The 72,089-nt window shown below is 40.0% G+C and overlaps 1 protein-coding gene and 1 long non-coding RNA gene across 2 annotated transcripts in view; one reads left to right on the top strand and one right to left on the bottom strand.

Annotated features, from left to right (window-relative positions):
• Window positions 1–14,548: 14,548 nt before the first annotated feature.
• Window positions 14,549–69,624, bottom strand: LOC119901659 (potassium voltage-gated channel subfamily KQT member 3-like). Its single transcript, XM_038717228.1, has 3 exons — window positions 69,428–69,624; window positions 68,417–68,861; window positions 14,549–14,918 (listed from the first exon to the last, which is right to left on the bottom strand). The coding sequence occupies exons 2-3, from the start codon at window positions 68,728–68,730 to the stop codon at window positions 14,879–14,881; spliced, it is 354 nt and encodes a 117-aa protein (XP_038573156.1). The 5' UTR covers window positions 68,731–68,861; window positions 69,428–69,624; the 3' UTR covers window positions 14,549–14,878.
• A 2,372-nt stretch (window positions 69,625–71,996) lies between these two features.
• The window catches only part of LOC119903039, a 384-nt gene continuing 291 nt past the window's right edge, over window positions 71,997–72,089 (top strand). Inside the window, exon 1 of the long non-coding RNA XR_005444402.1 lies at window positions 71,997–72,089. This exon is cut by the window's right edge and continues 19 nt beyond it. This is a non-coding gene — a long non-coding RNA (uncharacterized LOC119903039).

The raw sequence follows: 72,089 nt of genomic DNA, 5'->3' as shown, positions 1-72,089 counted from the left end.
TTGAGATGTGTCATACATTTAGAGCAGCAACAATTAATTGATTAATTGATGAGTTGATCAACAAAAAATAAGACTGTTAAAGCAATTACATAGTTTACCCGTTTAAGGAGAAATCAAGGGCAACTGGACTCGTTTGAAGATACTAGAATATGTTTAACCTAGATATGACCTGGACTGAGAATCTTTACAGACAAATCGTTTAAACAATTTTTTTTTTCTCTATTTTATATCATTGCAAAATGAATATTCTTATGTACCTACTGATCAGACAATCCTGATGATGTCAACAAAGGTTGGGATGGGTATTTTTCACTATTTTCTACCAAAAAATTCATTAACTAAGAAAATGATCTGCAGGTTTCATGCAGAATTATTTGAAAAGTCTGCACTGCATTACCATATCCTACAAAAATAATATAACAAAAACAATAGAAACTGATGTTCATGATGAGGGAATACATCTCGACTCTGATAATACATTTTCATACTATTCGGAAATGGATATGAATGTAAAAGCTCCATACTTGTATAGCGCCTTTCTAGTCTTTTCGACCACTCAAAGCGCTTTTACACTACATCTGCATTCACCAGTCACCTAAGCCTAAGTGCTCAAACGGAAACTAACATTCACACTCACTCATACACTGGTGGAACAGCCGCCAGGGGCAATTCGGGGTTCAGTATTGAACCGCCGACCTTCCGATTAACGGCCAACCGGCTCTACCTCCTGAGCCACAGCCGCCCCATATGAATGGATGCTTTGAACTGTAGACAAAATACATCAACATTTCTGAAACACAGCAGCATGCACTGCAAAACGGTTAACTGTGAAGAATTAGGGATTAGTAGTAAATGGGCTGAAACATGCAGAACTGTCCTCTAACCTTGACTGCATGACACCATGATGCACACATGACCTCAGTTATGGAAATGCAATGTATGCAAAATATAATACACAGGCTGTATATGCAGACATATACAAATACTTTCTTTCTGACCTTCATTCATCCTCCCAATCTATCGCCTGCTGCTGCATTTTTCAAAACTCACACTGCTTTTATATCCACTGAGGGTCATTCTTTACTTGAGCTGACAGGACTGGACCAGAGGAGTGGTCCAAAATGAAGCGCCATCTATCTCTGAGGACAAAAGTCACACTTTGACTTCAAGGTCCATCGTTTTTCTTCTTCTTTCTTTGTACGTTTTTTTGTTTTTTTGTTTTTTTGTGGTTGTTTGTTTAGGAAGGAATTCCTCTGCACAGAACCTTTCCAATAACATGCTAAAGTCTGTCATGGACACACACATCCATCTCAAATCAAAAAAGTCTATATAAAAATAAACTGGTTCAGCATGAGTAGAAATATTACGAGTTGGTCATAAACTCTTCCTACTACTAAAGACCAGATGACAGTGATTGAATTAAGTGTGGAGTATCACAAAAATACATGACATCGGAAAAATGCTGTCAGGCTGTAATACAAAAATACTTGTTTAGCTACTTGGACTGAACTGAAGTGTTAACACAGCTGTCCTTGAGACAACCCTTTATTTTCTGTGGTATATGGAGCTGACAACAGTGTGAATGGCATGAGGGTGTAGAATTAAGCTGAGACATGTCCTCACCAATATTTTTTGCAAATACCAAAAATGTAAATATAAATTATATGTCAGTGTCTAGTAATAATGATAATGTATAATATATAATGTATTTGGTACACAAACGGTTAACAGTTCTCGTTCTCTACTAGTCCAGTGCGTTTTTATTGTCCCCACCAACAGTGGCGTGAAATATCCACCTTTGGAATAGCATCTTCTTAAAGGTACAGTGTGTAATATTTCTGAGGATCTACTGACAGAAATGCAATATTATTTCCATAACTGTGTTTTCAGTGGTGTATAAAGACCATACATAATGAACCATTACGTTATTACCTTAGAATGAGCTATTTCCACCTGAGCCACTTTAATCTTACCTAAAATGTTGTGAGATCGATCCTCTTCAACAATTTAATTATCACAATAAATCAGGTGTTGCAAGGTGTGTGTTCCAATCAACTATTAGATAGCTAATTACGACCCATATTTACACTTTTTTTAGGACACAACCTGTAGTGCAGTGGTCGGTGCACGGGCCACTAATCCAGAAATTGGGACGTACAAACATGATCTGCAAGTCAGAACCTGAAATACTTTTTTATTGATCCCAGAGGAAATTGTTGTGTTACAGTTGCTCACATTGCTAATCAAGGCATTAAAGAAATAGAAATAATACTAAAAAAGTTGGCAAGTAGAAAATATAAAAATATAAAGGAGTGTGGAAATATGTACACAGTAATATTTATGAGCACTGATAATGTTGAGAGCTGACCTTTGACCATTGAATTGGCGGCCACGGGCCACAACCGCCTGAAGCAACCTCCATGTAGCCCAGCACATAATCTAATAGATATGACAACAAAAGCACAACTACATGTATAGTGCATGGAACCTACATGGAAGTAAAGAGTGAACTATATTATTTGCTTATCATCATGGTTGAGTTTCACATGTGCTGTACCGATCACCGCCAATCAAGGCTCAACAACTGTCTGACCTGCAGCCTCTCCGCTCCTCTGTGCCTGCAGAGTGCCTCCACCCACATGCACACTCGCACACTCGCACACAGGATCGAAGTCAGCCAGCTGATCAGCAGACATTGACAACAACTACGCTGGTTAGTGTATGTATGGTATGTACGTGGTTCAATAAAGACTTAGCGAGTAAAAAGACAATACTTTACACACCTGCTTAATAAGCATAAACACTTGTTTTAATCTGCTGAGTCTCTCATCCAACTTTTGGTTTTACACAAACAGAGCTCTAGTTCAGCTAATAGCTAGCTTATTGTTACAAACAAGCTAAAGTGAAAGTTCTCTGTTTTTAGTGACTGTTCAGCTTAGTTTGCCAGTACATTAAAATATGGCACATTATAAACTGAGCTGGTGGCTGTTGCTGCTCTAGAAACAACATTTAGTTAATAATAAATGCTAAATTATTTTTTTTAATAATATATGCAATTTAGTAATAAATGGGACTGATAAGAGCATCGATAAAGGACTGAACCAATAAAGATTACCAATACAAGTGTGTCAATAAAATCCTAATGATCCCAACTCGTGAGAAAATGTCCTGCCCATCTCTGTGTCCTGGTTTTAAAATCCAGGCCAAATCGAATCTGTAATTGAATTGCGACGAAATGTACATTAAACTGAATGCAGCACTATAGACAATATTTTCTCCTACTTTTTTGGCAAGAACTTGTTTGTTTGTTTTTTCAGTGTTGCAGTGTCATTCTTGCTGTGTTTTGTGTAAGCGTGTTGTCAAGGGCAACTGTTTATTTCTGGCTGGATGGACATTATTGAAACTGCACTGATTTCTTTTGTAATTTCTTATTTAATACATTTTTGTGTGATTCATTTCATTTTGCAAAATAGTGATGTAATCAATATTTAATGACAAATCGCACTAGCCCAGTGTTCAATGTTGTGCTTCAAACAAATGAGTGTTTCCCACTTTGCTCTTGGAGGATCTTCAGTTAGTTTAATTGGTTTCTGCTGTTAAGTGCCAGCTGTGTCTCTTCTCATGAAGGAGTGTGCATTTGGTTTTGTTTCTGCATCTTCCCGAGGGTTTGGTTCATACTTGTCTCAGATTTTATGCTTTATGTTTCTCTGATAACGTGAATCTACAACATGCACACGTTTTGTGTTTTTTTTCGTGATTAGTGGGTTCCTCTGTGAAAAATCTGCACACGAGAGACTGCTCTTTCAATTTCACATCCTTTAATTAGTATGTGATTAGAATGTGTTGTACAAGTCCCAATCATCCTGTGTCAGTCTGGATTAATGCTGTAGAAAACCAGCCAGATGAATCCATCACACAGTTTTCCCTCAGACAGTCTGTAAGGCCAAGGACCAATGAGCGTGAGCCAGAGAAAAGCACTTGTTCCACACTGAATCACAGTCCTTACAGCTTTTTACTTACTTATTTTTTAGGGTTATGTTTACACAATGTTATTTCACCGTACCTCTACTGCAAACACATCAGAGTGTCCCGCTTCTTTCCGTCTCTCCCTCCCTGTATATCTGCTCTTGTGACTTTCTCTATCAGTAGTATGCTACGTTGTATAAAGTCAACAAAATAAAACAGAACTTGTCTTCTGGACTTTTCCTCCCGTGATACCGTTCACAGCAGCAGCTGAGACACATGTTGAGGAGGGCTAAAACAAACAAAACGTGGTAGCTATCGAATCTGCACTGGTGTGTTCACTGTCGCTTTACCTGGTCCGTGCTTGTAAAATGTCCACCGTGTCGCGACCTGTAACATAATGTCTTTCTTTCTGAAAAATGTGTCGGCAAATATACCTGGGCTAGTAAAGTGTATGTGTGGGAAACACTGACTGAACTGTTATTTTTTTCTTTTTACAAGCCAGTTCAGCAGTGTCGACCAGCAGTGTCTCTCCCTCCATATTGTTAGAGACTTTGTGAGTAGACGGCTGCGTGCAGATGCAGAGGGAGGGGCGGGGCTGCGCGGCAAGGGGGAGAGAGAGGAGCAAACGCTGGTAGGACATTTATGTATGTATGTATATATATATATATATATATATATATATATATATAGTGGGGCTACCAGCAGAGTTTCAGGAGCGGGACCACACATCAACGATGTCACTCCCGGCATTTCCATAAATAACCACACAATGCACTTCCTATTCTTCGCTCACCCCTTTCTCTGTCCAGTCTCCTCATCTCCTTCATCTACATAGGGTTATATGGGGGTCCGTCGTGCCAGGGCGCTACGGCGGATTTCCCTATCGTAGCTTTCCCACAACGCTTTAGAATGTCTCTTCAGCTACTGCAAGCATCATACATCTTCTGTTTGTTTATCAATAAATCATTTAATCGTATCTGTTGATTGTGGTCCTTATTATATATATATATATACAGCGTTGGGAGTAACGCGTTACAAAAGTAACGCAATTACAGTAATGTTTGCTTTTTTTTCATATAATGCATCACTAAATAAATTTGGTACTATTTTACCCATTACAATCTCAGTAACGCATGTTACAATGCCTTTTAAGTTGAAATTAATTGGTGTTTTGTTTATTTAATAATTCACCAACAAGGCAAACCATTTCAGCACCAGAAAAACAAATCCATGAGTAAGAGTAACATTATTTCCTATTGCGGGAATCCGATGGTCGAGATTGTAGTCAGGGTGCAAACTAGAGGAGCTCGGCTCCTCTTAACAAGACGGTAGCTTCCCTGATGGATCATTCGTAAATAGATTTCTATAGGCAATGTGTTTCTGCTTTAATGATTTACTTTCCTGATCAGAAAGGCTGCTGTTAGTTTAATTCATCCTGAATAATCAATGACGTAATGCTGCTGTACCTCGTGCGTAAATGTGCACAGCATCTTTCTTAATGGGGAGACAATTCATTCTATTTCACACCCCCCCCACACACACGCACACACACACACACACACACACACCTGCTATTAATCAGAAGGTTCATTTTAATGACAAAGACCCAGCCACATCACTAGAACCCACCTGTGCAGGCACATCTTACTTTCAGAATAATGCACCCATTAAATAGCAGTTAAAGTAACACAAAAGTAGTGTAAAGCATTACAATTCAGAGACAGTAATATTGTAATATAACTAATTACTTTAAAATGACAGTATCTAGTAACCTATAAGGTATTACATTTTGGAAGTAACTTGCCCAACACTGTGTATATATATATAATCAGCTCATTTACAAGTATGTCAATACAGATCTGCGTAAGTAATCCTGAAAATAAAAATATATTGTGCCTAACGAAAAGATGTAGTGACTCTGTCATAAGCCTGTAAATGAAGGAAGTGAAAACCAGGTAAAAAGGTTTTAAAAAGGTTAACTGATTACGTATTAGACTCAGTTTATTAGGATTTCACCAGCAGTCATAATTCACTATAATACCAGACATCTACTGGTGTCATCATTACCTCATCAGTCTCACTTTGGATTAAGGCTGAATCCTCTGGAGTTTTACATCAAGAGCTTCTCCAAAAATGTTTGACCTCAATGGATAAAAATCCAACGAGCCCCTGAGTGTAACTAAATATACAAAAGATAAGTCTTATTCTGGGATTTATGAAACCCTCCTGCTTAGTGGAGACACAGCCACCTCACAGCAACTTAATATGAAGGACTGAATCAAGAGCGTTCAGCTGAAGGTCTGAAAAGCTGCATCTGTTATCAGCTTCACCTGACGATCTGGGGTTTTATCGCTTCAGCACAACAATAGCAGAAAACCTGAACCTTCGGCATGTGAGAGCAGGAGTGAGTATCTGGCATTTCATAAACAACTCCTGACAGAAACAAACACTGAATCATCAGAATGTGTCCTCCGCTAAGCTTTATCTAAGGGTACTTTCACACCTAGACCATTTTGTTTTGTCCCGGAACTGATACTGTTCCGAATCAGTTTGAATATGTCACTTGTGTTCACACCGCACTATTGTAAAGCGTTCCAAATTGCATACCCTTCAAGGGCTTTCCCTACGCCATTACCTCACTACCTCATGCATGCAGGTAGCGCTTTGCATTGTCAGACATCTCCGTGACAACTGCAACGCAAAATGAATCGCGGGTTGACTTGGTCCTGCGGGGAGCTGAAGTGCCTCATAGATATTTGGTCAGAACACCACATCTCCCAGATGTTGGACCCCACAAGAACACTGAAGTCTACAAAATGGTTCATGATAAAATGAAAGCGAGGGGTTGTGAACGCTCCGTTGAAGGCAAAAAAAACTGCAACAGCAGTAACTGACAAAACAGATGTTTGGTCAAGCCATTTAAAATTGGTCCGATGAGCGTTTTCTGATCTGCCGCCTCTATAGTTAAGGTTTGATTACATTTTGACAACTCAAATTAGTATTGGAGAATGATTATGTACATGTTTAAAACAAACCAGTGACGACTGTTGGTAGGAGACGGCACAAGAACCAGTTTCTAAAGCTGAAGTCAGGCACCTTTATCTTGAAACACTGTTTATCCAAAAAGAGCAAAAGAGACTATATGTACCTTGATAATGTCCCAGGTGTGATTTAACACCACAGATTTCTCGGTGCTGACGTTCTGCAAAGTCATAATGCTGACACATTCCTCTGAGTTTGCAGTACCAAACATCTTTTTTTATTTTTACCCCTGATGTGTGCCATTCTCTGGCAACGAAGCACCACTGTGTTAGGCATTTTAGTTTCCATGGTGACTGAAACACGGCAGGCTGGGATAAAAAGAACATTTTGCCCATTATCCCCCCTCCCTCCCTCGCCACCATGCAGTCATTTTGGAGCACAGACCTGCTCACTACACTGGGAGTAAACATGGTAATAAGTGCTTTTATTCAACTGACTGGCTACAGTTTGAGGGAAACTACAGCAAACACCTACCCAGTCAAAATCTCTGTCTGCGTTTTTATTTGTGGATTGAAAAAAGAATTAGTACTTTTCTGGAAATTTGACTGATTAGTGTTGTTGATGGTTGTAATGCCTTTTCATGATCACAATACTCAGTTTATCCTTGTTTTATTCATTTGCCACCATTTCTGAATATGAAGGAGCATCATTGCCAGCTTTTTTCCCCAAAACGCTGCAGGCTTCCCTCAGCTGATGAGCAACTCTGCACACAGATGAAAGCATTCTTCCTCTCAGTGAGAATAAGTGTCTCTAAGGCAGAAAAAGAGCATGATGAGCTCCTCGCTGTGCTGCCGAGACACCTTAACACCTGAGAAGAGAAGTGATTTACGCACATTGTCCACAGCAACGTGATAACTAGCAATGTCCGGTCAATAACCGGTCTGGTTTGGTTGGTTGTAGAATAACATGTTCAGATTTGGGTTACAAAAATCTGTTTTGGTATCTGTACTAAAACTCAGGAAAATAAATTGTATGCACTAGTTTTTTCAAAAGTAGAATGGTTTATTGAATATGAAATCATTTCAAAACAATTCTTAGCCCTAATGACAAAAAAATTATATTTGAGCTTTGAGCTTTTCTGTTTTAAAGATGTTTTCACTGCATTTTGACTGAGGGTGGGGGTGTAACTGCATGTGATACAGGTCCCCAGAATCAACCAAGAAACATGGTACATCTTTCCACACACACTATCGCTTGTTTTTGCATGTTATATAGTGTGTGTGTATATACACACATATATATAACATGCAAAAACAAGCAATGAGCCTGAAAAGATGTACCATGATTCCTGGTTGATTCTGGGGACCTGTATCACATGCAGTTACACCCCCACCCTCAGTCATTATATATAACATGCAAAAACAAGCGATGAGCCTGAAAAGATGTACCATGTTTCCTGGTTGAGATATATATATATATATATATATGACAGGAGTCCTTTCGGGTTCCTGGAAAACAAAGCTGCAGTGTGGCTACAGGCTAGTCAGTCACTTTAACACTCATGAGGAAAAAAACTACACTGGCGAATAAAATAAATAAAGTCAGCCACCATTGACAAACTCATCACTACAGTTTTTGTTTTGAATCGACCCTGCACACTGGTGCATGTATGTATGACTATCAATAATTGTATCACAAGTCTTTGATAAACCCAAGTAAAACTTATAATTTACTAATAATAATTTTATAAAGTACTCAATGCAGAAAACTGCCAACAGTCCAACCTCAAAATTATTAACAGCTGCTTTCCTGCCATAATTTGCCACACCACCTGTCTTTGCACACAGCAGACTGGAATTGATCCAGAAATTAGCAGCCCTATGTACTGAATGGAGAATAGATTTTGTGTTGAATTGCGAGATAACGACATACCCCTAATGTACACTGTAACCATTTCTTCATTCTTTGTCATTTATTTCTCACTTCAAAAATTAGGAATAAAAGGAGAGAATAAGTATTATTGTTATTGTACAGGGCTGCAGCTTCTTAATATTTTTCTGGGAAGTTTGAGGGAAAGACGTATGTAATACAAAGTTCAGTTTTTTGTTGTTTATCCTTCATAAAAGTTAAAAGTAAATAAAACAATGTTTTCATTCATGTTTAGTGACCTAGGAACTTAATTAGAAATATTCAAGATGAAGACTCTCTATAGCGCCAAATCCCATCCTTTCCAGCAGCAATTTCCTTCTGAGAAATTACAGTAAACTATCTGACCTGTTAAGTGTTATCTAACAGACCTCCAAACTACAAAGAGAAATTATGTGTGTTTGTGTAACTCTGCAGCATGTCGTCTCACGATGACTGTAAACCCTGACGTTTCACTTCATTCACAAGAGAGAGACAAAAAAAAAAAAAAAGAGCAGCTGCTTCTCTCAAGGTCATTCACCGAGTCCCAATAAAACTTGAGGAGCATGAAGCGCTCCCAGCTCACACTGCAGACTCATGGCAGAGGGAGTCTGGGACTCATTACAGCGGGAGGCTTTTAAACCTGCCAGAGACTTTTTTTATTTTGAGTTGTTGTTATGCCATAAATTCTAATGATAAATTATAGTATTTCATGGTATACGAGTACTTGTTGCAACAACAGCACAGCAGAAATAAATCAATCTGCTTTTTCGTTTAATTTGTTTTAGAGATTTAGAAAATAATTAGGCTCCTTTAGCATGACCTCTCAGGACTATAAAAATAATAAAATGCTAAATAATGCTGAAAGTCTTATTTCAGAGTTGGATATACATTAGAACAGATGTGTGCAACAGACAGAAGTTGTTAGGAGGAGCTTGTTCTATCCATTTCCTGTCATCTTGCCTTGACCCCAAACACCAGTCACTAGAATGTTCTGGGCTGTCTGATGAACTGATTACTGTTTGTTTAAACTTAGGTCTGGGTGAATGGAAGTGGAAGTGTCTGCCTTGATTCTAATGATTTCTTCTGACAGCAAAGGGAATCTTTTGCTAACCTAAAGTAGTTTTACCAGCCAATTCTAGCCTTTACCCTAAAGGTGGCAGATCAGAAAATGTTCATATGGGGGAAAAGAAATATCGTTTACATTTTGGAAGACACTGACAAATGTGCTAAATCCTGCCAATGGGGACCCCAGATTAGAGAATAATCCTATAGTGTGATTTGGAAAGACAGATGATTAAGTTGTTTTAAAAGACAGCAGGGCCTCCTTAGAGAGACTCCTTTTAAACCTTTTTATAAAGATGCATAAACACACTGGTTTGGAGTACATCTAACCCTCGCAGTGGTGTATCAAATCTGCCATCTGAAAAGTGTGTAGTGTGTGTGTATTTTTCGTATTGAAGGTGCACTTGGTTCAGTCTGTAAAAACAAATTTCCTCCATCAAGGACAATAAAGAATGAATCTAAATCTGAATCTGAAAACGTATTCACAAAGCTTAGTGTGATTAAACACCTTATAGCAGTGGACAGCAATAGGCGGCCCGCGGGCCAGAACCGGCCCACCAGCAATAATATCTGGCCCGTGGTCAGACTGCTTTGATAGCAGAAAAATTTTAAAATTTTAAAATTTATAGTGTCTGGTGCTGAAATAGATCTCTGTCATGACAGCAACAGTTACTCACATAATCTCTTCCCCTTAAGTGATTTTGCCTACAAAATAAAAGCGCGAGAAAGTTTTTAAAGCAATGCTTCATTTCGAGTTTATTGAGAGCTTTTACTTTGAAAAGTTCTGAAGGACATTCCAAAGAGTCTCTGGCTTGCTTGACACACCTTCAGTGTGTAGTGTGTACTCCGTCAGTAAACGTATGATTGGATTCCCCTGAATTTCCTCAGGGATTAGATCTTAGTGCTGCATTTGATACCATTGACCATCAGATCCTATTACAGAGACTGGAACATTTCATTGGCATTAAAGGAACCGCTCTAAGCTGGTTTAAGTCCTATTTATCAGATTGATTTCAGTTTGTACATGTTAACGATGAGTCCTCCATGCACACCAAAGTTAGTCATGGAATTCCTCAAGGGTCTGTCCTCGGACCAATCCTCTTCATTTTATATATGCTTCCCTTAGGCAATATTATCAGGAAATATTCCATAAACTTTCATTGTTATGCAGATGATACTCAGTTATATCTATCGATCAAGCCAGGGTTCAGGAGGCAGACACCATCTCCACATTTAAGAGTAGGTTTAAGACTTTCCTCTTTGGTAAAGCTTATAGTTAGGGCTGGCTCAGGTGAGTCCTGAACCATCCTTTAGTTATGCTAGTATAGGCCTAGACTGCTGGGGGATTTCCTATGATGCACTGAGCTCCTCTCTCCTCTACTTTCTCTCCCTCTGTATGCAACCTCATCCCATTATTGCATGTTACTAACACAACTTCTCCCCTTTCCGGTAGTCTTGTGCTTTCTCGTCCCTCTCCTCTCTCCTCCTATCACTTCCTGCAGGTGTTTCTGGCTCTGGAGCTGTAGAGTCTGGATCTGTGGTTGCGAGTCACCTGCTGCCCCCGTGTTCCTGCTCGACACCCTCTGCTATAATTATTGTTACTAGTCCTATTGTTATTATAATCATTAACGATTATTATCATTAACACTACTATACATATCTCTAAATTTTTCATTTAGTCTATAGCAACATCGCCTTTACTGTCCGCTGTGTGTATATTATGCAGGCTGCCTCCCTTCCCTCTCTCTCCTTCCATCCCTCTCTTTTTCTCTCTCTCTCTCTCTCCTTCAACCCCAACCGGTCAAGGCAGATGGCCGCCCACCCTGAGCCATGGTTCTGCTCGAGGTTTCTGCCTCTTAAAAGGAAGTTTTTCCTTGCCTCTGTCGCCTAGTGCTGCTCTTGGTGGGAACTGTTGGACTTCTGTAAATAACATCAAAGAGTACCTGCTCTTTTATGAAAAGCGCTGTGAGAAGCGCTGTGAGATAATTGTTGTTGTGATTTGGCGCTATATAAATAAAATTTAAATTGAAATGAAAATAAGCATCCATAGGTTTATGAATGCGGATCAAACGCTGGGACGTGCACACACTGCAGCACATGCTTTATGTGAGCATGTGTCCTTATAATCAATTTGTTTAACAAGGGATTCAAAAAATATCCGCTGTATGTTGGGATTAATCATACAACCCTACTGACTGAGCTAAACGAACACAGGGGTTTAAGGATTTGAATAATTTGACTATGTTGAATAATTTGACTACGCTATGTAACGACTTGAAATAAAATTTGCCCCATGCTAGACTTATTTGCCGACCCCTGCCTTTTAGGTTACAGTTAATCCATTTAGTCCCATTTTCTTCACTTTATCTGCCTCTGAAAATCTCTCATTAGATCCAAATATGGTTGTATCACACCTATTTTTTTCAGGATTAGTAGTTATTCACATCAGAATCATAAGCAGCAACCAACACACACGCAACTCATTTCACCAGCAGTGAGATCTCTCTGTGGGACACAACCAACCATAAGCCACGCATGCAAAGAGCAGTTAAAACTAGGGATGTCACGAGAACCGACATGTCACAAGAACCGATTACTTGGGTACCAAGTCAATGCCAAAATGCTGAAAATATGATGGTACTCGATTTAGGGATCCAACACTTTGGAGCACTTTGGAGACATGCGCAGCTGCAGCTATACCTCCGCTGTCATGTTTGGAAACCAGGGTGAAGGTAGTTTAATGTTTATCATTTGTCTTTTATTTGCGGCTGTTACCTTCAATAGCTCTGTGTCAAAGCTTTGATTTTTTCCAGTTTTGTAATATTTTAAAGAGCTAATTTAGGCAGACATTTTACAGTTTTGAGGACCTCAAAATTACCAAAGATGACAATGCAGTTTGCAGCGCAAAGAACTGAATGTCTGTCCAATGCACCTGTTGCTATAGGCAGAGTCAGGGAATTCTACTGTATTAGTGTTATTAAAATAAAAGTTTATATCAAGTTTTATGTCTGTCAGGACATATTTTGTGAAATTATGATTATGACCAAATGAAACCTTCCTTTAAGGGTCACTGTAACTGATACACAATAATAAGAATTGGTAATACCGTTATTCCAAAACACCCTGTGGTGTTCAGGGCTGCTGGCAAGAACAACAGTGGAGTTTATGTCAGGTTGATATCATTTACATTCTTGAAGGGCTTTTTTACTAGTCTAGACCAAGCAGGAACCTGCCAGTCTGAAAAGTGAAGCCAATGCGAAAGTGCCTTAGACCTGCATTCTTTCTAGTGGCCAGCAGGAGGTCTCTCTACTGGCTACAAAAAGAAGTGTGTTTGTATAGAAGTCTACGAGGAAATGAGCCTACTTCTCAGCTGATTTATTACCCCAACACTTTCATAACGAGTTTATGGTCGCAGTCGATAGTCGAAGTCTTCTTCAACACAACGTGATGTTCGTTTAGTGGTGGTCCTATTTAGAGGAAAACAGACAAAGCAGGGTATGCTTTAGGGTGTGGCTATCCTGATTGACAAGTCGCTACCATGGTGACCTGTCAATCAGGATAAAGGCGGCTCATATCCGCTGCTCTGTGTACGTTTGACCAGCAACGTTGAAAAAGCTTATTAGGAGTCAGCTGTTAACTTTTTCTGGTAAGTACGTTTTGTTTTCAGTCTGTTTTTAGCTTGCCAAAATTAGCATCCCAGTTAAACTCAGTTAACGTGAATTACAGATGCACCTTGCTAACCAAGCTAGCTAGCACCACCCTCTCCTCCAAATTTGGTCATGTCTGATTTAAAAAAAAAAACAAGATAGCGACGGCCAAATTGCCAAACTCCAGGCTTCAAAATGGAAGTCCACAAGCCAACAGGTGACGTCACAGTGACTAACGTCCACTTCTTTTATACAGTCTATGATGGAGACCTTGTAATATATTTACCAGCGAGTCATGACTAGCTGAACAAACTATATCTGGAATACACATTGTGATATTTTACGATGGCTGCAATAATTCTCAAGGTCTTGATGGATAAACCAAATGTCCAGTCCCACTCCCACAATTAATGCAGTGCACCAGGTGTTCAGCTCCTTTCAAATGTCATATAATGCGCTGTGTGTCTTTTACTTGCTGCCTGTAGGTCTCATCACTGCACTTCAGCAATAGTGCATTTCCACAGAGTCACAACAGGTCAAACACAGCTGCTGCTCGTTAAATTAATTACTGGGAAGTTTGATGTAGGTGTTCCAATAAACAGCACAGATAATACCAGTACTGAGAAACAACAAAACCTGCTCATTATTTTAACAAGCTGCAGCTGTGTTCACACTGCTAACACACACCTGTGGCTTCTACAGAGACAGAGTGACCAAAATGAAAAGAGGAAAAAACTTCATAGGTTCAATAGTTTGTGCAATGTATTTGTTTGTTAGGTATACCTTTTTATTCTATAGCTCACCGAGGTCAACACACTGGTCTTTATCAGTATTAACAGTAACCTAATTAGTGCCTGAAACTAGGGCTGGGCGACAAATCGGAAAAAACAAAAAAACAAGTTGTTTTTCCTTGTTTTTTTTTTCAAAATTGAAAAATATTGATTTTGATATTTAATGTGTCCGATTTGTGTAGCTTTGTGTGCTACTTAAATGTAATTAAGACGAACTTGAACATCAACATAGGTGGGTTTTTAGTCAGGCCTCAGATGTTGCCTGAGAATCCTCCAGTTTTTAAGATTTCTTCAGTATCAAATTTATTTACTGATTGTTGTCAGGACATCCAACTGTTATTAATTAAAGTGAGCTGTATATTAATGAATAATACACAGATTAAGAGGTTTGGTTAATTTTCATTCATCCTCTCTTCACTGTTTCGACCTGACCTTTATTTTCTTCATGAGATGCGCTGGACCGTACAGGGCGAAGGACAGGAGGTTGCGGGAGCGACCTGGTGCGCTGCAGAGGGTCGGTGATCATTCCCTCTGGTTGGATGAAGCCTGACACAGACCATAGCTGTTGGAAATAACAGGCGCACGTGTACAGCAGCCAGTTAATTTTAAAACCAGTAGGGATACAACACCGTCATATAAATCATAGATAGAACAAAACTCAGCTGGTTTATTTTGCCGTTTTGGTTTAAAACGAAATAATCACGAACCATACACAGATTGAAAAGCTACTGTACATGGCTAACGTTTATCCTGACAAAGGCTGCTTTTCCTCATCTCCCAGGATTTTTCCCCACAAGTGGCTAGCATTGATCTTTCAGAAGTAAATAACCAACTCAGTCTTTTAAATTTAAATTTCTGTTTATATCTTACTAACAGTAAGAGAAAACCTTTCCTGTGTGTACAAATCCAAATGTGGGATTTCTGACTTTTCTCTAGGAAAAATAAAATCAAGATAGTGAGCTTCATTGAAATTTCCAATCAGGTGCCAGGTCAGTGAAGCTAAAAATACCAAAAACAAAAAGAAAAAATCCAATTAACAAGATAAATACATCAATGTCAGTATGACTGCAACATCGTGGATTAATTTTTTGACCATTTTTTCTAATTAAGAGTTATTATTTAGTCTCTTTAAATTCCCATAAAACCGTGAAAATGTCTTCTTTTGTCCAAAACCAAAGATATTCACTTTACAATGATAGAAAATCACAGAACCAGACATTTATCATCCCAGTGGCCTAATCAGATAATCACACTTTCTTCATTTCTGAAAACATCTAAAGGAAATAACAGCATCAACGCACACGCTCAGTAACCTCCCAGTGTATAAGGCAGCTCCACAGAGACAAACAAATGCAAATGTCCCAGAGGTCCCTCTGGCTTCAGACAAAGTCACAGCAGAATATATTAACTCCTCTAATCCCTTCCTGTAGTGAGAACTATCAGACACAGCATCTGCCATCCTGAGCAGACCTGGGTGCTTCTCTGAGCTGCTGGAAACATTTCACCTCACGCAGTTTTATGTTTAGTTGTATGTGGTTATGGTTTGATTAAACTGTATTCAATACTGTAATCAACAATCATTGTCACCTATGTATGTATCTGTGAAAGCGTTAGAAATGCTTCCCTGTCCAGGATGCTGTGAGTAAGAAGTGTTTCAGGTGGATGTGTCTCTGTTTTCAGGTTTCTCCAATTTCTCTTTGAATTGTATTAATAAAAGTGACCTATTTTAAGAAAATATTTCGAGCCACTATCAGATAAAATAATTCATTATCTGGGACATTTTTTTGGAGTGTGTAGCCCTTGGGAAATAGTCAGCATGACACTGTTAGCAGCTTAACACTTGTTCTCTTTCTCCCATCAAGGCGATCATTCAGCGTTTCCTCAGCTATCAATACGGTGTGCTAATCTGTTCCACTATCACCAGAGCTGCTCGCCATCCAACTGACTGACTGAACAAGAAAATGGAGATGTTAGCTGAGACTGAGGAAGTGTGACTGAGGGAAGGAGAAGGAGGCGAAAGGGGAAGAGACATGCTATGTAAAAAAACAGTGAAACGCAATAAGGAGAAGAGTGTCTGATCAGGTGGATACAACCGGCTGTACAATTCATCATAATCATAATAAAATTTCCATCTGAGGTCATTTCTATAATCAGTTCGAAACGTAAACTGAATCGTAAAGTGAATTGGTTGAGCAGCATTCCTGTCTGGTTGAACAGTGCATGAAAAGAATGTACTTGTTTGCTGTAATCAATGACCCATAGGCACAAGTGTGTTACTTGTAGCAATGTTCAGAGAAACTGGTATTTGCATCAGAAATATTAATGAAGAAAATCAATGCTTAAATTGTTAATTTTCATACGTACACACAAATAAATCTTTGAACATTCCAAGCACTTCTCATGTCCACATGTCAGCCTAGGTCTCAACCGAGCAAGTGTTTTATAGCACGTTCACCTCCCGCTGGGCGTGTTGATAAGCAACCAAAAAAAAAGCGATGTGGCTTAAAAGAGGTGCTCCTGAAGTATAGGCAAGCAATCAATGAATCCCCCCCCAAAGTCCAGGCATACTGAGTTTATTTTAATATATAAAAAAACTGGTCTAATTTCAGTTTTGCGTTGGGTTGGAGTTTCAGTGGCCTGAATGTTGTTTGAGAGCCTGAAGGAAAGATTCAATATACTTTCTATAATTTAAGCCAGAACCTATTAAGCGAAGGCTGATCTGAACATAGGGGGAATAGAGACACTGAGTCATGCAGGAACTTGTGTGTCATAGATCAGGCTGAACAGTGTCTCGCAGGATAAATATGTGTTGACGTACAGTTTGTCATTACGGAAGCAGAGAACATCATATAGTTGAATCATGGTGTCTCAGACAGGTGGACACCTGCGTGGGTTTGAGACGCTGCTGAAGTGTGGGCCTCTGGAGACTCTCTAAAACCACAGTCTGGTCTGAGCCGGACTAAAATAGCAGCTGCAAGGAATTCTGGGTCATTTGTTTTAGTCTGCACAAGAGGCTGACAGTGTGACCTTTAAAGTGTTCAGGACAGATCAAGAATCAGTATAGCTGTCAGTTACTGCGCAGCTGATCTGAAAAATAACTTTCAAATACTTTCATCAAACTGTGTAAAGCAAACCCAATCTGTTTTATATGGAAAACAAATTCAACGGTAGGTCGACGACATGCAGCTTACACTTTAAATGCACCACAGTTGACGAGTGGTGGAAGAAGTGTCAGATCCTTTACTTACTAAGTAAAAGTACCAATACCTTAAAGTCAAAATACTTATAATTATACAAGTAATAATTATTACAAGTTTAACGCTACATCCACACTACTACATGTTTGTTTTGCGGAGATTTAAAACAAAAAACGATCTCCGTCCACACCAGCGTTTTAGCTGTGTATCAGAACTGATCTCCATCTATATTAAAATGACTGAAAATGCACATCTAGTTGCCGTTCACGTACACTGGACATGCACGTGCCAGTGTAAACATGAAGCTAACATTCTATTCTACAGCATTCTATTCTACTATTAGCAAAAAAAAGACAGTATAACTACAGACGAAGAACCACACTACTTTTTTCATGGACCGACAACAAGGTGGAACTGTTACTGAAAGTAACATGGGAGTACAAAGAGACTGTGGCGGCGGAAAACAGATTGGGAGTCATCGCAGAGTAAATACAGCGACATGCACACTACAGGTGTATAAGTGTTATTTGCACAGTACAATTTTTTTAAATAAAAAATAGCAAAACAAAAAATGTCAGTAGCATTGTATTTCTGCTTTGCATGACTAATAAGACCCAATCAGGAAGCCAAATGTGAGCGTCTTTATGATCAAAACAGGGTCGGCAGTATTTTCAAACTTCTCTGTTTTAGGTCTTCGGATTCGCTACTTTAGTCTGGACTGGAGGTGCAAATGTAGCAAAAGTATTTGTATTTGGATGTGGATTTAGCCTAAGTCATGCATTCAAGTAAAATGATTCATTCTGCAGTATAATGTCTGTGCGAGATCTCGTGCCACGCAATTGACATTTTTCACATGTTGTGAAGCCACACATAAATTTTCTCACACAGTGAAAAATAACTGATAACACTGAGTCACAGAGCTAATCAACTCCACCCAGCTGATGCGACACCGGTGTATGCCGTGATATTAATCAAGTGAACCCGCTTGTCAGATTTACCGGGTGAGAAACAGGATTTTGACAGGACACAGATGCAGGGCAGGATTAGATTGACAGAATTTATTGACCAACACAAGGTGCACAACTTACAGTTGCAAAGTCACCAAACATGAGGTGAGCAGTCAAAACCAACAGGGTAATTCCACAAAGCAAGGTATCCAAAAAACTTAAATAGTTCAAAACCCACAGGAAAGAAACAATAACAATCCAAAATTTCAGGTAACCATATTAATCCAAAACCACACTGAACAAGCAAGAAGGCAGTCTGACATTCAGGACACTGATGACTTTTGGCAAAACCCTAACCCCTAACCCCTAACCCTAAATAATGAGCTGTGACTGTTACTGAATGTAACATGGGAGTGTGGCGTCGGAAAACAGACTGGAAGTCGTCACAAAGGAAACGGCGACATGCACAGTACGAGTTTAGGCAGATAAGTGTTATTTGCACGGTACATAATATTATTATAAAAATACGATGTCAAAAACCTGGTCAGCAGCATTGTGTTTCTGCTCCGTTTTAAGTCTTCATTTTAAGTCTTCGTTTTCAGTCTGGACGGGAGGTGCAAATGTAGCAAAAGGTCTCCGTTTTAATTCAAAAAACGCAGTAGTGTGGATGGGGCCTTACTTTCGGCTTCACTTGCAACATGCAGTCCCAAACGGTGTCGGTCAAACAGTCTGCAAGGGATTTAACCAGCTAAGCAATAACATAATGCACTAGCAGACTATAGGGCAAATCATGAACTCTCATTAAATTACGTTGTTGTCGTAATATTACGATTTCCTTCTCCACATGTCAGAGAACACTGATGAGGGAGAGATTCTGAATGTGCAGAAACTTTTGAACATGAGCAGAAAACACAGGAGCTATTAAAGTGCAGGAGTTTATAAATGAATTAAAATTAATTAAATTATCACTAAGGTGAAAAGGTGCCACAATCACATTAAAAGAGGTTACTCCACCAAACAAAAGACTTACTTTTCATTCACGTTGTTTCTCAAACTGCTGAGTCATCGGTATCTCCTGCATGCTCAGTACGTGTTCGTCCTGCATTACTGAGAGCTATCTAGCTTGTTAGCAGTTAGGTAACTACAAGTTAAGTTCCCTGAAAGGCCAGCACTGTCATGATGATTCTAATTGTTCAAATATGTAAATTTAGGGGTCAAAGTAATTTGATTTTAGCCAAAAGACCATTAAATTCAGCTTATGAAGTTAGTGTAACTCACTCCCACTAAAGAGCGCAGGAGGCAGGATTTATGCATGCAGCCTAAAAGCAAGTGCCAACTGTGAGGGACAGTTCCGGGCAAGAACACACCATTTTAACTGTCAGGTGACATAACACCACAAAAGCATCCAGTCAGACTGATGAAAGGTCCTAAGTGCACTTATCCTTCAAGTGTAGACAGCAACCTGCTTTGCTCGTAGCGCAGCAGTGCTCTTTATGGACGGATCTACTACTAATTTTTTTACATTCCTGTTTTACTTTCAGTTTCTTTTTTTAACATCTTATACATCAATCTTTTCTTTTTATCAATATTTCTGGTCCACCTTTCCATCTACACATCCTCAATCATTTTATTACTCTCATATCTACATCATCCTCTCGTTTTGTGCCCAACCTCAATCTATTCTTCCATCCAGGGGCGAAACAAGTTGCAAGATGGTCACAGCGGGCCTTCACAATCAAAGAAGCATAATGTCAATAGCAAATTAAAGAAGTGAAAGCTTGCAGCTTTAAAACGACCAGCCACAGCCAAATGCACTGCACAGTACACCTAAATTAAATGAAACCAGACAGCATTCTGTAAAGAAGATGAGTCATAACCTAGTTGACCAAATCGGTGTTGGAGCACCATAAAAGAATAAAACATAGCCTAACCGGTGACAGCGCATGTTCACACATATAAAAACATGATCCTATTAGTGACAGTACACAATGACACACATGAAAAAGATGATGATCAATGACATTAAGCACATTGACAAAATTTTTCATGCCTGCACATACAGGCATTATAAACACAAAACACAAGTGTCTAGATTGATTACTAGTCAAATAAATAATAAATCAGTTTAACTTACATTATAGGCACAGCCTCCTGAGCTTTTCGCTGTGCAAACCTCTTAAACCAGATAAACAGGTCTTTCCCATTGAGCTCTTCAGGTAAGAAATTTTAAGTTTCAGTTTGGAAAAAGATCGTTCTGCAAGCAGTAAAACCATGCAGACTGCCCCAAAGCTTGCAGCAATGCAGTTGTTATCCACAATCAACATCTTGGTTAGTTCTTGTAGTGTTTTTACTTTTCAGATGCTGTCTGTTAAACAGTCGAGGTTATGTCATTTTTGTAAATATGGCATTACTCGCATGCTTGCTCAGAAAAGTGCACAGTGTTTCAGGCTGTAGAAGTTTGAATGTGTTGGGGGCCACGTCCTCGTCTTCATCATCATCAGTACCTAATGGTGGCAGCAGCTGTCCCCTTCAGCTCTTATTGCTCTCAACTCGTGCTTACTGCTCTCCCGTATTTCTCTTAAAGTAGGTTTTAATTGTACTCCATATCGTTTTAATTTCCCTGTTGTTGTCACTTCACTAGCTAGCTATTCTTCTGTGTGGACTGGACAGCAGTGCGCAAGTCCTAAGAATTTTGTGTGGGCCCTCATTCCACATCTTTAACATTAAAACTGTCACAGTATTTTATGTTTTTGTATTGTTATTGAATCTGAATGACATTAGGTATGAGACAGAGACACCATGGAGTAAGAGGCTTAATTCACAGACTACTATAAATACCTACTGCGATACACTGGCACACACTCAATACCTCATACAAAATAATTGATTACATTGTTAGATTACTTAAAATAAAAACTTTATTAACATGACAAGTAAGTTACTTGCCCTGCAACTACTGCAGGCCCCTATGCAACTGCAGTCCCTGCATAGAAGGTAGTTACTCTATAACCCTTGGCATCTTTTTCCCATTCAGTTCTCCTCCTATTGGCTTGGACTCAAGCCACTAGGAGGAGAGCTCACACCTCCTCGCCAACAGCCCTGTCCTCCTAGAAACCTTGCCCCTTTTTCCTCCAGAGTCCAAATGTGCTTACCCTTTTGTTTCCCAGGCCTCCATCAGGCCAGTTTATTTCTTTTTTCCTGTGTGCTGCTTTTCATCTGCTATCTTCAAACATCAATTTAATTTGTCCTGAATTTGTCTCTGTATCAGTCACTATTAAAACATCATAACTACATCTATGGAGAGGATTAAGAGAAGCTTCCACCGCTTCAATATGTACAAGGAACTTTTTTCTTTGCACCAACAGTTTACAAAAAAGGCTTGGCTTGTCAGAATTCAGATAATGATATCTGACCTCTGCTGTTGTCAAACACCCATCGAAATTCAGCCCAGAGACATGTTTAATCAGCATTATGAAGTTTCCTACACTTTCTGTGCTGCTCTACTCTCAGTGATGTAATTAACCAAGGTCATTCTCCACCAACTAATTACTCAACTTGGCTAAAACTGCAGTGCAGAGAGGAACTGGAAAGCTTTCTGAAGCAAAGAGTGACTTGAACTTCTGCCACCGGCCTCTGGAGGTCATCAAGGGCCAGTTTTATCTCCAGAAAGTTCAATGTGACAATGCTAATCGTCTTCTTTTAACAGCCGAGGCGGGAAACATATTTCAGTCAATCACGTGGTTCCACTAACGTAAAGGGTCTGCGCATGCGTAGTAGTAGTGACGCATGCGCAGTAGACCCCTTACGTTAGTATAATCAGTCGGGGAAAATGCTTTTTAAACCTTAGTTTGAGGCATATTCGTCAAACTTTTTCAGCAATTTTTTTCAGATTTTATTGCCAGTATTGACCAGTAAAAGTGCAGTCCTGGCAGTTCTGAGTCTGTCGGTTGGGTTAAGTACTACCAGTTTGAAAATGATAAAAATCTGGAGGTGTGGAGTTAAACAAGAACTCTGAAGCCAACTGGACATCTCTGCTTCAGGCTACATTAGGTCCAGCAGCTCGGAGGCGACGGTGCTAACCACAGCAGCACTGCCCCACCCAGTAACCAAAATATTATAAAATGCCTTGTCATCCATCCATTTTCTATTCCCACATCTTCTGCAGGGTACTCCAATTGACATTAGGTGAACATAATATTATTTTTAATTAAACTTTTGATCCTTTGTGTAAGGAAAATCACCATAACAATGTTTTCACACGAGCATGCAGGTACACAAATGATTGTTTTTAGAGATGACATTCCCCCGAGGTTGCTCCCTTGTTACACCTCCTGCTGAGAACCTGCTGCTGCATACATAGGCCTACTATCTTTTTGTTAGTGAGCATTTTTGGATGAGGTTGCCTAGCAACTGAGACTCTTTGTTGTACATGGCTGTGTCATCGTGCTGTAGCAAATACACACACACACACAACAGACACACACACACTTCCTAATCTGAACAAGCACGCCCACCAACATGCTAAATATAGACAGCCATTGATGGAGTCAGCATACTCAGCAGAGGGTTACAGCTCTGTCTTTTATATATGAACACCTCCCCGTTGCTACGGTTCTACTGTTTGCAGCAGCAGCACAGTTCAAACATCCTCTGACAGCTTCAATCGCTTGCTGAGTGGCTGCTGAGTGCATCGTATCAGCACCGCATCAGAATTTAAACGTCTGAGCGTCACAACCAAAGTGAAGGCAAAACAGACCCCCCGCCTGCCCATCCAGTGGGGTTACCATGGCAACGAGTCACATGGTTGCCCTTGGTAACCGGTGCAACTGGTCCAGATGCCAGTGGGGAGCTTGAAAGGGGGGGCAAGGCGGGCTGTTAAAGAGCAGCGGGTATAGGTTAGAGGAGTTGAATGAGGATGAAGGAGTGTGTCTGTCACAGGTAGATGCTTCAGCTCAGGGGGGAAGGCTGGAAAAGATCACAAGGCTCCTCTAATGTCAGGTGGGAGAAAAGAAATCCATAGTGGAAATTTTTTTTTCCATCAACAATTATAATTTAAAATCTGTTTGAAATTTAAAAACATTCAGAGAGGTATTCTCCAAATATACACACAACTGCCAGGATATGTTCTCTTACATTTCATAATAAACACATAATATCAAATTTATTTGAAGATGATGGGGTGGAAATGATGTTTTGTCATCTTGTTATGAGATATTCTTATGAAAAAAATGTCAGAAAATAATTACGTTTTCACCTTGTTGCTCGTCATTTCTGTTGAGGTTAGAGCTAATTTCAATCAAATTTTTGGAAACTTTATTTGAAAAAGGGTGTCAGATATGAGCTGAATTGTTGTACATCTGAATAAGGAGAATATTACTAATTAATTCAAGTGGGACATGATGCAGAAAACTAAAAGTAGAATATAGGAGGTGTTTTTCTGCCCCTGCATTGACGCAATATTAGCATTTATTAGCAGGATTGGACAATAATTATGTTTAGTTTAAACTCCTTATATTATTTGTTAAATATTGTAACGTGTTACCAAGTAAAGCATTATGTCCAAAACTGTTTAGAAGTCAGTGGTATTAATGAGACATTTTCTGTTTTGTCTGTTGTGATCCCATCTCCTCTCAGCATGTGCATTTTATATCCCTCCTCCTCAACATTAATGATCCTGCAGCTTGTGTCTCAGCGTGACTGATGTTCTGTCTCTGCTCCATTTCTCCTCTATATTCTTCTCATCCACCGAATTAAGAAATTTACATTCATTTTGTGCTGCATCTAGAACATATCTTTTCGTTAAGCGTTCCTTTCGTTGCTGCCTCTTGTCTTCACAGATTTTCCAAACTGGTCTCAGCCCAGTAAAAGGCACAAAGCTTTGGTCTGTGCACTAAAGCTTTCTGTGTCTGGGAACATGTGCTTCTCTTAGGGTTTTAACAATAGTGAGGGTGAAATATCCTGTGCCAAACATGTTGTTGTAGCACTAGAAGGTAGTTTGGGAAATCCTGTACCAAATAGCAGATTTTACTGGCTTGTGTTTTATTATGAGAGCTGTTCACTGTGGCTGTGATTCAGCTAAAACACACTTGTATAGTTATATTTTATAGGGAAGATAAGCTTGTTTCATGTGGCCTAAATAATATATTATACACAATATATACATTTTTTGAGTTGTCTGCGTAAATATGTGCACTAAATCCTTTGAATGAGTGTAAAAAGACTTACTACTGCTACTCACTAATGATGGATGACGTATTTTCATTTCATTTTGATTTTGAGAAATAGAAACAAGCCATTGTTGAGCTCAAAACCAGCAGCTTTGCATACATTATAAATCTAAAACAAAGCCCAAAGCAAAAAAAGCAAAACCAAACTTCTTTATGACTTTGTGACTACCTTACAATCTAAATATGTATACAGTTAAACATTTGAGTTGTTATAAGGTATATTTTTTCTCTTTTGATGGAGCATGGCAAGCAGTATCCCCTTGGTCTGCAGCATAGAAACAGTCCAGCAGGATGCAGTCACAGGGAAGCCCTTTAATTGTCTGTGCACAGCGGAAGAGGAGAGTGAAGAAGAAGGAGAAAGAGAAGTAAATTGCAGAGGAGAAAATTGGAAGAACCTCTGATGGCTCCTGACAGAAAACGATAAGAAGACAAAGAGAAGACAAAGTGGATGAGTGTGGGGGTTAGGGGAGATGAGGTAAAGCCGCCAGAGAAATAAGAAGAGAAAAAAATGGGGGACACAAATGAAAGACTGGAGGAGAAACAACTGACAGCTGGTGGCGGAAAGTGAGCAAGCGGTGACAGACGCTGATAAAAGAGACATGAGGCGACCAGACTGCTATGAATTCTCGAATACTGGCTTTTAGTTATCTGAACTAGAGACAGCCACGCCTTTATTTGAAACAGACTCACATTAGACACAATTACTAATTTATCCTGTTTTATTCATATATTTTATTACATCATTTAGCCTCCCTGTTTTCTGATCTTCTCCTGTTTTAATTTGCTCTTGATACAAACTCAACACTTCCATGTTTACCCATGTTTACACGTTGTTGTACAACAAACCACAGAGTCGTGTCAATCTCTGCTGCACTCTCTTTGTCTTTTAACAGAAATACTGTTTTATATTAACTTCAAATGTTTCACATTAAAGACCTTGCAGCAGCTGAACAGTGATTACACAAGCGGCTGTAGTACCAGCAGCAGTGTTCACATACTTACCTGTGTACTTTGTGGGCAGAATGACACCAGAACACCTTCCTTTAGAAGGTAAAAGTGATGGAGACGTCATCAAACATAGAGAGGTTCCTATATTGTTATTGTTACGATCAGATAACCAAACGGCAGGATGAGACCACAGCAAAGTGAAATAATTTCTTCATTCAAAATAAATTATTCTAAAATATTTGACATCAGATTTTCACCAGAATTCTTATGACAATGCTCGAAGACACATGGACATGAAATTTTGTGCCACAGCATATATTTATGATTACTTAATTAAAAATATTGAAAAATTTGTGGCAGCTCCACAGATTTGCACCAAATTTAATGCACATACTGGATGTGTAAGCCAAATGTTGTGACATTTGAACAATGTTATCCTGGGAGAATAATAAAGCAGCATTACTGTGTGTAAAATGTTCTGCAGTTGTTGTTGTTTGTCTGCTGCTGACCTTATATTTCACGGCCTTAAACCTACACTTATTGATTTTATTGGTAGCAGAAACCAGCTGTGAACATTGACATATCATCACCTTTTAAGTTGATATGGTGAACTTTGCTTGTTTACACATCCAGCAGTTACAGAGGATCCTTTATTTGGATTCGTGTTTGTCCCACCTGATGAAAGTATTCACTCTCAGTAAGCTCTGTGTTTGGTCTCCACCAGCCCCTGAGGAAAATATCTGGCTCTTTTGCTGATAAATGCTCCGCTAAGTTCACCAGCTCGTATCAAACTGTGTCTTTTTGCTGCTGAGCAGGTCATGCGGTGCACTATGAAAGCAGTAAGAGTGAACTAAAACAGTAAAGTTGTGGGCCGGACAGAAAAAATGAGCTGAAACTCACCATCAAAGCTCTGTAAAGCCAAAGGAAGCTGCAGATTCAGCTATAATTCTCTGCATCTGCAGGAGGTGTTAGGTTCCATTAACGGTAGCTTAACGGTGAAAGAAAGAACAGCAAATTGAAGTAAGTTAGTTACTGAAAACAGTATTTCTGTTAAGACTCTAACTGTTGTATTAAATGAAAGTAGTGCAGACAATCAACAAAATCTACTTTTTGCTGAATTTACCCTGAATTTCTCTCTCTCTCTCTCTCTCTCTCTCTCTATATATATATGTATATGTATGTGTATATATATATATATATATATATATATATATATATATATATATATATATATATATATATATATATATATATATATATATATATATGTATATGTATGTGTATATATATATATATATGTATGTATGTATGTATATATGTTTTTACCTGGTCATGATTTTTCATGCCAGTTAACTGTATTATTGAAGAAAATTTAAGATTGGGATTTTATCTAACTATCAGCTTTTATTTGAGGGTTCATAGTTCGGTTTAACCTTTGAATAGGGTTGGTTATTGAGAACGGGTTCCATGTTGGAAACGTTTGTGCACATTTCAGTGGCGTTGCCAACTGAACTGCAGTGAGCATTTTACAGTCCATGAACGTTCCTCTTATCTGCCAGGAACGTCACATCATTTATTGCGCAGTACATCAACAAAGCATGAAGAAGAGAGTCCTTCTGTTTCCATTCAGTCCACCACTGCGGACCGCAGCAAATGCTCAAACTTAGGCTTTGTTTCACTGAAAAAGAGCAAAATGCAATACCTAAAGTAAGGAGATTTGGTGCAAAGGAGCAAGAGGCTCAAACATGATAAGCATTTACTTCAACTTTTTTTATATACCTTTATTTTATCAAGCAAGTTAATTTAGAACAGTTTCTTATTTACAATAACGGCCTGGCAGGAGACAAAGGCCTCCAGTGGGAAAAGGGTACCGGGATTAAATAAAATAACATAAACAACAGACAGAGGACGCAGAACAACAACACAGTTCCAACAACAAACCTTAAAAACCAGGCACAAAGACCAGATGAGAAGATAATTAAAAGACAGATAAAGAAACATGATAACAGACAAGACATAAGATAATCTACAGAGAGTAGATGTGTTGTGGCATAAGAGGCCGAGGCGTCATGTCTTATTAAGCCACCATCCGCTAGTACAACTTGGAGTGGATTAGTAAAAAGGTCCAGATTGAGCCACTCCATTGGCAATATTCCTGTGGCCAAAATTTAACCAGTTGAGGATGTTCTGTGCCGCTGACAGAGATGCCATCCTGCAAGATGCAAAGAGTTGGATCGCATGCTATCGAGGCAACCGGCGGAAATACGACTGAGGAGTCAGCTAGCGAGGTGACCAGCATCAAAAAAGAGAGCCCTGTTGCCCAGGGTTATCACACAGCTGTGGATGAGGTCCACATATACCACAGCCTTAACCTTTCAGCAAGGAGTATGACTCAAGATTTGCTGAGCTGGTGGAGTCAACATGAGAAGACCCTTCCTTTGTTGTCAAGACTCGCCTGTCATGTGTTAAGCGTACCTGCAGGCAGCAGTAGCAGCAAACGTGTTTTCAGCACAGCAGGGAGGATGCTGGAGTAGAGGAGGACATCTCGCATTCAACGGTGAATGTGATACTTTTTCTTCACAACACACAGCAACCCAAATAAACAGTGAACGATGACCATCATACATGAACACTGTTCAACGGATTTGAATTGCTTTTCTATTACTCAACATGAAAGAAAGGTAAGCCGTAAATCTTACTAACTAATTTGCTTGTGGTAATAATTGGCACTAGTTCTTATGTTGGAAGCCTAAAATAAGTTTACCTCTTAGTAATGTGTTTGCATGCATCAGAGAGTGTGCGCATCGGAGACAGTGATATTGGTATCGGGCTGGGTTGGGCTCGTGGTGAAAAATTGCATTTGTATTTGGACTGGGGCCTGGCAAGGGCTTGAACACCACTGACATTTCATGTGAAGGCGTTCAGGGAACATTTGTTTCAAACAGCCCTTTAGGGCAGCACTTGCAGCAACGTGTGACGTCAGCATGCCAACGTGCTTCTCTTCTGGCGGTCAGTCACTAGCCTTAGTTAGCTAGCTAGCTACTGAAAAGGCAAATGACTAACAGACATCTCAGAAAACATACTTAACAAACTTTGTTGGTTATAGTCACAGGCTAAAATGATAGTTCAGTGTTTACTTCTCGCTAACTTTTCAAAAATCAAAGTTAAAAAACTACTAAAAACGTATAGCCTATTTGTAAACAAATTTAGCTTGTTTGTCAATTTTTTCGTTAGCTATTGTATCCACATAGATTTACGGGGGCAGTTTAAAGCCATCTTACAAAACAGGAATAGATCATTTGATCCGTTTCAGACAGCACTTGATGCCTCGCTGTCAGACACCTTCTGAGACAGCATTTTTACCTGTTTCAAACACAGGCACAGAGTGCTGACAAGATTTGTGGTGAGGGATTGGAATTAGAACCGAGATTCGATAATAACCAGATTCAGTAAGTAGAATGGGAATCGGAATTTATACATTTGAAACAATACCCAACCCTACCTTTGAGAAGTTAAAACTAAATCCAAAAAATGTGGAACATGGAGACACACAGCAGGAAATTCAGATAATTGAATAAAGAAGAAGACAGTCAAATACATTTATATAGAAAGAGAGAGTGAGAGTGATTGACAGACCAAAGGAGAGGTTGGACAGACAAGTGAGTTAACGTTTGAGGGCAACTAACACAGCCTGAAAAGAGGTGAGGCCTGTGATCAATTATTCACAAGCCTGAGCAGGCTGGAAAATGTCAGCAGGCTCCGCACATGCTCAGACCACACAGCTACAAACACATACACACACTCATTCTGCAAGTCTGTCAGGCTGAAAGGCTGCACATTAGAGCTTCTTCCCTCTGAGTTTAGGTGGGATCGATGTGATAGGTTTAGACTGACATGCTTTTGTGTCCCGGGAATTCTCCCGGTGCTTCCTGTCCAGACCCGCCAGCAGGAGTCAAGTCGGTTCGTTTTAACCGTGACGTGATGTTTTCCTTATCAAGTTGTTTTATTTGCCTAGACTAAACTAAACCCACAGGAAACACACATGCATTGTCTTGGTCATGGGTTATTTTGAACAGTGCAAATTACCCACTTTGTTGTTTAGGCATGAGGACTTCCTGGTTTTACTTAATAAACATCTTGTAATTTCATCCCAACCTCATCCTATAAAAAGATGTGGACTCATTATTATTATTATTATTATTATTATTATTATTATTATTAACCAGATTCTTCTGAATCAGTTACCCTAAACAAGAAACCTGGGATGGCACTCTCCTGAAAAACTAATTTACAGCTTAAAGTCAGGAATAATCAGATCACTACAGAATGTACAGAGTAACTATATGAACTCAATGGTGGAAGATACCTCACTTTTAAAGAGATCAGTAGGAGGTTCAAGAGTTTTTGAAGTGTTTATAGACTTGCTGATTTCCTACCCTAGGTCTTCACTTTAAATGAGGGATTGATGAGATGTTTGTTAGTAATCCTGCAGCTCTTTGATCAGCAAAGTTTCTCCGAAACAAATACTGTGACCTTAATGGAATAAAGATATTGGGTCTAACAGCAGATGAATAGATGGATATGGTAAAATAATATTTTTTAGCTTCAGCTCAGCGGTGTGGTCTCCTCCATCTAAATGCTCCGTGCCATCTGTTCTGCAGATTGCATTATGCGAGTAAGAAAAAGACATCTGCACGTCCCAGAGCCCAAATGTTTTCCAGATCCAATTATCCCTTAAATTATCTCTTAAAGGCTATGGAGTGGGAGGAGCACTCACCCTCGTCTGGTCCTGAGCTCCTCATCCATCATCTAGCAGACAGTCGCGAACATCATGAGTTATCAAGAGGAGCAGAACGTGGAGAGAAGAGAAGATGCAGACACAACACTGAGGGCTTTTCTGCAGATTCTTTTGTGTTTTTTAATGGAAAGTTTGTGTTGTGTCACATTTCCATTGATTTTAGATGTGATAATGTCAGCTTCATGCTCCAAATTAAATATAAGTCATGCAACTTCGGTGATTCTCCAAAGCTAGGTTCTACATTCTTAGTTGTTCAATTTTGCTGCAATTCCTTTTATTTTATGTCATAGCAAATTAGGTTTTGGACTGTTGGTTCAATACAACAAGCTTTTTCAAGACATCAACTTAGGCTTTAGGAAGTTGTAATAAGCATTTTTTCATTTATTTCTTCCATTTTATAGACTAAACGATTAATTGATTGAGTAAATAATCATTCAAGTGTCTATATTCAAGTAAACAAAGAAACCCACATAGGAAAAATCCTCTTGTCCTGAAGTTATGTATACATTTTGTAGGAATTAAAATGTTATTAATTATAAAAAAAACATTCAAGAAGAATGAACAAAATGGAGTACCTGAATGTTGTAGGTGGTTGAACAAGTCTACATCTTGTCAGCTAGTTTCAACTGCAGCAATGCAGCATGCAAATGAGTTCATAAATTGAACTAGTGACCACAACAAAGAGTTAAAAGTAGAAATGGGAAAATATAAATAAAATAATAATAATAAAAGTACTTGAGTATTTAGTTACTTTGCTCTTTGTCTGGTCACAAAATTATTGTAGAACTTGATGTGGTTGTTTCTTAAACTTTCATGGTTGACAATTTGAATATTGTGATGATTTCTTACTTATTGTTGTGGCTTGAGGTTCAGTGATGTAGCATTTTTATGCATTTAAATTTTTTTTTACTATGTAATGTCTGTTTTTACTAGCTAATCTGCCTCAGTTGGGTTAAAACATGTAGCCAGCATAATATGTACACCTTATTCAGATGCATTATGAGAATAGGAAACGCTCCTGAAAGAAAACTACAACGCCATGCTATTTACAGCTGCAGCAAAGTGTTTCTTTGTCAGCAAACCATGAAATGAGGAAATTGGGATCAAATGTCATTGATTGTCATGAGATTTTCTAGTATTGCAAAATGACTTTTTGTTTGCACCATCACCGTGTTTACAGTTGCCATCTTGGCTTGTTCTCAAAGATTACTAGGATGTAGAAAGTGGAAAGAAGGACAAAGGTTCAGTCAAACATCCTTGATCTGATCCCAGCTGTCGTTGTCCGGAAGAAAGTGAATAAAACTAATCAGACGCAGTAAGAAGTCATTGTCCTCTCAAACAGGAGCTGCTGCTGCCCTTTACAAACATTTGGAATTGGAAAATCCAACTTGTCAAGTCAGCAGTCCCCTCAGTCCCTCTGCCATCATCTCCCGCTGTGTCCTCTCCCGCCCTTCAAACACCACACGTGGGCCGGCATCTTTGCCAGCGATTTGGCTTCAATATGTGTTAAACATCACTGGATATACCCTCCCTGCCTCTGCTCATTCACTTAGGATCCCATTTTCATGCTAACATGACACCTCATGGGTCTACAGCTCACCTTCCCTTCCACACTCAGGCAGGTCTGAAAAAACAAGCTAGTGCTAAAGAGAAGACTGACATGAAAATGATCACATCCTTTTGCAGAAATATATTATATATTTATATATTCAGTGACAAACATAAATATACATACAACCATGTATATATCGACAATATATTCTGCTGATAGACAAACAGATCTGTAACTTTGAAGTAACTAATTATCTACTGAAAACTCTGAGTCATATTATGAATACTAATAAGAGGCTACTAAAACAAAGGTCATGTCAGCACTTTCAGCTCCCTTAAAGCTTTAATATCTTCTTAATGAAAAGATCATTTGTAAAATGACTACCAAGACACTCATAGAAAGTGAAACAAGAAAGTTAGCACCTGTGGAAATGTATTTCTCCCCTATTTGAATTAAATTCGAATACCATAACATGTTATAACAATATATGCACTCGTATTTGCTCGACTGTTCACCTTATTTATGAAAATACATTGCACTGCATGCGAGTATTAATTAATATGATTCCTGATTAAACTGTGCAACATATTTGAGGCGTTCTTCTGCAAAAACAGATCTGTGTTTGTGTTTATTATCCTAAATCTGGATCTTTTTGTGTGTGCTGCAAAGAATCTTAAATTATGTTTTTATTGTGCACTTCAGGGAAGATCAGTCAAACATGTGTTTATTGAGAAAGGCTTCCATCTGTTTTACAAATGAACTCCTATAATATTAGATTATTTTATTGGCCTATAATACTCAGAGGTAACATTTCAATTTATTTTACACAATCAGTATCCATTTCAAATGTTTCATTCTTCTGCCATGTGAGTCGCCGTTTCTCAATTCTCCAGTTTATGTGCGTACACAGGCCTCAGAGTTTGCGTGGAGGATCACAACCTTTGCTTGGGAAGTGGTGTCCACACATTTCCAGCCCTGTTTATAAATGAGACCCCTGGTCATTTTGTGTGTGGTTATAGTTTTTAATCTGACAAAATAATATTCACTGAAGACATCAGGGTGCTAAAATGCTCAAAATGCTAACATTGTGATGTTTAGCATTAGGGCTGTCGCGGTGTAATTCCACTGCGGCAATATGTAACCCATTATCGCATCTTTCACCAATGAAGTAATTTGGTGCCATATAGCATAGTAAGAGTGTCTGTCACCTCACTGCACAGCAAGCCGCTAACAGCAGCTTTATGGTCGGAGCACGCTAGCTGCCGGGTGCTAGTCAACAACATTGCCAAACAAACTCCTTTTTGTAGTTTGACCGTGTCTTTTTCAAACATATCATATATATCAAGTCAATTTACATACGCAGCGACACACACACGCGCCACGGTGTGGAGCCGAATGGCTGTTCACAAGTAACCACTGCGCTGTGGTAACATTATTGCTAAATTTCAACGAAAGCAACATGAAAAACAGCTGAAGGCATCCGACACACTACGCTCGTTAGATAGCGATCTTCAAATGAGGCTTACCATTCAGTTTCTCTGGACTGTCCCTCAGGATTACAACGTTAGTCTAATATTGCCGAGCCTGCTAGCCACATTAGCCGCGCAATATGCTAACGCCAAGTTAGCTAACTTTTAGAATAAACAGTAAAACAACACAATACATGGCAACACTTGCAGCTTCCAAGTTTGAAGTCGGGTCACGTACAGCCCATGACGATCCATCCTTGAACTGTTACAGAGCTCGTTATGGTTGTGGAACTTTTGAAGCACTCACTTATTAATTTAACAAGCCCTAAAGTGTACAATATGAACCGCGGTGGGCTTGACCAATAGCGTATTATTTCAATTTTGCGGTTATCGTGACAGCCCTATTTAGCATGTGTAATGTCAGTGTTTTAGTTTGGTCATAAAGTATACGTCATCCATTAGTATTTGTAGAGAGATTTGAGTCTGAACCCAAAATGTCAACCTCATGCTATAATTACAGGTAAATTCATCGGTCTGCAGAGCCACCAGGACTCCTAGAATCTGCAACAGCCACTATTTTACTTTCCAGTTTCACACAAAGTAATGATGCACCCCTCTGTTGACTCTGAACTCTCTCCAAATCCTCAAGAAAAACAACAAAACCCCTCTGCAAACACAGAGAGTTCCTTTCTATCTTTCTATCCTTGCTGCCAAAACAGGCTGACTTCTAAAAAAAGGGAGGAAGAAACACACCCTGTGGCACAGCCAATCACCCAAGGCTTAATCGCCTGCATTCAGGAAGCAGGAAGCTTTATATTAAAGGAGACGTGTCTCAACACAAGCCTCAGAGGCATTAGAAAACGATGCTCCATTACGACCCTGAGACAGAGAGCAGAGGGGGCAGAGAGAGTTGGGTGGGGGTAGAAAGGGTAGAACAAATGGTTCCTGGTGCAAAATAAAGCGTGAATAAATGATGAGAGCGTAGTTCACACTGGAGCTAAGTGCTCTGTCAGCAGGTTAGCAGGAGAGGAGGTCTGCAATGTGATGCTACAGTCTCACAATAATTCTGTTGTAAAACAACAGTAAAAAAAACAACAACAAAAAAAAACACTAACTCACGGTGAGGATCAGCTAGGCCAGTCAGAGGAAGTGGATATTATGTTGACAGTTTTCAGAGGAGATACCTGGAATGTTTGAGGACTTCATTAGCAAGTAAGGACCAAAGTAACTCCATATCATCAGAATCATCCATGTAACAGGGTCTCCCTTTTCAGATTGAGGGATTAAGAATTACACATTTAACACCACTGGGCTCAATAACTTTTATTAAATCTAAATCTAACTAGAAGAGTGCACCCAGGGTGCGAACTACAGGGGAGCCAGGGTGAGCTTAGCACCCCTTAATAAGACATCAGCTCCCCTAAAAGCATGATTTGTGATATTTTGGGTTGACAGCATGCTTTATTGACATTAATCTTTGTATTTCTCTATCATCATGGATCATATGGAGCGTCAGACTTCATCCAGCCAGAGGGAACGATGACCGACCGTCCGCAGTGGGCTGGTCGCTCCTCGATCTCCAGGTCCTGTACGCTCCACCGCCCCTCTCCCTCTTCCTCTCCAGTACGGGTTGTGTCGCTAAGCGCTATGAACAGTTCGTGATTGTTCCCTCTGGCTGGATGAATATTACGCACTACTGCAGCTGGGGGCTCTCTGCAGCGCCACGCAACTTTCTAAATTCTTCCCTCTCACGGAAAAAAGAAAGGTCAGATCGCAAACACAGCCGTAGCCGTTGTGTGAAGCATAACTGTAGCAAAATGGCTGCATATGATAATAATAATAATAATAGCCTAATTATTATTGTTATTATTATAATAGGACATACATCCTGGATCTTTCACTGTCAGCCCCAGGCCCACATGCTTGCAGCTATTAATGATTCTGCAGTAAGAATTACAGTCTGTAGTACTGTACTGTAGCCTTGTTCTTCTCTTGACAAATGTTGGGCTGATGTTCACAACTCTGTTGTCACTTAGTATCTCAGTATTAAAGAGCACAAGAGAGAGATCCCGTGTATGTTCTCCTAATAACAAGGATTTGTGTTGATCTGGGCATATATGAGGTGTGACTTTATATTGTTATTGTGCATCACAGGTGTTGTTACGCTGTAATCCAAAAGTAATGTAGCTAGTAGTGTAGCTAGTTACTTTCAGCAATCAGTAATCTAGAAAAGTAAGGCATTACTTTTAAAAAAGTAACTAGTAATGTGAAGTCCTTTTTTGAGTAACTACCCCAACACTGTTAGTCACATAGACACAAACAAGTTAATATATGGTTCAGGTTGAAAAATACCAAACTTACCCTTTAAGTAACGAAAATTCTAACCAAAGTAAAAGTAGGGACACATTGGTCCTTTTGGATTTTTATTAATTTCCTGTTCTATGGAGGAAACAATCACAGAAAATCTGCAGCCATAATGGGACCCATTTCTGTGTACCAGACACACTTTTTGATTCAGCCTGAAGAGACTTTTTTTTGCATAAAAATGTCTTAATGCAGCATTAAAGTAAAATAAAATTACCCCTCCAATCAGCCTCATCTGCCACAAACACAGGAGAAAAAGAGCGGATAATTTTTGCCTGGGGGTCTCTACAGAGGAAGCTTTTACAGTGAGTCAGGAGCCACAGCCTGGTTAAATACTGTCTGGTTTAAACCGCAGGCTGACACTTTCCAAAATGGATCCCTGGGAGGGGAGGCAGAGCGCGGCGTAAACAGCACACAAACACAGGAAGCCGCTGCTGCTACTGAACAGGCTGAAGGAGACTGTGTGTGTTCAAGTGTGTGTGCTGAGCTGGGGAGAGTGTTTGAGAAATGATGAAGAAGAGGCTGGTGGTGTGTGTGTATGTGTGTGCGTGCATCATAAGGTGGTAATGGTGGCTAATGCCTCAGTGTGGAAAGCTAACAGCTAATGGAGCTGTGCTGCAGCTGCAGTGTGTCAGGGGCGCGTTAGGCCGGACAAAAGCCCCGACAGTTAAGTCGAGAAATAGTTGGCAGAATAATCAATAATGAAAATAACCATTAGTTGCAGTTGCCATAATCTATACATATTTCATCATCTGTTTAGGAGACAAGAAATAAGGTAAGACCCGTGTTCGATTTCCCACTGTGACCCATCGAGCACTGTGTCCCTGAGCAAGACGCTTAACCCATCGTTACTCCAGAGGCGTGTGACCTCTGACATGTATAGCAATTATAAGTCGCTTTGGATAAAAGCGTCAGCTAAAATGAATAAATGTAAATGTAATCAGTTTGTCCATCCTGGTAAAGGTGTCCCTCAGACATCACTAGGTCTAATTAGCTTAGGTTTTAAAGAATGTGGAAATACGAAAAAATACGGAAATCAGTAACAACAGAATATGGCAGGAAATCTCATTTGAACAAAACAAACAATCTAATGCTAACAAGCCGATGATCAGCATGCTAACATTTGATAATTAGCAGAAAACACACAAGTACATCTGAGGCTGATGGGAATTAGTTCTGCAGGTATCAGACACATTAACATGCTGACCTGATGATGGCGCTAGATAAAAAGTCAAAGGAGTTTTTACAGTTTACTACATTACAATACATTAGCCGATGCCGCTAGCTTGGCTAAACATGTGATTTACTTACACTAGTCTAATACTTTTTAAAACAACTGGATATTTTTTGGTGAACAATGGTAGAAACAACAGCTACTTGGGTTACAACACAAACCCAACATGTCCTACAGCTGCTTCAGTAAAAACTTCCCAGCAAATAGAACAGATTTTTGGGTTTGTAGGAAGTGGTTAGTCACTGCCACCTGGGTAGGTTTATTCCAGTTTAGAAGCTGGTGAACATTTGGACATTTTTCCCAGAGGATTAAGTAAACCAATGACATATGATAGAGTTTGCGTGAAATCTTGGATTTTTGTATTGAGATGATACAAAACACAACAGGCTCACACATATATTCCTCCCATCACCAGGAAATTACTCCTGTAATGTTCACCAACACACACAAATTGCATTGCAAGAAAAAACAGCTGCACAGGCTAATTAACTGCAAATTCATTGTTAACACAAACTGTGTCAAACTTTCCTCCAGCATACCCTCTCTCCCTCCCTCCCTCAATCCCATCCACACACACACACACACACACACACACACACACACACAAACTAAGCTTCCATGTGGCTGCAGTCAATCTTGTTCCTCAGCTGGTTGGTCAGTCAGGAAGATGCTAATATGGTTAGCATGGAGTAGCTTTGGCAAACCAGCAGCCCGCTAATGTCCCTAAATATCCCAGACCTCGCTGTAATTGCTACCAGCTCTCTGATTGGAGCAGTCTGTCGTACATCATCAACTAATAAAGAGGAAGCTCTCGACTGAACCTGCAGAGTAATGACACCGAGCCCGAGATGAAGCAGGTATGATTCAGAAAGGAAAAGATTCAGTAGAGTTCTGATGATCTAACGCAGCTACAGTACAGTGAGTTTAATGAGGTCATCCATTCCATTTTTATTGCCAAGTAGCACAAAATGACCATAATATACTGTATCTGCTAGACCCTTATCTAAGGTTCAGAAGCTTTGGAGACACAAACCAACTTGCTCTGCTGCAGAATGAAGCCACACAACATTAACATAATAGTATGTTGTAGTTAATTAACCTTAACTCAGATTAAAGGCGAAATGAGAAGGACTACTCAAACATGTCTCCTACATATTAAGTAAATATACAAATAATTTGTATTGGTAAATACGTTTGGGAGGGAGTGTGTTTGAGACAAGACACATTGACTTTTTAAACATGTAAGCTTATTTGATTTTTTTTCCAAGAGGAAGACAAGAAGATCAACACCCCTCTCACATTAGTTGATTTAAATTCCCCACAAATTCAGTCAGGAGATGGCTGGTTTAGATTAGCAAAAAAACTAAAACAGGGAGAAATAGCTAGAAATATTTGTCAGAAGTGACATCATTTAGCTGCATTATTCTCTACAGTATAACAATATATATTTAACGCTAACCAGCGCTGTTAGATTAGATCTGCTCTCATGTAGGATGATCTGATGATATTGGCCGATGCCGAATATTTCAAAATGCCAGATATCAGTCCAATTCAGGAGTCTTTTGCTATTACTGACTTTCTCATCTTACTTGACAAGAAATAATTGCACAGATATCCTAAAATGTCAAACTACACCTTTAACCAAATGCTCTTAGCTGCCTAAAAACAGGTCGCAATCTGAACTTGAACTGGGTATATTTTGTGGTTACATCAACTCTATCGCCAAGAACTTCAACATTGGAAAATATTTGCTCATTGTGACTACAGAAGGGAAAGATCATGGTTATATAAACAAAATATGGTTAAGGTTGAAAAACAGTTAGCTTAGAGAACGGTTCATAAAAAGGCAAACACTGATTGAGGGCCTGTGACAGTTCGGAAACTCCTGCATGAAAGTCGGAAACCCTCCGACCTCTGAATCCTTTCTTTACACCTTGCTAAAAAAGGGCATACCTCTTCCTATACTGACAGTGAACCTTGGCACTGAACATGAACGCATGCATGCAGTGTGGATTCATCAATTATGGACAAAATTCCTAGGGGCACTGAGCTCAGTTACATGCACTCTGACTGCCCCCCTCTTTCTGGTGGAGTGGAGGACCATAACTATGAACGAATGCTTTATCTACAGCAGAAGAGGAAGAAGGTTCTGCAAGATCAAGGTGTACTGAACAAAAATGAAAGCTTTTATTGCATATTCTCATTTTTGATGTTTCCACATCAGTGAAGCATTGACATTGTATTTTCAATATTTCAGCTATTGTTTAAAGTTGAGATGTTGAGCGAATATATGTGCTGCTCATTTTAGATAGTAAGAAAACGTGGTCAGGGTTGATAATGACCCACTTTCTCCATAAACACACAATTAGAGAAGCAGCAGGTTTGTCATCTTCCTCCTCATATCTCTGTAAGACATTATCAGTGCTTATCTATTCAGGAAATATAAAATAATTATATTAATATAAGGCTTTAGCAGTCTGAGTCAGTAGGTATCTTCCAAGGTTATAGTCTTTTAAATTCTGTTAAAACACACTGTTTTTGGGGGGGTTGGTGTCGTTGCAACATCCTGCTCTGATGAATTACCCTAATGCATATGTACAACGTTATGACCTATCAATCACTGTCATCTGAGCTGAATCTGATCCTGATGTGACTCAAAGTCAATGTAGTTACTCTATGACCAAACCTGTTCACATTTTTGGAAGTGGCTCCTCCACACCTCACAAGGTAAATATGTCAACATGTCACAAATTAATTAGAAGCATAGTGTTTTTAATGGCTTATAGGCAAGTGCTGCATCATGTCCAGCTAGTGTGAAGCCGGCTATTCTTCAACAAGCACTTCTAATGAGTAATCCAACTAATGTTGTTAGCAAAAGTAGCTTCTTAAGTGCATCTTGTTTAACATTTACTGACCACCACAGATTTGGACAAGACAACTCTGACTCCAGTTTCTCCCATCAATAGACACAATCATATGTAAATAAACCGCAACAAATATAAATCTCATCAAGTGTAATGTAACCTAACAATCCAATCTCATCTTCAGATTCACTTCCAACTCTGACCTGGTGGATCAGATCAGAGTAAACACAGCTTCAGGGATCTTCTCAGTGGTGGCTTCATTCGTTTACTGTACTAATGTTTCTGACTTAACATGATGATGATTTGTCAGAGCGTTAACATGCAGCACACAGCTCTGTCAGATGACTCCACTCTGCAGGCTAAATCTGTCCACCAACCACACACAGAGATGCAGATCTGCTTCTCTCCATGACTCGCTTGTTCAAATCCACAGAGGCTCTGACTCATCCTTTTACGGGGAGTGCGGGGTGGCTGGAGCAGAGGATTTGTAATTGTCTCCAGCTCGTACAATTTAACTTTGTTTACCAAATCTACCGGCACATGTTTAAAACAGTAAATTAATTACTCTCACAGTTTCCCTGCATCACAATTACAGGGGAATTACATCCTCTTAGTGCCTGGTGGTCTGTGAGATCATATCGTGACCTAAATATATCACTTTTTTATTTATTTTATGTGCTAATTGAAAATGCTCATAAAAACAGATGCATGGAAACACACTTTCTGATGAAGACTGTCATGTGTTGTTGAGGTGCTAAAAAGTAAGTGGACCTTTGAGCTTCCAAACTCAAGACAAAACAAGTTGTGGGACAGGATGGAAGTCATTATGAGCCCAACCAGTGGAGTGCATTGGCACGGTGATGGCAATCTTAACACTAGCAGGAAAAGCTGCCTGGGCCAGGGACAGATTGGAATGTCCGTAAAGACCTCGGCCAGCTGTTCTGCACAGGCTCTAAACATGTGACCAGCTACTCCATCAGGGCCAGCTGCCTTTTGTGTGTTCACCTTGCTCAGAGTAGAGCAAACATCCGAGGTGGAGAGTGTGAGAGGTAGTTCACCAGGTGGGAGATCCACATTAAGGGTGACCTCCTTGTTTTGTCCGTCAAAGCAAGCATGGAAGTGGTTGAGCTAGTCAGGGAGGGAGGCAGAGCTAGCAGGATGTACAGTTCTGTGTGGTTTGGTGTCTGTGATGGTCTGTATGCCTTCCCACATACGCTGGGGGTCCGAGGAGTTGCAGTGCTCTTCAGTTCTCTGTGTTTTGCCTAGCAGATTCCTCAGGTTGGCCCTGGCTGAGCTGTAAGCCTCCCAGTCTCCAGACCTGAAGAGATATGTTGGAGGACGAAGTTGCTTTTTTGAGAACTGACCCGGAGATGGCCCTGCTCATGGCCTCCTCCAGATGGAGAAAGACCTTCATTTTTGAGACTGTGTCTAAGTTTTGTTTTGCAACCCTTCAGCGTGCTAGAGCTAAGCCTTCTTTGAGCGGGAGGCGAACCTCTGTTCATTCAGGGCTTCAGATTGGGATGGTTTGGTTCTGGCTACACACCTGTTGTTGTGACAGAGTTGGTGTAAGTGTTAATATTAATCTGAGAGTATGTGATATGTGTGAACACACTCCTGTCTGTGTGCTGGAATTGACTGAATTGAATTGATGCTGAAGAGTGGAGCCAGCACCCTCCAACCAGATCTTAACGGTCGTCGTTGTGGGTTTCACACGTTTGATGACCAGGGTATACTTGGGTAGCAGGAACAAAGAGAGATGGTCAATGGTCAGACTGCCTCAGGGGGAGAAGGCTGTGACTTTGTAGGCGTCAGTCACACTGGTGTAAACATGGTCCAGTGTTTTATGTCCCCTTGTGGTGCAGGAGACATTCTAATGAAACACTGATGAATATCTTGTGGATTTGAAAATGATGCACTGGCAGTCTAGATCAAAAGCTCAAATTTGTAATGAATTCTGCTTTCATTAAAGTCCATTAAAACAAATTTTCCACCATTCTGAGAAATGTCTGGTGCGTGGCAGCAGGTTATTTATACCATCATGTTACAGGAAGTGGAAGAGGTCGGTGGACGCTTTAAAAATCACTGACATTGCAGATTCAGACGGGACTGAAATTACAGACAGTAATGATTTGCTCGCCTCGACTCCCCCGTCAGCTCTGATCCCTCCTGCAAGACGCTATCCCCCCGCCTCACCCCTAACAACTCCTCACTGACAGGTTTAGAGCATGTGGACACAAACACACACACACACACACTGGACCAGAGATGTGGCTGAGGTTTGGTGTTCAGCACCAGCAGGGGAGAAAGGGATTGCGGGATTGGAGAGGGGGTTTCCCTTTACAAAGGCCAGATCTCCTTTCTCCTCCCAGGAAGATCATCCTCCTCAGGGTCTGTCTGCTCCACCTGCACCCATCGATCCTTGTCTGCACACAGACACACACACACGTGTGTGTGTGTGTGTGTGTGTGTGTGTGTGTGTCAGATATTGAATTAACAGGGATGGAAGTGATACTTCTCAGTGATCAGAGATGCTATCTGTGTGTGTGTGTGTGTGTACACATGTGAATATGTTCACATGTGTGTGTGTGTGTGCTTCAGATATCAAATTAAGCAGTTGCTGTGATGACAAGAAAATGTGTTTGTCACCAGTCACTTTATTAGGTATACCTTGATAGTACTGGGTTGGACCCCCTTAAACTTAATTCTTCATGGACATGCTTTCAACAAGGTGCTGGAAATGTTCCTCAGAGACTTTGACCTATATTGACATGATAGCATCACGCAGTTGCTGCTGACTTGTCGGCTGCACATCCTGAACTGTTGATCCATTCACGATGGATCCATGCTTTCATGTTGTTTACGCCCAATTCAGACTCTACCATCTGAATGTTGCCGCTGAATTCGAGACTCATCAGAAAAGGCAGTTTGCCTCAGTTTCCTGTTCTTAGCTGACAGGGGTGGCCCCCGGTGTGGTCCTCTGCTGCTGGTTCCACATGTTGTGCATTCAGAGATGGTATTCTGCATACCTTGGATGTAATGAGTGGTAATTTGAGTTACTGTTGCCTTTCTGTCAACTCAACCCACTCTGCCCATTCTCCACTGACGTCTGACATCAACAAGGCTTTTTCGTCCACACAACTGCCGCTCACTGGATATTTTCTGTTTTTCTAACCATTCTCTGTAAACCCTAGAGATGGTTGTGCATGAAAATCCCAGTAGATCAGCAGTTTCTGAAATACTCAGACCAGCCCGTCTGGCACCAACAACCATGCCATGTTCAAAGTCACTCAAATCCCCTTTCTTCCTCTTTCTGATGCTCGAGTTGAACTTCAGCAAGTTGTCTTGACCACGTCTATATGCCTAAATGCATTGATCTGCTGCTATGTGTGGGATGATTAGCTATTTGTGTTAACAAGCAATTGAACAGGTGTACCTAATAAAGTGGGCGGTGAGTGTATATATATATATGTATATACACATTATGTATTATACAACATATATTATTTACACGTCTGTTGATAGATAAAGCCTAAGCAGAACAGCAAAAAAAGGATAAAGGCCCGAGATGTTCTGGCAATGACATGAGTGAGGGAAAATCCAATGGTGGAGAGATAATGGAAGCTCATTCATGTCTGTGTGCGTGTGTGAGAGAAAGAGAGAGCGCTCCGTTTTTTAATTCTCACACTGTAGGCTAACTAAAACAGCATGTTCTTATTCCCAAAAGTTTGTTTTTAACTGTGTTATTGTAACCGGCTGCCCCCAAGAACGTACTGCACGGTCCTGACTTGAACCGGCGACCTCGGGTACGGGAGGCAGACATGCTGACGAGGAGGCTAAAACCCATGGGCAATAGCATCGGTTGCCAGTGCGTCTCTTAAGGTATTGGGGAGTGAGGTTTACTCACTGCACAGCCTCGCTGGCTTCCGTCACATTATGTCTATGCTAGTAATCCCTAGTGCAGGACTAACAGAATGAGGAGTTAGATAAAAGAGGGATATTTACTGTGGGGTTGAAGGGATGGGAGATTGAGCCGGGGAAAGGCGGAAGATTAGGTGCGTGCCAAACCGAGGTTGTGCTGCTGTGCGGTGCAGGCTGGAACCATACCTACCTGAGAGTCCAGACTGAGGCTGAACTAATTAGGTCCAGAGCAGAATACAGGAATATATTAGACGGACGGGCATCCAAGGAGAGCAGACGGAATGAGCGCTATTTCCGATAGTAGGACTAAAACAACACGTTAGCCTATTATGCATTATCACTTTTTACTTTTATTATACCCTGATACATGTTCTTCTTCAATAGGCCTAATATAATTATTCTAATGTGTTCATTATGTTAATAGTTTAATTTCGAAATGTAGGCTATTCTTTTTTATCTGTAGGCCTAATGAAATTAAGCAATTGTATAATCAATAAACCCCATAACCGCCACACTGCCGTTGTCAGTTTAAAGTGCTCTCACACAGCTGAGGGCTTCATTTTCCTTTCCCTTAATGTAAACTGGAGCATTACGTTCACTGCACTGAGCAGAGGTCAGGCGCACAAAAAAAACCCCTCAACATTCAAATCTCAAAATTAAAAATCAAATGTGTACCCAACAATTGAATATTCGAATATTCTGGCAGCCTTAATATATACAGTATATAGCTATATACACACACACACACACACACACATACACACATACAGTACTGTGCAAAAGTTTTAGGCAAGTTTTAGGTGATTATTAGCACCTGTTCGGTATCACGGTTTAATCATACACCTGACAATATGCCTACAAACCCCCTGACTTTTGTACCTTGAAGAATTAATGCTGTTTTGAAGGCAAAGGGTGGACACACTAAATATTGATTTGATTATTCTTCCATTCAGTCACTTTGTATTTTGTTAATTGATAAACTTGATCTTTTGACAGGTGTATTTTTGAAAGCACACCTGTTCACGGTAATCTCTGCAGTCTCAACCAGCAGCTACCTAGTGGGAAGGAAATCAATTTTAGACTTCTAAGACCAGTTCTCTGAGTTTCTTTGGGCTATTTTGTCATTTAATAATGTGAAAGTTAGCTGGATTATCAAGTGGGTAAAAAAAAAACCAAGGGCAAGGGCGTCACTTTGTGTTGAAAAGTGGTTAGGGACATAGGGGCTCAGTTCAGGGGCCTGATGATACAAGTAACGATGCTTGAGAACAAGATTTTTAAAACTATTTTGAAGAAATATGAATTGCTGAAATATATGAGCAGGGGTATGGAGGTCCTCCCCCAGAAGATTTTGAGCATTAAACCTTTACTTTCCTGCATTCTGGAGACATTTTCTGCCCCAATTTACATGTCTTTATGTCTTTTTTTTATATAAAGGGTAACAAAAATTCAGCTGGCAAGTGACAATTCATATAAATAAAATTATAACAGAATATAATGCAGTAATCAGCGGCTTGTTTTTTTAAGCTTAAGTTATTTTTTGGACAATGCACATTTGTTTCTTCTATATTTAAATTGAATTGCATGTTTTCTTATTGTGCAAAGACATTTTTATTTGTAAGTTAACATTTGTTGTTGCAAGCTATTTTTTCAGAACTTTTAACAAATGCTTTCAAAATGTGGTGGGGACATGTCCCCAATGTCCCCAGTGTAAATGATACCTATGCCCAGGGGCCAGAAAACCCCCAGGTTTTCTGTATTTAAAATCATTGGAATAATATAAAATTAAGCTAAATGACAATATCAACTGAAAGCATGAGAAGCTACTGCTCAGTCCTGCATTTTCCCATCCAATTTGCTTTTACATGGTGCATATTACTAAAATAACTGCTTTTAAATTGCATATTTGGAGACAACGTGCATTATGCCCATAGAAAACAGGGAATGGCCCCTATGCGGGTTGATGAATAAGGTGTGAGACCAACAGACAACCTGCAGTCTGAAATCATCCAACTGAGTAATAATAACATCAACAGCACCGCAGTTTGAGAAGGTGTGAGAGCTTCAGGTGCAGTCAGCTGTCTGTCCGTCTGACCACATGTTCACAGGCACATTACTGCTGCTGCTAAAACAAGTGCCGGTCAGACTGTAGGCCACTGCGACTGAACCATATATCAACAAACAGCATGATGCTGAGGCTGGTGCCTTGTCCAAGGACGCTTCAGTGGCAGTTGATGGAAAAGAAAATCTTTGTATGAAATCTCAGAAAACTGAACATATACTTTTTTATATATAACGTACTATTTTTATTAAACAAATCTGCTGCATGACTGCATGACTGTCCTAGTAGTGGATAGATTAGCCATGAACGTAGCAATGTCCCCAGCCAAGCACCTTTGTTGCATGTCATTGCCCATCTCATTTCTCTAGTGTCAACTTAGCAATAATGGCACAAAATGCTTCCCAAAGAATCATACTAAAACAATTGCTCTAATTTGACCTTTAATGTTGCCCATTCTACATGTGGCCATCTGTGTGCTCCTGCACAGCTCAATCTCCTCATGTTCCCAAGCACAATCATTTCACTCACTGAAACAAAAGGATCTGTTGAGCTGTGTGTTTGCACAGGAATCAGGCCAGTGAGGAGGGTCAGAGCCCACATCTAACATCATCCCTCCCTGTTCATCTGTTAATTACTAAACGCCTAAAAACTCACAGCAGAATTCAGATCCAGTGAGGATCATTACAATAAAACTATGAATAATGTTTCATCCTTGATGAGACACAGTGAATAAGTGAGACACAGTGAATAAGTGATCACTTATTACTCTGTTTCCCAGCATCTATCAATTGAGCCGCAAACCTCAACCGCCTCTGAGTCAAACGAGCTGAGAAATCATCGTTAGCCACCTGCTAAACTGCAGCTGTGCGCTCCACCGAATCGCTCCAGCAGGTTATAAACATGAAATATGTCTACTAGGGCTAACCCTAAATAGTCGCAGAGTCGATGCTTTGATGGGCGGAGCCTGATTCGACTGTCAATCTCACAGTCGAAGCCTCGCAGTTAAACAAGGATCGTGCCATTTTGGCGATATGGTCTGATTTTACATAGAACTATCAGAGTTGTTGTGCAGAAAACACCACAGGGTATTCAGATCATTTATCACCAATGATGAACCACACAAAGAATATTACATTGTTTTTACATAGTACTTGAAATAGACCCGCGAGGAACCGCAACATGCATGCAGCTGTCGGCTGCATGGCATGTACGGCATGCATGCAAAACTCTGCACAAGACCGGTGAATGGCAGGACAGCAGAGAGAAGTAAGACTCAGGAATATTGGAAATGTACAGTGTAAGTCACAGTGACTAACAAATAGAGACTACAGCTCGTCAAGATTATAGCGAAGCTACCGTGTGTAACACCTCCCCCCCGCTCGCAATAGCCGCACACAAACACGCATACATGATTCGACTATCAGTCAACTATAGGCAAGACTTAACAATTCTGATTCGACTATGTAAATGCTTAGACGGGGACAGCCCTAATGTCTACTTACCTGGTAAGTTCAACTTACCTTGTGGTAATTGCTGTCATTTTTGCCACTACTCATCTTAGGGAACAGGTTATACATGCACTTTGTGAGCATAGATTTCAGGACGTTTAAGTCATTTTTAATCCCCTCAATAGGAAGAATATTATAAGTCAGGCAAAAAGTAAAATAAAAAGGTGCAGTGGAAACTGAGAAATCGGATCTTTTCTAATGCAGATGAGAGATGGTACTCAAATACCAGATGATACAATATCACTTCTCAGCAGGTCTTTTAATGCTTGTGAGCATGAGCCATCATCAGCCTTATACTAATATGACTGAGGAGAGGCGGTCTCCCCGCAGTTCTTAGGCTATAGAAGTTTACAACAAACACACATTAACTGTAATATAACATATGACTCCACTCAAGTTGTTGTTCCACCTATATTACTGGCTCAAGACATTTTCTTCAGCCACATTATTCTTCTCTTATTTGTGACAAAAGGGACATTAACCAGTGATTAGCGTTTTCCTTAACAGCCTATCAGAACTCTCCTTAAAGAAAGGGGCAGGAAACCTAAACTGCCCCACACATGTAACCATGGCAACTGACCTTGCTCTGTGTTTAATTACCTTTCATCAAAGGGATACTCCTTCTCACGCCCCGCCCGGTGTGACAAAATCCAGGACACCAAGGACAGCCCTGAACTTTATGTAAACAAAGACTGCTGTCTCCAAAGACTCAAAGCATTAACTGTTTAGTTAAATAATCTTTTAGTTACTTGATTACGTTTGCCTCTATTTGAGTAGTTATGTTACCATGTTGTTGCTATCTGTTGTTGATATTATTGCTGAAAAGAATCTAAATAACTTTTGCAGTGTTTTAATTTTCAGTAAGGTTAGGGACACTCCTTCATTTTTTGTGTAACCAATACTTGTTCACAATACTTTCTCACACAATTCCTTTAGAAATGATGATAAAGAAATGTCATACTATACTCTATTAATTGCCAGCTTGAATTTAAGGCTAAATAACTAAATTTCCCAGTTCCTAAGCAAAGATTGTTTTAAGGATTAATCTAAGCTGTCGTCATGTAACCTGAGCTCCCCCAAGTGGACGAAATAAGTATTACATGCCATCATTCTGAAATGCTAACCTTTTAAGGTCTAATTACTGACAATTGTTTTCCTGTTACCAAATGCTTAAACTTAGAACGGTACAACCGTTTGACCATTGAGGTTTGATTGTAGGAAGATATTTGATTATAATACGCGCAAATAGATTTTGTTTTCCTTTATAGACATATTAAAAGTTTAGAATGACAGTCCCTCGGGAAACCGGAAACGGCCTGCCCTGCGGGAAACAAAGGTTTCGCGTGAAGCTACACACGCGAAGTGCCGCGACATCGATTTTTTATTTCCAGCAACTTTACTTGTTTTATTTTCTTTCTTTTGTTTTGTTAAAAGTTATCAGTCCATTAAGTTACACTGGTCTAATTCAAGAACGACCAAGTTCCCTTCTAAGCTTTTTCGTCGAGCTAACTTCACCGAGGTCAGACCCAGCCACGGGGTCTCGCCAGCGGCAACAAAGGACACCTGAAGAACAGCCGAATTGCCAGACGAAGGATGGCCAACCCTTGAGGGTTTTTCTTCAATCAGACACGGAGAACCCCGGAGAATTCCCTAGCAAAAAGCCCGGAATCGGGCAGCTAGCGTGGGACCCGTGCAACAGGCCAAGGCAGGCCGCCGACCTACAGTAAGACCAAAACCCTACATTCTGTAGTCAGGGATGTCCAATCATTATCTTTAGTCCAGCATATGTAATCCCTGAAACTCCCAGACAAATTTAACTTACGCACTTAAAGCATAAAGCATGTGAGCAACAGCAGGGTAACAAAAAAACAAAACATGGTCATTATAGGTAAAACACACGAACAAGGATTTTCCCCTCACAAATGAAACATAGTCTCCTGGGTCAAGTGAAGATCGCAGCATAATTTCTGAGAAAAATCAATACATTGATAGATATATATATATAAGTAAATTAGTGCTGACCTTTTTATGTACAGTTTCTGATTTCTGCCTGTGACCAGCTGCAAACTATCCACTCCACAGAAGGAGCATGGTTTGCAGACAGTTGTGAGAGTGAATCGAATGGTGGTGCAAATTCATCAAGAATTTTCTAACTTGCTAACATTTGAAACTATATTCACTTGCACATAAATACAGGTATATAGCATGGCGCAGAGAAGACGGAGAGAGAAGAGGAGCATGAGAGAGGGAAATTGTGGCTAGTTATCATGTTCTCAGCCAGCAAGAATGTTAGTGATTAGCTCCCGGGCTACAGTAGTTCGCCTAATCTCAGTAGTCAATACATCCCCAAGCTTCTAGCACAACTAAAAGCAAACATATGGTAATATACACATGACATTACCTGACATATCTTCACATCAACCAAATCAAATACATCAAATTTAACGCTTAGCTTCCTAGATTTTTAGGTCGATAAAATTTTTAGGCCCAGAATTTTACAAAACATGAACATGTTTTAAGTCTTAGTGGATCGATGAACCACATGGTAAAAATGACCTTGTTAGAGTTCCTTTACATTAAAAGAAAGAAAAGTATGCAATGCTCAATCACATCAATACTTGACAACACTTTGCTGGCGTCATGAGAAACAACAAGCCAGAAAACGTTGGACATTGTGCCTTAAACAGCTGTGTAAGGAGGACAAGACTTCACAATATGTCACTTTGTGACAGATTCAAAAACCTGTCATTAGATTACACACATACACACTGTCTCCATGTAAAAGTGACATGTCAGTGATGTGCTGAATGAGATTTGTATTGTTTACGCATGTTGACAACAGCATATGGTTGGTAACTCACCTTTGAACTTGTACCTTTAAATGAGAACAATTATTAATATAAACTACAAATTTACAATGATGAAACTCTGTTTCAGCTCAATAACTCATTCCTGAAGATTACAGCATTCTGCTGCACAACCTGACATAAACAAAACCTGGCGGCATCAAGGCCATAGGCAAACAGTCTGGATGTTAGAGGTGGGAACCTCTGGGTGCCACCAACATTACAGTCGTCTGGGTACAGGGGGAGGAAGAGGGGGGAAAATAATAAAGCATGGCATGGAGGACAGGATGGAGAGAGCAGAGGAGCGTGAGGGGGGAAATGTACAAATACTGATAACAGCAGAGCAAATTGGATTTGTTCTAGTGTTTGGGGTAATTGTGCTCGGGAAGAAGACAACAGAGCGCATCCCTGCGATATCGTCGTGGAAACGCCAAATCATCTGGACTAATGTGGATCAGAAAGTGTGATTCATCATTGATGAAATGAGCGATTGCCAAGCATGACGCAAACATGAAACATAAGATCATTAGTGACACAATGGCTTCAAACAGTCAGTATCAGCTTGAAATCTGATCTCCCATCTAGTCTGAAATACATTCACTCACTGAGCAGGCACATAAAGGTTTGATCTGCTGCTCTCTGCTGTGGCTGTACTGCAGGTCACAGTGATGAACATGTTGCTGCTCTGATTTAGACAATATTGTAATAAGTTCAAGGGGCAACAAGTAGGTGAAGTTTGTGGTTGCTCTGACAGGTTGATGTGTTTGAGCTGGGCACAAGAACTGGTATTTTATCTACAGTTTTGTCCTCAACTGAAACACCAAAGCATTGGTCATTCATTCAAACATTTAAAATGGCCTATGTTCAACCTTAACTCAAAGTCCTCTTGTTCTCTTGTTGCAGAGTTTTCAACCATTTTACACAGTCAGCAGATTGAGTTTGCTCAGTTGACATTGAACTTTCCATTGTTCTGAGCCCTTTGATGACTTTTCATCAAATGTAAATGCTCCGTATTTGTATAGCACCTTTCTAATCTTTTCGACCACTCAAAGCACTTTTACACTACATCTCCATTCACCATTCTCACACATTCATTCACTGGTGGAACAGTCACCATAGGCAATTCGCGATTCAGTATCTTACCAAAGGACACTTCGACACGCAGCCTGGAGGAGCCGGGGATTGAATCTTCCAATTAACGGGCAACCCGCTCTATCTCCTGAGCCAGGTTGATTCTTAACATTGAAAACGAAACATTGAAACAAAAACAAAATATTAAGGTCCACTTATTTACTTGTTTATATGATCATCATACGTCCTAGGAGTTCTTAACAAATCCTAAACATTCTCGGAATAATGGCAAGTTTGGACAGCTACAGTCCTACAACAACTGAACAAACTTGAAGCTGACGATGCGATATGGGCGAAAGTTCCAGAATAATCGAGAAGGAGGACCTTGAGTTAAGATAAAACATAGGTAATACAGTCAAAAGCAAAACAAGCGAGTTAGTGAACTCTCCATAAAGCTCAATGTCTGTTCAAACCTCCCTTGATGCTGTGTAAACGATCAATGCAAAGTGACTATTAGAGAACTGGATTCACTTGCTGCCAGTGTGTCCCAGGGGTCACTCCCGGTACTGCAACAAGACAAATCCCCTGGGACCCATGTAGAGTTTCCCCACAGACTGCCTTTACAAAGAGATGTCTGTAAAACTGTAAAGAAGGTCACTTGTTAATTCTTGTATTATTAATTATTATTAAATTATTAATTTCATTTTGAATCCATGATGGTTTTCTATTTGCAAAACTTTACCAGAGCACAGAAAATGAACCAAGCGGAAGAAACACTAATGAGCATGTGCATGGGGCCACACGATGTTGAAGCAAACCAGGAAGCACAGGCCTCCTCCTTGGAGCCTGGTATCCAGTTTGTATAACACATCCATGAGTGTGATGCTGTTATGGAGCTGTAAAACAACCAGGGAGGAGGTCGGGGTGGATGGATGGGTCTACAAAGCTTGTGATTTTAAAAAGCAACTATGAACAGTTATTTTAGTCATATTAGAACATTTATTCTGCTAATTTGGGGAAGATGTAGTCCACCTAGAATCCCTTAAAAACACATTACATCCTGTTACATTATTTAGCAATAAGTGTACATTTTTGCACAGACTGAAATACACCGGAGGACTTCATGATGTCACTTATGAACTCCTGATCCTCCATCATGAAAGACATTTTTCTGCATAGATAAGTACTTTTGACAGCTGGTCATATACTGTCCACTCATCAAGACGAGTCAGAGGTGAGTCCCAGCAGAGGGGATCAACAATCATCATCAGACCCAGCAATCGATTCAGCACTATTCGATTCTAAAATGGCATTATCAATAAGGAAGTGTTTGAAACTCACAGATGTCTATTCTGTTTGAAAATCAGGAAGATAAACATCTGTGGATTTACAAGAAACTCATGTCTACAGTTCCGTTTTTAATAGTCACATGCAGGATCTGGCAGCAGACAGTAACTTCCTCGCAGCAGCAGCAGTGTCACCTTGGCTCAGAGCCAGCTCAGTGGGAGTGACTCCTAAATGAACATGTAACTTCAGACTGTCAGGGCCACTGCATGCTCTGCTCTCTAACAGCCAAACTGGTTCTGGTGCCGGAGATATACTACCACATGAAGAGATAAACCAGAGCTAAACCTGACTTCAGGCACAGGCTTCGGGAATAAACAACAGCTGTTTCTCAGGTATATGAGAGATTCAGACCAGCTGCTTTTTGTTACATGTGTCATGTTGAAGCATACAAGTTATATCCAGATGAACTGAAGGATGTTGTGCTCCTTTATGGATTGAAAAATTTTCCTCTAGGCTGCATGATCGCACTTCTGCTGACATGTTTATCAACTACACTCAGGTAACTGTTAAAAATAGCAAGCTTGTCTGACTTTGCAGCTGATTCTTACAGTAAAATTAGGTTCTCCGTCACTTTTTCCTTGGTATGGTTCAGCAGAGAGGAGGCTGACAAAGTCCCCCAAAGTACATCCTACTGTCTGTCAAAACAAAGTGTTTTCTGATCTGCCCCCTATTGAAATAATTTATCAGTGCCTTTCACAATATTACAAATGACTTAGTTAAGCATTTTCTGATCTACAAACTCTATATTAAAGCAGCATATATGCAGCATATACTGATGTTTTTGGCCACATGGGGCAGCACCACATGCTGAAAACACATTACTAACATATCATCTTATAAAGTTGTTATGTTGAATGTGTTAGCTTCACAGCAGCAACTGTAGCGACAGTTTGCTAACCCACAATTTAGCTAACGTTAGTTACATTACTTGCTGTGTCGTTGTTTGCTCTATATCATGGTGTTTGTCATGGTTTTGAATTTCTCCAAAATCGATTACTCTACCTTTAAATCTGTCGGTCGATCCAACAATCCACCCTGAGGTTTTGTGGGTCTTTAACAACAAACAATTGGAAATGTTAAAGAAATTGACTTTACAAAACACATACTGTATGTCTCTGTTTAATGTTAATGGAGCATGTTTTATTCAGTTTATTATGTCATGAATTATAGTACATACGAATATTACACATTTATAGTTAACAGAGCCCACACCTTACATTTTATCTCTCCGTAAGCCACCACTGACTCTCCCACTGGTGCAACATTTGTAGAAAATAAATGGCATTACTCTAAATGACCACAACCACAGAGTCCATTAGGAACCCTGAACTGAATCCACAAGTAGTTCACATAAACAGATTGTTATGGCAAAACTCCACAAGGTGGACCTTATAAATGAGACTGTTTTTGTTCACTGGAGTCGTGTGTTTGGATCTATATGAAACAGAAATCCCCAGACTTCTGCGTTGCCAATATGCTGGATGGATGTTGTGGATGCACTAATCGACAAGGAAACAAGCCTATGCTGTGTTAGGTCAAGGATTCCCTACAAGGTAAACGTAGCAGTCGAGCGCTGGCAGGGACCTGCCGGTTTTTAACGGCGGAAATATGGCAGCGGGTGCTGTATATGGATTGCAAGTGCCCCAACACGTTTGTGTCCATGTCTATGTTTTTCTTGGTATGAGAGATGATCCAAATAAAATTTAACAGCTTTTTCAGCGTCTCTACAAGGGAGTCCGGTGTGAGCCACTATCTTGGTCTGTTGTTTTTCCCTCCAGGTCACTGCGCATGTCACGTGACTGAAAACTATGAACAGCGCAGTCAAACATTCCACAATGAAATAAAAAAGTCCATGGCATTGACGTACAACACAAACATTCATTTAACAACTGAATCTGGACGTTTACATTTATATATAAAAGTCCTGCACTCCAACAAATGATGTTTTGGTTTTGTTTGTTTTTTACTTTGATTTTCAAACAGCTGTTAGTTTAAATTTATTTTTGTTCCATTTAGTGATTATTTAAAATCAATTAGCAGCGTCTTAAGATGCGTGTAATCCATCACAATGAACATCAAGTCTGTATTGGTTTAGTTTGGTCATGGTAACAATACCATGTGCGATAATAATGTTCGACTTGAACGTCTAATGTCTTTAAAGTATTAACTTAATGCAGACTTGATGTCTACTGCGATGAATTTCACCACTCAAGCAAGTTTGAAGAGTTTCATACCGTAAAGAAAATGAATGACAACCAATGGATGTCTGGAATAGCAGACAAAATACACAACAAAAGGGTAAGCTGTGATCTAAAGCATCGGTGATATGTGGTACATTGAGGTCTCTATGTTCATTTACAGAGGTTTAAAATGAAATTCTTTCAAAATTTTCACTCTTTCAGATATTGATTTCCTGCTGAGACTTCTTAAAAGTCAAGTAAAAACACATTTGTCCTGCTGATGTGCTCTTGGCAAGGCATTGAGCCCCGCCTGTTTTACAGCCTCCAACATACAATATTTTGCACAAGACTGCTTGAAGCAAAAAATATTCATAGAATACCTGCCACGGCTTTGTTGAAACATATCATTCACCATCTCACTGTAAGATTACAAAGCCATCAGTTTTGGCATGAGAAATCAACTCAACACATCTGAAGAGTCATCACATGTCTTTCAGTGACACTGAAAGCACTGCCACTGTGACTGATTGGATGTTGGAATCGAAGTTACCTGAGTTACCCTTTAACCTTTAAACGCACCATCTTCAATTCACGCTTGAGACCCTTCAAGCGTGTAGGAAATAAGGTCTGAACAGAAGAGAGGATGGGTTCACTTTATCAAAACTCTGCTGCTGTTGGATAAAAATGGCAAGTCTACAAAAATATGTGTTTCAGGAAGAAAAGAACCACTTGCGTAGCTTTTTTGCAGTTTTTGGTAACAGGGATGAAACTGTCAGCTACTGAACAACAAGCTGAGACAGGCAACTGTCCTCACAGAAATACACTTTAACTCGTCTCAAGGCTCAAAAGATCATAAAAGTCACTTATATCACAATTTAATCTTTCAACTCAAAGATTAAAGATAATCACCAGAACTGCAATCATGGTATTTTTCCCAAGAAGGGGGGAATGTGAGCTTTAAAATGCAAACTGTTCCCTTTTGCCTCATCTACTTGTAAGCTCAATGAACTCCTCGGTTTTCCAGGCTCGTGCACCGCAGCTAAATGACTCTTGCCATGTGAGATCTGTTGCCGAGTGCTACTTAGATTTACTAATTGCTAATGAGTGCTCATAACCCCTAATGAGCTGCACGCAGCGCTTCCATTTTCCTAATCCACTATGTCTGTTTCATCCTGCTTCTGTTTGATCAGGGCATTTTTATCCATAAGTGGTGACTCCCATATCCATCAGGAAGCCAGCGTCTGCATTATTGAAATACTTTCAGTGAATTTTCAGAGAATGCAAACAAGCCATTCTCACAGACTCACACATACCAAAAGTAACACTGGTAGTAGTAGTCCCATACATACACAATACCAGGGGAGAATGAAAGAGAAGGCAGAGAAGAGAGGGATTAAAAAAGTATTTGGATGTTTTAGCTGCTGCAGTTGTGTTCCATTACATATTCTAGCCAAAATTTATGAGATGGTGATACAGACCTTTCCATCTGAGAAGAATCAGCAAGCGATGTCAAGAAGGTCACAACCAACTAGGCATGATCTTTAAGTCCTCTAAGACCACCTCAACATGGCCGTCAGTGGTTGAGGGACAATCATTTTGCCACATACATTTCAGAGAGTATTAAATGCCCTGCCAAAAACATCGTCCAGCTGTAGACAGAACAAAAACATAAAGACCAACTTCTAACTCAGCCAAAACAATAAGGTACAGAATGTTTCTTAACGAGGAAGTTTTAGGCTTTTGTTGATTTATTAGTTACATTTCTAACCAATTTCCTCATGCATTAACAAAACAATTCAAATCAAGGACGAAACAAGGACACATCAGCAGGGCAAACGCATTTCTTAGCCTAAATGACTGTCTCCACTGATAAACCGCCTCTCTCTCTTAATTAAATACTCTTCAGTCAAGGTCCAGTTACTAGCTTAGCGGTTGAAAGCTCCAGAAGAAGCTAGTAATTGGACCTTGACTTAAGGTTGTTTTTTTAAACTACTGTTTCCTACTGTATACCTTTACACACAAACATTGTCTTTATCAATAAATATTTAATTACTAGATTAAAAGATTTTTTGTTTGGCCTATAAAAGGTCACAAGTCATAAGTTTTGCAAGTCCAAAGAAACATTGTTTTCTGATATTCTTATAATGTATAGTTTATAGTTTATAATGATAACACACACAAAAAAAGCAGCAAACCATTACATTTAAAGACTAATCTTTGACTTGACTAATCATTTCAGCACTAGCAGTAATCTTACTAGTGATGTGGTCTCTGTCCATGGTGCTAAAATCTCTGCAGTCCAAAACGCACCCTGAAGTTCTCAATAATTCTCCTCAGATAGCTTTTTAAGTTAACATATTTTTCCACACTTTGACAACATCACATTTATATACTTTATTCTGTATGTGTGTATGTGTGTGTTGTAGCTACAAACTGAGTGAAATACTCACATGGCTGTAGTGTTACATCAGACGTAAATGTCATTTGGTATATTTAAAACCTTTGGGACGTTGACTAGAATTTAAAATATGGTTCAGTCAATACAGGAAGTAAATACTTGAAGAAGATACATACATAAAAATGATTGGTCTTAGCCAATATAAATGCACTTTGGCCTGGTTACTAATTCACTCCAATTAACCAATAAATGTCAGTCCATGTCATAAAGGTTTTGTCACAAAGCGACAGAGTGAGGCATGACAGAAAACCAGCATGACAGACAAAAGAAGCTGATCCACCTTTTAAATATTAATTCATCTATATACAGACCTCATGTCAGGGGCTGTGGCTCAGGATTACCTCAGAGCGGGTTGCCTGTTAATTGGAAGGTTGGCGGTTCAATCCCTGGCTCCTCCAGGCTGCGTGGCGAAGTGTCCTTGGGCAAGATACTGAACCCCGAATTGCCCCTGGTGGCTGTTCCACCAGTGTATGAATGTGTGTGAATGTTAGTTTCTGTTTGAGCACTTAGGCTCAGTGTGTGAATGGTGGATGTATTGTAGAAGCATTTACATTCATGTTCTTCAGCTGGCTATAATATCAATGTATTGATCATTTTAGAAATCAATTTGTAGATTTCTTCAATGTGTTTCGTTCTTCAGACTTCTTATTATGAATTTGACCGTGTTCCTAGATCTCAGTTATAAACTTGGCGAGTACAATATTATTAATGCGGATGATGACAAGAAACGAAATGACAAAGACACAAGTAAAAATATAAGTTGTCATAACCAGAATTAAGGGGGGAAATGTGTATCTCTGCAAAGGTCCGTGCTGTCAACCTGCCATCAAAATGCAACCAGCATCAAGACCGCCTCGAAAATGACAAAATCCACCAAAAGACAAATTGTACAAAACTTCTAATCTAGAATTTCTTTTGTTAAACATATATATGTGCACCATCCTGGTCTAAAACTGCACCTGTGTCACTGTGGCAGTCTGGGGTGGGGGGCTACAAGAGAGACCAACATCCTTGTTCCAGCAGGATGACACTGCACGTCTGACATTAATACAGTGAGCCTGAGGGGTTAGACAATAGCCTCAACCTGCAGAGGCGCGTGTAAACCTTCAAAGTGAAATCTGAAAGCAGGAAAATCACCCACACTGACTATACAAGGTTTTTATCTGTTGGCCGTGATGTGAAGCTGCTGCTGATGCTCTTGTTGCTGTTTTCTGGTTAAAAACAATGACATCAACATTCTGCAGATGTGAGGGGAGAGACGGGCAAAAGAGCACTACATGACTATCAAAGAGAGAGAGAGAGAGACAGAGAGAGAGATGGGAATAATTCAGCCATGCATTCTGGGAAGGAGCCATCCTGTCAGGCCTGTCTGGATGCCAGGATGAGGCCAAGGTTCACCACTGATCTGCCACCAAAACTGCTGATGTCGAACATCTCATGTTTCCCTCGCTCACCCCCAAATCGCTTCGTTTCGCTCTCTCTCTCTGCTTTCACACATGCTCGCTCTACCTGAGTGTCAGCCTCCACTGCAGATATGATTTCAATCTCTCTACAGTGTTGTTATGGTAACCAACATTTTGGTACTACAGTGCTTCAGTCCTGTAACGGTAGCGTGGATGTGATATTTCTGCAGCCTGATATTTCTGCAGCCTGATATTCCCTCACTGTGTCACGTCCACAGGGCACACACATGGGGCTGTAAACTCTTAAAGAAGAAGAGAAGTTATTGGAAAGTTGTTCTCACTTCGTCTTGTAAAACACATAATTCTGTGTGTTAATTCTCCCCCGGAAAGTGGGCGGTCCACCATTTTAGAGAGTGTATAATTTTACTTTTAAGTAGCATTAAAGCTAGCTGGATAATTAGTAAGCATTTCATTTGCACATTGAAATCCAAAAGAAACGTCTCCTCATTAGCTTAAATGATTAGGTTGCATTCCTAATTTACTTTACTAGCCTCAGCATCTCCACGGTCCCCACCAGTTTTATATAATATAATTTAATTTTCAGGGTCTAGAGTAAATGTACAGGACAGAGCTGTACACGAGTTTATTCTAAGCTTGTACCTGATGTTCTCAACCTTAGACAAGTAACGTTAAATAGTAACGACATGCAGTTAATAAATGTTACTTTATTACTAATTTAGCTAACGTTACACAACAGCCAAAAACGTGCTGTACAGGGGAGATGTTTGCTAGCGCTAACCGCCTTCACTTTCCAGCAGTTGGGGAAACAACAGACATTAATTAACAGACACACTGTGACCTACACTGTACATACTGCCAGACTGACAACGCCAACTAATATTATCCTCCGCTAAATTTCACCGTCACTTTCTGCCCCTTGCTCTCTCTCATTGGCTGGCCCATACATTCTCTACGCACACACACACAGGTTAAACAGGGAGCCAGTGTGCTAGAGAAAATCATTAGTTGGGCATTGCATAATGGCTAGGGGTGTGAAAACACACTTAGTCTACATGACTGTCTCGTTAGACAAGACGGTATATGATATTGGGATCATAAGAAAGAGACAATATTTTAACACTACTTCAAAGAAACCTTCAGTGAGCAAATATATGAGTGGAAAAATAGTCTTTTATTTGACTGAAAGGCACAAAATGCAAATCAATGCAGGTGCATTGTGATACGTTGCTTACATATTGTGTCTTGTGTGTCACTCTGTCGCTGTTTTCGCTGATGACACCGCTGTAATGCTGATATTAGAAGACAGTCGAGATCTCGACACACCCCTGCACTTTAGATGCAGGTAACTATGTAGTTTTATTTTAACTAACTTATATACAGACGGACGGGGGGGGCAAATGAAAGGAAAAACCTGAATAAAAGAGTGGAGAAACATTTCAAATGTTTCAGTGCATCAAGGCTCACTGGAAGGTTTGCATGATGGACTTTACAGTCACCAGATCTCAACCCAGTTTCACACCTATAGAAGATTTTGGAGCAAAGTGTAAGACTATGCTCTCCACCACCATCTCCATAAGACCAAAAGATATAAACTTTCATCTTTCGATCTATGTAGTGATGTCTTTTTGTTCTGTCTGGCTGTGTTTGTGTTTCTTTCCATTTGCTGTACTCAGGTTTCTCTTGATACCTGATTAAATAAATAATGGTATAATGATGGAATATCTGGTGAAGGAATTGTGTTCATCCTTCCAGAGTTCCACAGACTTGGCGTGGAGCCCTGAAGCTGTTCTTGAGGCAAACATAAATACATTATTCCCTAGCAGCACACCTGTGTTGTTAGCTGGTGGCTAAGTGTTCGGGCAGCTCAAACAACCCCTATCTATTGTTTCATGTTCTACATCATATTGCCCAGTCCTAACAGCACACAAATCTTTGATAGGACCCAGTGAGTCCACTTCAATGTATGACAATCAGGTTCCCAGAGCTGCTGTTGGAGCTCTCTCTCAATCCTCTTTTCACTTTATTGAAATTTAACAGATCCTCATTTTGCCTGGGACCCTATGAAACCTCCTCTGGGGCCGTCGGTGTTTCCTGAACCCTACAAGGGAACTACAGTGATCCAAAGTCATATAGCTGATACTTAAAATCCCTGTGGGGAAGAGAGGACTGCCAGATTAAATTAAATTATTTGAGTTATCAGTCAAACTGCCAGTCTGTCTGAAGAAATGTTAAATAGACGTTTTGACCTGCTGAATCAATTTAGCTTTAGAAAATTCAGAATTAAAGTACCACCAGTGGAGGAATCAGAGTTATTTTGGGAATCAAGGCCCAGCAACGAGCACTGCCCCTCTTACTTTACAAGCTTGTACTTGAAATACATCTTTATTTTTGTATGAATAGATTGTCTTGTTGATTAAATTCCAAGACAGGCCCTGGTGCAAATGTTTCTCAAACATTTCATGTTCACTTTGGTTCAAATAAAGCAGCCTGCTGCTGTATGATTTCTTGGAGTTTTAATATGTTATATTTTACACTGATTTAATGATATTCTGACAATACGACATCTCGTTCCACCTCTTCATACATCAGTTTTTTCTTATTTCTTTATCTCAGTCCACCCATCTGTTTCTGCGCTTTAATCCCCGTCCCACTTGCCTCTCCCTTCCTATACATGTGTCAAGCATTGACGTGTTGTCTATGCATCATAATCTGTGGGTGAAGAGCGTGAGTAACGCTTCCCCTGCTGTCAACACAAACCACTGAAGTGCCCTTGAGCAAGACACTTAACACCCAAAGAGTTCCAGTAAAGCTGAACAGTGGTATAAACTGCAGCAGATCTGTTGTGGTTTATTTTGACTTTGAATTCTCCTGCAATAAATTTATTTATATAAATTATTTATTTAATTATTACCATTTTAAAGTTCCAGCTCACCCTGGTTATAAAACCTACATACATTTCTACCTCTAGAGGTATCTTGCGGTGCTGACAGTTTTTTGGGTTTTTTTATGTGGCAATGCCAACGTATAGCCAGCATAGTACTTTTATTAATTTTGGCTTTGAACCCACATCCAGTCATTTTGGTTGGGGGTTGTGCCCAAACTGTCAGAACCTATGGTCAAAACTGTAACCTACTTAATTCAAACTTTTTTGGCTTGTAGCCGCAGGGACAGGACATGAATATGTTTCACTCATTGGCTTAATTTACTAACGGAGCATTTCACTTTTGAAGAACAATGTGTGATAAACTTACAGGATAGGATCAAATTTTGTCTTAAAACAATGATCAGGTGTCCAAAAATTATATGATCCCTTCTTAATGTGCATCCAATGTAGTGATAGACCAATTAATTGGGCCAATATCTGGCATTTTGAGATAATCGGCACCGGTAGCAGCTGCAGCTGATTAGTGAAAATGTTTATTTCGATACATATTGATTTTGAATATATATACAGTATCGTTCCTGAAAACGCGCTTCTCTTCTCCCCGACAGCGAGCTGACACACACACCGCTGCCGTGCCCACACAGCCCCGCCGCCTGTCACTCACAGCGCTTTCTTCTGGTCTCATTCACTCCGTCTGAATCACGTTTTTTTTCAACAAGCCCCGTCCTGGCTAGTACTTGTAGCGTGTGATTGGATGCGGGCAAAAGATCTAAGCAAGCCCATAAGAAAGTGACGGTACAGAGCGGTGCTAACAAAAGAGCAAAGCAGCTGCAGGACCGACACACCATCCTCGATAAAGAACCTGGAGAGTAGGAAATGTCTCCCCTTTCAACATCACTAAAGTGTGACATTTATAATTCTCAAAACTAAGCTGATCCCCCTTAGAGCTGTCAGAGGAATCTCAGACAGAGTTTCAGTTGATAGAAAATACTTAATATATAGTAAATTAACTGATGCTGTTCTGCTTAACACACAGTACTGTTAACTTTTCTTACTAAGATAAGTTAATAAGATAATTCAGTAATTATATTCAGGTATTTAATCAATATTGTGTCAATTTTCCCCATGGTATCGAATATCTATATTTTTCAAGGTATTTTATTGAATTTAGAAATTCCAGTATCGTGACAATACTACAGCTGAAGGACGTCACTTCTGACAAACTGTACCCCACTCTCCCTTAAACACCAGTCAAGTTCTGAAATCTACAGCAGAACCTGATGCATGTTTCTATTTCATCCATTAATAAAACTTGGAATGGGTTTTTTCACAGAATGTGGGCTGTAAATGTTGTCAGTTTCCCTGCCTTTATGAAATATGTTTGGCTTAATCTATGACGGATTTCACATTTAAGCTTTTTATTTTTATATACACAAATTGGAATTGGTTTTTAAAAAGTTTATAAATTTATAAAAAATGATCTCAAAACCTCATCAAATAAAACCAAAATGACTATCTACACAAACTGACACCACAAGAGTTCATTTAGAAAATGTTTTGTTTAGAGGATTTTTTTACATTGGGGTGAACTGACACAATTATTCAGAGGTTTAGTGATGTCATGAATCTCTTTGTACAAGGGTTTTGCATTAATGTAATTTAATCCATCAACATAGATGCAGGAAATATCAATACACACGCACACACACACTCTCTCTCTATTTCTGATTTAAACAAAGCAGCAGTCCCTCAATTCAAAGCAGAATTCCCTCAGTTAACTTCTACCCTGCAGCTGATATCTCCAATTGATGACACTGAGAAGAGTTCGCACCAAACCCAGCAGCAGATGAATATGGACAGGACTCCATTCTCCACTGAAGCTGTTTCTTCATTTTGTTGACATTTAATTTCATGTTTAGTGCAGCTCTGACACCAGCAGCCCATATGGAGCAGCCATATTGGAAGTTGCATATGTTGTGCTGCAGAGAATCACGCGTGCTGTCAGTCGAACACGAGACACACGATGAGCTGAAGGATGAGTCAGTCTGATCAGAAAGTGTTTTCCACTTTCAAGTTAATGAGCAGAGAAGGAGAAAAATAAGCTGTTGTGTCGATCAGCAGGTGAGAAGAAGAATGTGTCTCGCAGGGTTTTTTTGTCCTGACTTCAGACTCTCAGGCAGAACTTCCTAACAGGCAGCTGAGCCAAAACCATCTGTTAGGACAAAAATAACCAGGAAGACTTGGCAAAGTAGACCTATAAATGTGGTGAAATTAAAAACTGACACTGGAGATAATAAGCTCCAGTGAGAGTTAAGTAAGCCAATCGCTTTTTATTTTTTCTAAATTCAGTTTGTAGGGGAACCTTGCTTCCTACCATACTGTATATAAATCAAAAGGTTCCTTTTAGGTATTAGAAAAAATGTTTAGTTTTAGTCATTTTAAAGACAGTCAATAGGAGAAGATTTGTAGTAAAGCCAACATGTGTTTAACCTCCGTTCTGATTACCTATACTGTGTTGCCGAACTCTTCTCATTTTCATAGTTTTCTGTTTCTGTTGTCAAAAAATGACAGCGATTTGATAAATACTACCAGTTAACCAACATTCTAAAGCTGCTGTACCTCAAGGTCCAAGGTTTTATTTGTCATTATACAACTAGGGACTTTTTTAGTCCCGATACCGATACTTGGGCTTTGGGTATTGACAGATGCTTAGTAGTGATCCAATACCTGTGTAAAATGAACAAGCTGTATTCGTCACTGTGAAGAAGAGACTGGGAATCATTATTTCATGTGGAAGGTTACATCAGGCTTGATCAAATTTTAAATAGCTCCAAACTCATGACCCTTTGTTTTTAGCTCCCTCCAAGCTATGCTAGCTCTCCTAGCAAAATGTTTAGATGTACTGGCTGATGCATTGTGTAGTACGAGCATATTTGATCATTTAAAAATTGTGGAGATTCGAAAATCTTATTGTTGTTGTTTCTATATTTGGGAGAAACAAGTTTTTTTATTCAAGACTGGCAACTAAACTTAATATATCAGCTGACATGATGTTTAGAGAAAACAAAACACTTTTTGATTTGATGAGGAAAATAACGATGATTAAAAGTTTGTGACTTGAGGATAATTGAGAGGATTTTAGGATTCGCTCCTCTTCACAATCGCAGGGGCGTTTATGGTCCTTCATCTGGACTGAATTGTCTGGTGTGTGTTCTCTAAGATTAAAATGTTAAAATCTGTGGTATCTCACATTTTTAAAATCTTTTTTAAAAGATTTGAAAATCCTCAAGTGTGCACCAGGTATAAGATAACTAGTGACTGAGTAGGACATTTTGCAGTTAAAAATTAACTAAACCAGCTGATTGTAAGTTGGGAAAGAAAGAAGACAGCAGCTAAAAGTTTGTTCATTATGACTCTAGATGGTGAGTTTGAAACTCTGGCAGCTACAAAAGCACCATTTGGGACAACAGTGAATTTTGAGAAGCACAAGCTCAGGAAAACAAACAAACTATCGGCTGTCGTTTTGGCAAAGGACAAAGCAAGATGTCAAAATCACAGCATCAGACAGGAGAGCTGAAATGTATCCAAACAGCTCTGAAAGAGGAAAAAGGTCGACAACTATGAGGTCCAGACTGAGAATATTAATTACTGCTTCATGACACAACATCATCAGTTAGAAACAGACAGACCGTCCAATCACCTCTCAGACCTCTGAACGCACCAGCAGTGATAATCAGATAGAGTGTGAGACTATTAATTACCTGCTGCTTTATTAAATCACACCCTGACTGGATGCAGCTGGATTCAATACTGACCAATAAATTATCACAGCAAAATGAACTTGAGGAAGTGTGAGTGACTATATGACTGACAATGAAACCTGACAGACCTTCATGTCTCAGACGCAGTGAAATCACATTTTAAAGGGGCTATATGTAGTTTTTCAATGAAATCTAATTTTTACTTCCTTTTGTCCATGGACTGTAGTTAGAAATGAAGCACACACTTGTTTTCTCTGTTGCTTGCATTAGTCACTATTCTGCTTTTAATGTGAAGGTATCAGCTCCCGAGCCTCTCACCTACTACAGTGACATGCAGTCCACCATGAACAACTGGCTCCCAGCACAATACAGACTCCAACATAAACTCCATGTAAAGATACAAAACAACAATAAAGGCGTATGTGCTGAAGCCCATCAGGCCAAACTGAGTTGCTAATGTTATCCGGTGCAAAGCTGTATCGCTTTCCACATGACTTCACCAGCTAATGCAACCCTGTGTACCACCAGTATTATGTCAAAGTGTTGATTTAGCCTGCAAGAAAGGATGTAACTGTAAAAAGCAAATGTGGAGCGATTTGTTTACCAGCCTGTAGTGATGTACGGCAGGGCAGCCAGCTAACGTTACATCAGCTGAGACCTGCCGCTGTTTGCTTCGTAATGTTCAGTTTAGATTTATTGCCGTTTTGCTGATACTCAGGTGCACAGCTTCTCCACCTCTCAGTCACTGTGACTAATGTGACCCACATAATATGCAATAATAAAGCATACTGTAAAGTTACTTACTGCAGTCTAACTGTTATAAAGTGTGGCAACAATCTCATTTATAATATTCAGTCAAGCTCACTAACCGTTTTATTATCATCTAAAACATGTAGCTGTTCTCACATTGCTGAGCCTCCGGTGAAAGATTTACAAAAAGTAAAGTTAGTTACTGAAAAGCAGACAGGCGAGCTAACAATGTAGCACGTCGGCTAAATGCAGTAAATGTACCATTATCATGTAATAAGCATGGATTAGTTCGACCTGCAGCTGGTAAAAATATTACTGTAATGTTGCAGTGGGAGTTTCCCTGAGTTTCCACCATGTTGTGTGAAGCTGTCTCCCTGTCTCTCTATAGTCGCTATCACACTGCCTTTTTTCGGGAGTATTGTGCCAATATGCGACTCGCTGCGCTGTATGAAAGGTACAGAGCTGGTGTTGATCCGCCTCTGAGATGGGAAGTGGCCGCTGAGAACCACATATTAGTAGATTAATTAGGTTTAGGCAAAGATCATGGGATTGGGTTAAAGTAAGTAAATTACGTAAGTCACGTGACGCAAGACATCTACAAAATGTTGTTTAACTTAAAACATGTCAACTTTGACTTTCTTCCACATGGGAATAGAACTTCAGTCTCCTGAGTGAAAATCCTGAGTTTAATTGACACATCCATCCACCCCTCCACCTCCTTACACAGACTTTGTCGCTCTTTATACTAGTGGTCGAAGTTGCTGCATCATCGACCGATATGGCTGTTTCTCTGGAAAGGACGGGCTGCAAAGGGGCACTCTATCAATTTAATAATGCACTTCCATGAAGTTGGAGGTTGTGCGAGAGGCATAATGCAACTGGATAGTGTCTTTCTTTAGAGCCTCCCTGCCTGGGAAACAGCTACATGGACGTCTTTTAAACTCCACAGCCCCATTTTGCAATGTAGACTTTCTGTTCTTTCAGTCTCAGAGTCCAAGCTAAGATTTTATTTTCTCAGACCTGACAAAACTCTTTCAGAGCCACAGAAGGTAATATATAAACTGCTTTCACAGGGTGAGAAGGACTAACCATGATGAGAGCCCCTAATTAAATAATCTTTTTCCTTTTTTCCAAAAAGAGCCATGACAACTGGGCAAACTGGACCAACAACAGAGTGAAAATGGTCAACTACACAGTTCATGTTCATGTTGTTATTAATCAGACATTTCAGAATTTCCAAAATACATTTGCACAACTCCTTGAGCTGATGAAACCCTTTGTAACCTTGTTTTATAGTCTTACAAATACATGAGAGACAGGGCAGCTTTTCTCAATTTCTTACTAGCAGTTTACAAAAGTTTAAAGTTAATTATCAGGTTACTGTTCTGAAAGTATAAGATTTATTTTCTTTTATATTGCAGTAAATTACAGTTGGAGATATGACTTTGAGCTCAGAATTCTTTTTTGATGTTTTACAGATCAAATGAAAGGACTACAACATAAGTGATAGTTAGACTTCTAAAAAAAAATACTAAACTGAATCTATATCTAAACTCTATTAACTTGCAAATGTGCCTTCTTGCAGTGTGACTTCACTGGATAGATAAAAATAACTAAAACTCCACTAAACTCTGTTTCAAAGCCAAATATGCAAAAGGACACAGCAGGAGCAAATCCAAGACCAACGTTTCCTCTGAGCTGCCAGTGTGGTAACCTACTTCAACAAAAAATATCACACTGATCATGCACCACGTTTCATCAGCCATCTGTTGGAGCTCTACTTATGTAATTTTGGTGGGTTTAAGTGGTTTAACTTTTGGAAGCACAAGCATTCACATGACAAAGACAATACACTATAAAACATCTGCAGCTGACACCACAATTCAAACTAACAGACAACTGATATTTGCAGGAAAGTGTTCAGCAGCAGAGATCCTGACTGTGAGGTTGCATAACCCAATGAGCTACAGTGACATACAGCAGGAAACTATTCATTTCCAACAGCAATATTAGGTTATAGCGTCACTGGATTCCCCATCAGTGGAGTACCAGCTCTTGTTAATGGACTGAAAATTGCTGCAAATAAGTTCACTCATTCCAAAGACTCAGACTCTGCAACAGTCAAGTCTTTTCCTACTGCTGGTGACTCCCAGCAGGCCGAGGAGGCTCTCACTCCTCAGCTGCTAGTTTCACCTGAGTAAGCCATTATTAATCACCGCGCACAAGTTGTAAAAATGCTGTTTCATGTACTCACACGAACGCGTGGTAGAGCAGCGCCCATCCTCTCGGCCTCTCCAGCGCGTCATAGAGCAGGTTCTGGATCCTCCTCTTGCGGATGTTATTCCTCTTGGCTGGCCGGGTGTAGTTTAGGGGAGTCTTAGCCAGCAGCCCGATGCCGATGCCCTGAGAGCCCCGCTTGTAGTCATCCCGGCCCGCAGCCACCAGCAGCAGGGCGCCATCCTTGTCCGCAACCCCTGTGCCTTGGTCCAATAAGTCCCCGGGAGGAGCGCCGGAGGTCTTCTTGTGCTCCTCCGAGCCGCTAGCGATGGTCCTGGACCGGAGCCCCATGGTCAGTGCTGAATGCCCGGTGTGGGCAGCATGCCATGATCCGGGCGATGGATCCGGAGACACCCCCTCCTCAGCCGCGGGTCATTTAAGGATGTGGTCCCCGGCGCGAAGGGAGGTGCTCAGCAGTCTGACTGGAAAACAGGGAGGAGGAGGAGGGATGGAGAGAGAAAGAGCAGAGGAGAGAGGGTGTTACATCCGTTATTTTTGGGAAACCATCGGCATCTGGTACATTTTTGGGCGCAGATTGGCGAAAACCGGCAATAGTACATCAACAGGAATTATGCGTAATAATCGCAACAAAAGCAAGAAAAAACACGCCCTTATGTTAAAAACACTATGAGGAATATTACAGTGATATGGAGGCGAGATCACCACAAAGTAGGATAAACTCACTATATAGCACCACAGACGCGTTTAGAGTTCTGTTTTATATGAATATTAGATTTTACGCGACATGAGGCGATCAAACACCAGTCAATGTATTGCTGAAGCCTGTCAATCAATCGATCAATTTAAGATCCAAAAGGGCATCAAGCAACAATTGCCCACTTGCCAAACAACCCTCTCCTAGCCAAAACACACACACTCTGGAGAGACAAAGACCTGGCATTACGCTGCATTCCCCCAAACACAAATACATCACATAAAAGAAACCCAAGGGAGGAAAGCAGCTCTCTGCAGCCACGCCGAGCCCTACCAGCAGCGCTTCCCGTGCATGGCTCGTGTCTCCGGGGCTTCCAGCCTCCATCCACCTGCAGAGGAAGCGGCGCGGGTGCTGAGACGATGGCAGGGTGGAGACGGAGGGTGGCGAGCAGAGATGCTCCGTGAAGGAGGTCGATACTAAAACTAAAACGGAGGAGAAGCAGGAGAAAGGGAGAGGATTGGCAGCAGTAACGCAGACGCGACGTGCGCGCACACTCACACTTACACGCTGGAACGTGTGCACGCGCAGAAAGACACCGTAGGCGACACCTTGATGTGGGCTACTGAGGAGGAAAATATGCACGTTCACAAGGACAGATATGAACAGCCGCGCAAACGAGAACTTAATATGTACAGTCATGCACACGTGTACGCGCGTGGTTGTCTATGCATGTGTATGGACACATTACTTGATTTAATAGACACCTGAACATATTAATACTCCATTACAAGATCTGCATTAAAAGTAAAAGTGCAAAAATATTATTAACAAAATTTAGACAATCAAAAAGTAAAGTTATTATGCAGATGGGCCCCTGTCAGACACTACTGGATCATTATTGGATCATTATTGTTCATGCATTAACATGAAGATGATTGTTGGTGGTGGAGGTGAAGCACTTAAAACTGCAAATATGGCGTACTCTTCGGTAGTTTGATCTGGTACAATCCATCATATTGTACAAGCTGATTATATTTTCTGTTCAAAAATCATCGCTCAACTGAGAAGTGAAAAACTAACTTTAGTCTTCAGATAACTAGCTGAATAAATAATATTGGCCTAATTGTTTAGGTAAACAGTGTTGCCAGTGTAGCTTCTCTCTCTTCATGTAATCCCAGACAGACAGGATGATGTTGAGATCAGGGCTTTGTGGGGGCCATACCATCACTTCCAGGACTCCTTGGTTTGGGGTCATAGTCATGCTGCAGAATACATTTGGGGCCCATCAGATGCCTCTCTTATGGTTGTACATGATGGATAAGTATCTGCCCGTATTGCTCAGTATTGAGGAGACCATTCATTCTGACACCTTGAGATTAAATTTCACATAATTTTCTTTACTAAACTCTGTAGCCAAACCACATGTTCTAAACAACACGTCATCATACATAAACCAAAAAATAGGTAGCAAATGACATATATGACCATTTTCTAAAAGGCTAGATAAAGATTGTGGTTTGGGTTACAATAATGTTATTTACCTTAAAACTCAAACAACCTTGGTCTCCTGTGTGAAACATCCATCCACCCAACCACCTCCTTACATGGACTTTTTCACTCTTTATACTACGTCACATAAATTTTGAGTTCAGACTGTGTTTGAAGAGTGTTGGGAAGTCGCAGAGCTCAGTGAAAAGATCGGGATCACTTTTATTTGGTCCTTTAAAGGGTAACAACATTCAGCAGGCTTCAGTTTATTTCTTTGAGGATTCTGGAAATACCTTCAGAACATAAGTTGTTAAACAACCTTCAAAGGTGGCAGGTGATTTATTTTTTGAAGACTCGACTGTGTAATAGTAACTCATGAGAGGCACAAACAACCAGGCTAGGTAGACTGCTGCTTCTACTGGTTTTATATATTGTATTTTTAAATTCTACTTTAGACTCAGCTGCCATCTGTTTTCCCAAACCTCTCCCACAGACTCATCCGGCAACACTAAATCCTCAGAAATATCACACACTGGAACTTTAATATAACAACAACAACAATAATAATAAGTAATATAAATAATAAATAAATAATAATAAAGCACACTCTTACTCCTAAAAGATACAAATATTCCACTAAAATTTAAAAACATAAATACTATTTCTCTATCAATCTGGGGCAACTTTTGTATTTTATGTTGAATAAAATTCAGTTTAAACAATGAAGAAAAATATACCCTAATAATGCAGTGCGTGGTGTAGGCTGCAATTAAAAAAATGATTAACACAAACTACAACTCTGTGCGTTGTGGCTCAGACAAATGACCCAAACCATTATCCATGTTATTTAGGCCGGCCTGTTAACAACAACCTAGCCAGTAACATGATTCACAAGATGCTTCTCTGCCAGATGAATCTGTTACCTACACTCAGGGGCGTAGCACAAAATTCTGGACCCTATGTACAAGCAGTCTCTGTGGGGCCCCTCCCTCTCTCTCACACATCTTTTGAAAAATAACTGAGCTAACAACTGTACACATTAAACTGTGGTGGTGATTAGGGTAGTCACTAAGGAACTGTTCTTACCACATTTACTTTATCACTTTGTGTTGAATAGCTCCGATTAGGTGCGTGATGATACACTTGGGTCATGAGATGTGATGATGCACGGGAACAAGATTTTAAACACTATTCTGAAGACATATGAAATGCTGAAATATATGAGTGGGGGTACTCCCCCATAAATTTGGAGCACACTTAAACTGTCACGCCCCCCCTGCTGCGACCTAACCTGACTTGTGGAAGACTGCCTTGTGTTTGTGTGTTTTTTTTCCCCTGGGTGTGGCTGCGGTTTTTGGTTTCCGGCCCTTTTCCCCTTTCTCTCTCACCTGCAGGTTGCCAGGAGGTGTGTCAGCTGTGAGGAGCTGATTACACACACCTGCACGTGATTAGCACTCCCTCGGGTTCCTGCCCTACTTAAGCAGCGGCCTGACATCCTGTCCTCGCC

The sequence above is a fragment of the Micropterus salmoides genome, unplaced genomic scaffold, assembly GCF_014851395.1.
Source record: "Micropterus salmoides isolate LMB-PRFRI ecotype aquatic unplaced genomic scaffold, ASM1485139v1 Ms_hic_scaffold_14, whole genome shotgun sequence".
NCBI lineage: Eukaryota > Metazoa > Chordata > Actinopteri > Centrarchiformes > Centrarchidae > Micropterus > Micropterus salmoides.
The sequence above is the reverse complement of the archived record's forward strand: the minus strand, read 5'-3'. Positions and strand labels throughout refer to the sequence as shown.

Bases quoted from the DNA above. Each gene is read 5' to 3' on its own strand.
- LOC119901659 (XM_038717228.1), bottom strand. From the start codon at position 68,730: ATGGGGCTCCGGTCCAGGACCATCGCTAGCGGCTCGGAGGAGCACAAG. The intron at 14,919-68,416 runs GTGAGTACATGA...TATTTCCAACAG, and splicing joins CTGCTCTACCACGCGTTCGT to CTATGGTCTGTGTCAGGCTT.